This window comes from Pagrus major, chromosome 2 (genome assembly GCF_040436345.1).
Source record: "Pagrus major chromosome 2, Pma_NU_1.0".
Taxonomy (NCBI): Eukaryota; Metazoa; Chordata; class Actinopteri; order Spariformes; family Sparidae; genus Pagrus; species Pagrus major.
In genome coordinates, this window is record NC_133216.1 from 15,135,245 (window position 1) to 15,207,333 (window position 72,089).

At 42.9% G+C, this 72,089-nt stretch overlaps 3 protein-coding genes across 4 annotated transcripts in view; 2 read left to right on the plus strand and 1 right to left on the minus strand.

Moving 5' to 3' along the window:
- The first annotated feature begins 5,843 nt into the window (after positions 1-5,843).
- Positions 5,844-34,421, plus strand: npas1 (neuronal PAS domain protein 1). 2 transcript variants are annotated; one of them, XM_073491315.1, is made up of 11 exons: positions 5,844-5,938; positions 7,281-7,519; positions 19,689-19,756; positions 21,650-21,739; positions 28,721-28,895; positions 28,995-29,107; positions 29,521-29,717; positions 30,131-30,237; positions 31,456-31,603; positions 33,145-33,264; positions 33,347-34,421. In XM_073491315.1, exons 1-11 carry the CDS (start codon positions 5,844-5,846, stop codon positions 34,419-34,421), a joined length of 2,427 nt encoding a protein of 808 aa, XP_073347416.1. The 2 variants fall into 2 exon arrangements, with proteins under 2 accessions (XP_073347416.1, XP_073347424.1); XM_073491323.1 differs by having other exon boundaries at positions 33,145-33,257; positions 33,349-34,421.
- Positions 34,422-40,988: 6,567 nt separating this feature from the next.
- Positions 40,989-47,695, minus strand: tmem160 (transmembrane protein 160). Its single transcript, XM_073480199.1, has 4 exons — positions 47,398-47,695; positions 47,216-47,240; positions 42,993-43,085; positions 40,989-42,278 (listed from the first exon to the last, which is right to left on the minus strand). Exons 1-4 carry the CDS (start codon positions 47,614-47,616, stop codon positions 41,947-41,949), a joined length of 669 nt encoding a protein of 222 aa, XP_073336300.1. The 5' UTR covers positions 47,617-47,695; the 3' UTR covers positions 40,989-41,946.
- A 14,281-nt stretch (positions 47,696-61,976) lies between these two features.
- egln2 (egl-9 family hypoxia-inducible factor 2) overlaps positions 61,977-72,089 on the plus strand; it is a 15,571-nt gene continuing 5,458 nt past the window's right edge. Inside the window, exons 1-2 of the mRNA XM_073482050.1 lie at positions 61,977-62,069; positions 62,352-63,826. Of these exons, the coding sequence (XP_073338151.1) occupies positions 62,582-63,826 (1,245 nt within the window). The 5' untranslated portion in view covers positions 61,977-62,069; positions 62,352-62,581. The remainder of the gene's footprint in view (positions 62,070-62,351; positions 63,827-72,089) is intronic.

Consider the following 72,089-nt stretch of genomic DNA (forward strand, 5'->3'; position numbering starts at 1 on the left):
GGATTCTGCGTAACTCCACGCCCGTGAGGAGTGGACATCAAAGCTCGCTCACCAAAGCCCTCTGTAATAAAAGAAGAGGAGGAGAAAGATATTGATTACCAAGGGTGAACATTAGCAAATCTCTTTCTCTCTCCTTTTTTTTCATGTATGTCTTCATCTGTCCATCATTTCTCTCTCACTCTATCTCTCTCGTACTGTCTGATTTGCCTCCCTCCGCCTCAACTTATGCTCCCTCCATCCCCCATCCGCTCTCCATCCACCCCTCTAATCATTTATTTATCGCTGATCTCTTTATTCCGTATTCTTCCAGTTTAGGGATGGTCCACGCTGCGACTGGTTCACTCGCACAAGGCTGTTATCATCATTCCTTTACACCCCTCCCGAACCCTCCTCTTCCTCCTCATCACCGCAGAGATACCTGGGGGCGGGCGGGGTCACTCTGGTCCAATCTAACGCCGTATTGATTCCATTAGATAATTAATGACCCAGGCAGGGGCCAGGGAGGAGCAAAGAGGGGGTTAGGAGAGATGTGGGGGGTTAGGATGATGGGAGAGGCGATGGAGGAGGAGGAGGAGGAGGAGGAGGAGAGAGGGGGGGGACGCCAAGGCCCTTGAGAGTTGGAGAGAACCTTGGGTTGGGAATGATCCAGAGTCGTCAAGGTCAACCGCAGCCGGCGCTCCGATATGGAAGCAGAATGCCGAGCGAGTCAGAATATGGAATACTGATAGAGAGCGAGGGGGGGGAGATCTTCATGTCCAGCAGCTGTCGATTGATCAGCGGCTGAAAAATTGTACATTAAAAAGTCTTTTGACTTCCAAATCCTGAGGTCCAACCAGGGCCGTAATGCATGATAAGTAGTTTTCAGCCCTCCAACCAGAATACCAAACTTCATCTCCCCGTACGCGCCAGACACTCATTTACAACTACTCAACAACATGAAAGGCAAGATAGAAAACTAGCTACATCAAATATTCTGTTCATGTTATTTCCAACCATGTTTTCTACATCTTCCATGATATTGAGCGTGCTCTATTTGATAAAATATTATTCACAGGAGTATCGTGCATCGCTGTTGTATGTGGACTCCGCTTCTACCTTTAGTTGGAGATAATTAAAGACGGGCGGGGGTTTGAAGACGAGGAGAGAGCTGTGTAAAACTGTTAGCAGTAAGATTTTATTTGATGACTGCTATACACAGTTTGATGTTGGGCGAATACTCATGCCAGCTTTGTTAGTATTTTTTTTTTTTGCTCTTACAGAGGTGACAGGAAACACGTCGCAAATGGTGCCTGGCATGCTGATGTGTGGGTCCAAACTACAGAGTTTGTTCTGATTAGTGCATCGTGTTGAAATAAACATAGGAGAAAATTATATAAAATTTCAGTCCGCATGTTGAAAATGAGGTGAAACACTCCCCAGGGATGTTGGGATCATTGTTTATGCTACTAGACTAACCTTGAGGTCTTCAGGACGCCCCCTAAAATGTCCACTTCTAATTAAGAAAGCACTTATCCTCGGTTTCATTTTGCTTTATTAAGTTAAGGACAAAGAGTTATAGGGCTGCAACTAAGGATTATTTTGACTGTCGCATAATTTGTTGATTATTTTTGCGATAAATCGATTTGTTGTTTGGTCTATAAAATGTTTGAAAATGGTTAGAAATGTTGATCAACCCACAGATATTCATTTGACTGTCACAGAGGAAGAAATAAACCAGAAAATATTCACATTTAAGAAACTGGAATCAGAAAAAATTGACTTTAATTTCTTAAGAAAAACTCAAACTGACTTATCAACTAATTAATGAATCTAGTTCTTAGATCTCAGAATTTTTCAGAAATCCTAGAAATCCTTGTAACTGGAACTTTCGTCCTCTTCCCGTACATTGCACAGGCTTGGTCCTCCTCTTCACCTTTGCATGGTCGCAGCCTGCATGCCGTCTCTAGTGGGCCATGAGCGCTCCTCTGCCTCCACATTCACAGTCTTGGCCAGCCTCTGTATTGGGCCCCAGGGGTTGGTGAGATGAGGCATAAAACAACCATGTCTCTACCTAGGGGAGCTGCTGGCATGGCACTGGGGCTATTGTCTGTCTGCGTGCTGTTTGACTTAAATGTGTTCATTTGCCTGATGCCCCTGACTCCCTACGGGGAGGGGGCGGCTCGGGGAGAGGAGGGGCACGCTAACGAACCTCTGACAGCTGGAGGCCCTAATTAAACGTCCCTGCTGAAAATAAACAGAGCGGGAGCCAAAGCGAGGCAGCCAGAGAGAGACGCACGGCAAACAGCGGCTGCGAACGCTCGCCGCAGTGCCCTCCTCTCTGTTGCTGTTGAGCCCGTGCCAAGAGAGCATGGCTCTATAGGGTAGGGGTCTCAAACACACACTATACACACACACACACACCACTTATGAATATGTAGCACTGCAGCAACACATTATGAACACCTGCGGTCACACTTGATACAGGTTGATCTCTACAGCTGTGGGCATGGCGGTAGTATATTCTTACTCTCTCTCTCAGAAGTCACACTTTTTCCTTTTTCCACACATTTCCCACGTCGTGCCGTCACAGAAGGCGTCGACTCAGCTCGATTGTTTTTTTTCGCGCTCTCTGTCTAGATGACACGTCTGACATTCAGCCTGTTGTGCTGCTAGCTAGCCGGAGCATTAGCAGTCAAAGTGGCGGGGTCCATTTGGGTGAGTGCATTAATGGGCCGCCCAACCTGCGACAAGGTTATGAGGCTGATTGAATAATTACTGTGGAGGCCCCTGTCCATTACGCCCCTGTGTCTGCCCAGATAGAGGCAGACGCACACAGAGAGATGGAGAGATAGCCGGAGACAGAAAGATGGAGGGAGAGATTAGATAAGCACAGATAGGGTCAATTAAGAGATAAACATACAGGTAAAGGAAAGTAAAAAGGCTGTGTGCATGTGTGTGTGAGTGAGAATTTGAGAGTAAATTGTCTCCCTGCCCGTGTCTCCTCCTTGATCTCCCCGTCCTACTGTACGCGGCCTAATTTGGCATGTAGTGCGTTTATCCAGGTGAGATAGAGAAGGTGACAAAGGTGAAGTTGTCAGACAGAGGTGCGCCGCCCTCTGCTCGACCCTGTCTCCCCTGCACCAGACTCACAGAAAAGAGCAACTGTCAGTGATGCAGGCTGGAAGCTTGAGAGAGAGAAATATAGGTTTCCTATAGCGGAGTGAAGCCTTACACATAAGCCCAGGACAAAATATTCTGTCAATGGAAGTGCCCTGGGAAGAGGTTAAACCAATCGACCAGATTGATCAGATTAGCAACTTTGCCACTAAATTCTCTGAATCCCTTATAATAAAACTTTAAAGGGAAGAGCTACAACTACTGTTGACATCTACGCAGAAGTTTAACCGCCCAGTCAGCCAACAGTTCAGTAGTGCAGGCTATATATACTGCATAGTTCTTCAGATGTCCACACATTATTTACTCAAGTATAAAGTACAGATACAGAAAAAGTACTGATCCAACTTCTTTACTCAAGTAAAACTAAAAAGTACAGCTTCAAACAGTTCAGTTAAATAAGGTCATGTTTGGGGAATGTCTTCTCAGAATCTGCTCCGGCTTCATCGGCAGTGTTACCTCAGCTGTTAGCTCAGTTTAATCCATGCTGCCGCTTTTGTCACTACACGCCCCCCGGTCCCCATTCTAGTCTCCCCCTCTGTCTGTTTCCGTCTTGTCACGTCTTTTATGCAAAATAAAAATTAATTGATAAATCCCCTCAGATGCATCGAAACTAAAGTAACGAGCATGTTTTGTAAATGTAAGGAGTAGAAAGTACAGATGCCTGTGTAAAAAAATAAGACTAAAAGTAAAAGTAAGAAAGCCCAGGCTCTGAAATGTACTTAGACTATAAAAGTAAGATATTCATGAAGCCTTCTGACTTTGGTAACCCCCCTGACTTTTAATTTCTGTCAAATTCTTTGGTTTATAATCAAATACCTGTAAAACAGATGACACTCGCTCAGCCTCGACTGCACTTTACCGTTGATTAGCAAATGATAGCATGCTATTCTTTCTCACACATATTCGGGTATTTGGCGACGAGTGACCAATCCGCCATGTTGTCGGAGGTGCACACAAGAAGGTCATCGCCCAGGTTATCACTCTTAAATATTTATTTTTTGTCGGTGTCGGTGCATAACCATGGTAATGAAAAATTCCTTAGCAATGAAGAAGAGCCTGAAAGAAAAGCACTGTGGCATCCAAGCAATTTGTAGGGATAATCCTTCAGTCCACAAGGTTTCGACTTTTGATTATCGTGTGCTAGAGGACTTGGCTGCAGCACAAAAACTTGTTCAAAAAGGCACCTCATGCGTGTTACTGTGGTTTGCTTTTCCTACAGTATGGCGGATAATATTGCAGGGAATTGTTGCTAAACATCAGCATTTTGGCATTGTCGTTGTGCGCATGCTTGGATGGTAACGTTAGCGTTTGGCATGGTTGAAGGAGATGTTAGGAGGTAATTATTCATACTGTACCCCCTCCTGCAGTATCCACTGAAGCCAATCTCTTTATCACTAACCTGGGACCATGTTAGCCGTAGAAATTATAAATCTCTGCATTACCGCTGCCTAAAACTACTAAAGGTAAGTGGCTGACCCGATCTCCCCTTTCAACAACTCCTCTCTCTCTCTGTTGAATCCCTTATCGGCTCTGCAGCCTCTGAAATTGGTCCAAGAAGTTTTCATGCATACATTTAATGTTGGCTGTTTTAGCCTAGATTTGTGAAATGATATCTGCCAAACCTGCCCAGCTTCTGCTGACCCCTCTTAGCCAAGGTCAGCGTAGCCATGCTCAAACTCGAGACATAATCCATTTTCGACTGCCCCGGCAAAGCTCCGCTGAGTTGATTGTGCTGACCCAGCCGGGCCAAAGAAGAAGCGAGTTAGAGAGTGAGAGGAAGTAAGGGAGAGAGAGAGGGCATCTCAGGCCCAAGGGCATGACACCGCGGTGCTCGGGGCCACACTAGCCCTTTAAATGTCAACACAGCACAGAGGGGAGGGAGGGGAGAGGAATCGGAGAGGAGCGGGGCTCTCTTTGAGGACAGAGAAGAATATTGGCAACTTTCAGTACAAGAGGGAAAGTGTTGGAGACGGGCAGAGGGCAGCAATAGATGTGGAGGAGTGGGCAGTGGACGGCATCGTCTTCAGAGATGTGTTGCAGACAAGTTTAAATATCCTCTCAGGGAAGAGCGGAGACATTTGGAGATCTGTGGTTTCAGTTTAATTGTGACTTAAAAGGAGGCTGCGTGTTTTGTCTTATGTCTATTACCTTGGGAAGAGTCTGTGACCTTTATGTGGGGAAGTACATACAGTACCTAATTGCTCTCTGTCAACTTCACCTCTTTCTTTTTTTCTTTCTTTCTTTCTTTCTTTCTTTCTGCAGAATAAGACCTCCAGCCTCGATGAGCATTTTCAGAAAGGCAATTTTTCAGATAGATGAAGTAAAAAATCACGAGACAGGTTTTCATCCGAGCACTTTGATGCAAATTATATTCTATTGAATTAAAAGGGCTGAATGGAAACTGCAAATGGAGATAAAATGTCATCATTTTTCTTTATTGAAAAATGGCCTTCTGCTCACTCCAAGCTTTTATAAGTATTTTGTTGATGAGTGAAATCTGCGGGTGCTAATTAGAAAATTAAAGACTCCCATAACATGTTAAATTCCACACGTTCTGTCCCTGACTATTTCTTCTGCCTCTCTTCCTCTGCTGTCTCTCGTGGATCTCCAGGTCTGAATCTGTCACGTCCTCAGCCAATCAGAGCCTTCGTTAACGGCGGCGGCGGCGGCGCGTGATTGGGAGAAGGATGGCAACCATGCCGTTTGTCAGCGAGGGGAAGTGCGTGAGCGTGGAGTGGGATTTCCTACAAGGACTTCTGGCCAAGCCTCCCACGCTGCCCTGGTGAGACACGACACACACACCCATCCCCTCACACTGATACTGTATAAGCCGCCGTGCATGCCCGTGAATTAATCTGTGCAAGGTGAAATCCATGCGTTAACACCCTTGCACACACCGGCAGCCTGAAGAAGAATTTCCTATCAATGAAACACAATCCAGAAGATGTAAGTGTGATCTCCTCGCTGCTACATATAACCTGCATTGTTGCCCACCTGCCAATCCTGTCAGAGCCGTGAATCCCCTCCCCTTAGTGGGAGATTAAGTAAATTTGGCCGGAATTATTAATGGGCAGTCATTTACAGGCGGATATAAAAACTAAGCAGAATCAATGTGTGTGTATTGATTGTTCTCGGTGGCTGGGGTCGAGGCGGTATAATAATGAGATGTTACAGAGGCTGGCAGCATGAGTCCACAACACACACACACACAGAAAAACACACACTGTTTTCACTTATTAGAGAAAAGCAAGGAGAAATACAACAGCTGCGTCAGCTGATTAAGACATAAACATATGTACGCACGCTACGTACAGCCTTTTTCTTTGTTCTTTTCTTGCTTTTACTCACACACACACATGCACACAGCACTGGTGGTCTTTCTTAGGATGAGAATCAACAACACAGACACGAGGGAGAAAGGCTGGTTCTTCTGTCTCTCTCTCACACACACACATTCACACATACACACTTTATTCCAGCGCAGCACCGACACAAATTGTGAAGTGGCTGTGACAACATAATTCCACCACTCAGGCCCCATTGAGGAGAGTCAATACCCAATCAGAGAGACAGGCTACCTGAGCCCCGGCCCCCCTCTGTCACTCCGCCCCTCCCTCTCCTATTGATCCCTCAATCACGGCTTCAGCTCACTAGCCCGGGACCAGATGAGAGAGAGAGGGAGGGAGGGGAGGGGGAGAGAGGGTTGGGAGGGAGGGGAGAGCGAGAGTGAGATAGGCAGCGAGAGATTGTGTATGTGTGTTCACATATGGATTTTGGAGCAAATGGCATTATTAGGACTGTGCTGTGGCAGATAGAAGAAGGGAGTTTGTCTGTAATTACCAGGCCGATCTGCAACGGGTCAGAATGGAGATTGTTTCACTTGAATTGCAGGAGCCATTACCATCATATGTATTTATGAAATGAGTTTTCTGGATTGATGTTCGGGTCGTCTGTACAGAGCACGAATCACTCAACAGGTGCTCACTGAATGGACACCATGTCATACCCCTCCCATTCTACACAGTGCTGATTCACACTGTTTTCTCTGCCCCTGTTTTCTCTCCTCCCTGCTTTTATCTATTGCTTCCGTTTTCCTCCCGTCTCTCCCCCCCTTCACCTCTCAGTCTCCAGAACCTACGTAAAGAGAAGTCTCGCAATGCGGCTCGTTCGCGGCGGGGGAAGGAAAATTTCGAGTTCTTCGAGCTGGCCAAGATGCTGCCTCTGCCCGGGGCCATCACCAGCCAGCTGGACAAGGCCTCAGTCATACGGCTGACCATCAGCTACCTGCACATGCGCACCTTTGCCAGCCAGGGAGACCCGCCCTGGAGCCCTCTGATGGAGGGAGACAGCAACTGCAGCAAAGGTGAGCAAAAGGGAAACACAAAAGATTGCTGTAGAGACAGACTGGCAATTAGACCACCATGTCTGATGCTACTATCAGTATAGTTGAATTACTAGGACTATGCCTGCCGACATTTCCATGGATCACGTCGCTGCTAGCCACGAGGAGAATGTGTGTGTGTGTGTGTGTGTGTGCCGGTTGATCAGCGTGGTAGAGGGTTTGGGATTCAAAGAGTTTGTATGGTAACGTTACCTCAAGCCAGAGTACGTTATGACACCGAGAGCTAATGTGGCTAAACACATGGAAGAGCACATTGAGAAGAAGAATGACGAGCTAAAAGTCAAGCGAGCCAGGACAGAGAAGCTGACGTTAGCTCTGACATCTGTCACAAACGACAGCTAACTTCACAGCTAGCATAATTAGCTGAAACTGACATCCCTAATTTTTATGTGATTGCTTTTAACAAACCAAAGAGTGCATTAACCAGAGTGCAATACATTTAACCACTGGACTATTCATGCTTTTCACTAAAAAGAAGGCAGTTAGCTCTGAGGTGGCTAGCGACAGAACACACCAGAAACTCTGGGTCTGTCTGTTGTTTTCCTCCAGTCTCTCTCCTGTTTCTTCTTGTGTCTAATCCTATCTTTCCATTGACTTTGTGTGCAATCACGCCTACACCAAAATTTGATTTGTGTCCCGTCTGAACACCCAGTTAGTATGAAACAGAGCCGTAGCTTCTACCAAGTTCACACTCCCATGGGAATCTGAGGTTTTAGTAATTTGGGAAGTTAACATTCTGCATTTGCAAAGTAACATTTTATGGGCTGATTCCAATATATTTTACAATCAGTGTACTTAAATGTAATTAATTTTAGGCCAGGAAAGGATTCAGACTCCAGATTTTCACCAGATTTTCTTTCCTGGATGCCTGGCAAGGGCCTGGAAACAGCATTTAGACACTCGTTGGATAATTAAATGTTTATATTATTGAAAATATATAAATCAAAATAATAAAAAAAATAATTTGTTGTCTGGTTCAAATTTTTGTGGTGGGAGAGTCTTGGACTGGTGGCCTCAGTGTTTTTAACGCCCTGGCTACACCCCTGATAGGAAATATTATTAGAATTTGTTAATTGTTGACACTTTTTTATGCCTCTGTGCTGTTTTAATTGTTCAGAAATCGAGACTGACTAGTACGCAGCTTTAAATGAGACATGGTAGTGACAGATCATTTCTCAGCTCAGGATTCATGCTGTTCCGCCTTTAAGAAAATTATACAGCAGAGATAAATATGATGATGTTCGTTGCCAATGCACACAAACCGCCTGAATCCATGCTTCAACCTCGCATGTCCCTTTCAATCAAAAACAGTCCTCGGCAGTCCGATCTGCCCACTTTCTCCCGCCCACAGAGACGCCCCACACCACAAAGATTCAGCCCGGACCAGGACAATTATCCGGTCCTCTATTAGCCGCCATAATTACTCATGCTGTATGTGAGCGCAGGCACGTGCTCATTCACATGCCTGTAAACATACATGTGCATATACAGTAATCACACAAAGGAGGAGTATTTACGTGTTGTGTGTTTGTGTGTGAGAGAGAAAGGGGGAGATAGATGATACACAAAGAGGGAGGGAACTATTGGTGCGATTTGTAATTACAGAAATTAACTATATAACGAGGACAGTGTAATTATAAAGCCTGTCTAATTGCTACTATTACTGAGGGGAAACGATGCAGCTACAGTACAATTAGAGGTGTGTGTTTGTGTGTCTGTGTGTGTGTGTGTGTGTGTTCATGCCAGTTCTTCTCTATTTTTGGGGAAATGTGAGCAAAAAACAGTCGTGTTAATAGCACATTTGTGTGTGACTGTGTGTGACTTGATTTAACACAATATGTACAACACATTCCTGATAAGATATAATGGTTTTTACACACTACGGACAGTTTAGTCATCACATGGAGAACGACCCATTGTATAAATTTGGATTGAAATTGCATATTTATAACAAAAAGTCTGTGTAACAAATTGAAAATGTGGCATTTAAAGGACATGATATTTACCAGACAGGGATCCTCTAAAAAAGAAGGTGTTAGCTGCATTGTGGGAAATGTAGGATCCAGTGTTTTTGGAGGTTGGGCCGTGCCAGAGGCTAAAACACTAAAAGTCTTTGCTTCTTTGATTCTGACCAACTTTTTTCAGTTTGTCTCTTGTGTTGTAAAGGATGGAAGTGTAGTATGAAATCCCTGAATTTCCCCTTTAATTTAAGAAATCTAAAACATATTTTTTATTTTTATTTCGAAGCATTGGTGTTTTGTGTTTCTCAACGCAAGCATCCGTAAAAGGTCTTTAGAGAATAAAGTCGTGACAAATGATCATTGTTATAAATCTGCAGATCAAAGAATAAGTATTAGTGTTAGTATGTACATATATATTACACTGCAAAAACTCAAAATCTGAAGTATTAAGTAATTTCCCATCAGAAATATCTCAGTACACTTAATAGAAGAAACAACCATTTCTTTACTTTTTAATTTTACTTATTACAAGTTACAGAACTACCTTAAATTAATTGTTTTTTACTTATTTTTGAAGTGGTATTTTTTCCAGAGTAGTAGTTGTGACAAAATAAATAAAAACAGTAGAAAAATAAATGCTTTCTTCAAGTGTTTAGCTGAACCATTGTCCCACAATAGATCCTTTTCACGGCAGACATTTTGGCTTGTCAAAGCAGTAAAAGCACAGGCCAATAATGTTAACGATGGCTCCATTCTATTAAGTGTCCCAGTAAGCCATGTCAGTGAGTGAGCATGCACAACACCAGAACCCTGGAAAGTAGCTCACCTAAATGAAATGCAGCCATTAATTTTATAAATTCCACCTGTCTTCTGCTTTGACAAGTGAAAAATGTCTGTAGTGAAAAAGCACAAAAGAAAATGAGGTGCTACCGTACAAGCAGCCACAAAACACTTCAAGAAATCGCCGGGTTTGGTGCGTTAACTCCACAAAGATCTCAAAAAACTTTTTAGTTTATTCTAGACTGCAACATTTAAAAGGTTTACAGCATTGTAGCCTGATTTAACAAGAGACAGTTGAACTTGTCGTAGCAGAAATAACATTAACGATGATCTGTTTAGTGTTCAACACTTGGTCCTCGAAACTGAATTCAGCCATCAGTCCTTTTATATTTTACACCTGTTGCTTTTCCTACAGTCACATGTCAATGCGCCTTACACTTAAAAGGCCTATTGACGTCCATTATTGCACATACTGTATCATTTTCTCTACATTGATTAGGTGCATTGATTTTCTTTGTATACTAATTGCAAAAGCAGTACAGGACAATGTGACAGGTAGTATAAGTACACTCTGTGCACAGCACAGCATAATAACACGATCACCTCATCATTTCAGTGCTAAACACTCTTTTCAGTCTGTACGTCAAAGCTACTGAGGTTCAATACCCAGACATTTATAGGAATACCTCACTGAAAACCAAAAGTATCTCACTCATAAAAAATCATACCTTAATACACACACGGTGAGCCCCAATCTATAGCCACGATATCAGAAAATATACATTGTTATGGATGAATCCATTGGGATCCATCGATATCTAATCAGCCATGCAGCGCAGCACAATCTGAATGTCTGAGTGATATCCATACACTCGCTCACTTTACACGCAGCCGCGGCCTTGACAGAGCGCTACGCGTAGTGAATTGTTTTGCCTCAGTGTTCCAGGCTTTCCTTGGCCTTGATCGAATAATACCTGCTGTTTAGAGAAGTAGCTGCGCTGTCCTGTGCGCGGACTGGAAGCATTGCAGAAAGACAGATGCGAGGTGTGCTGTTTGCACTACAATGAGAGGCACTTCTTGTACAAATGTGAGCCCATAACTGTAAAATGTATAGAGCAACTGCACGAAGGTCACGGAAACACATCCCAGCCCACGGTCAGAAATATCTTGAGCGTTCCTCCCGTAGTGTTTTACTAAATGTTTGGAGATTTTTACAAGCAGGTCACACAGTCTCAGCGGGGCCAAGGCTGAAAATGCGATGCTAATTTGGACATCAGTTTGAACAAGTCTACCCACAATGCATTGGCAGGGTTTTAAGTGTGATGCATGACTTTAATTCCGTTAGTGGAATGTGGTCAGAGATCCAGCTGAAAGGGAGAAGAGGACGGAGAGGAGGGGAAGGGACAAATGTAGAAGGAATAAAGAGAGAAAGAGGAGAGGAAGGAGAGGAGTGTGAGGAGAGAGAGGAGGTGGAGGAGGGGAGGGTTGCATTCCTCCACTCCCCCACCTCCCCCTCGTCCGAGGGGTTTTTGGATGGGGCGAGGGCCAGCGGAGAGGGAAGGAAGAGGTGGAGGCTGGAGGAGAGGAGAGAGGAGAGGGATGGAGGGAAGGGGAGGGGCCGGTGTGGCTTTTGTCTGCTTCCCACGTTTCAAAGCCAGTCTTGAAAAATGAATAGACAGAGGAAAATCAATTGCATGACCTTCACAGAGAGAAAGAGAGAGATTGAGAGAGCAGGAGAGGGGGGGAGAAGGAGGAGAGAGACAGATTATGGAAGGAAGGAGCAAACGAAAAGGAAAGGCTGAAGGGAGGAAAAGTAAAATGACCCATGATGTTCATTCCCATTCAGTGTGTGTGCGTATGTGTGTGCGAGTGTGTGTGTGTTTGTGTGTGCGCGGGTGTTTGTACCTATTTGCACAGCGCACTGAAGGATAAACCCTTTTATTTCAAATCATTTATATTTCAAAACCTCTCTGTATTGAGTACATTTTGCTTTGGGGATCAGTTTTTTTTTTTTTTCTATTTCCCTGCCTTTTTAAATGTCACATTAAAGGATAATTCCGTTTTCTTTACTATTTCTTATTTTTGTAGCTTGTGATAACATTGTGCTCACTCGCCACACTAACTGAAGAGCAGCAACACTGCTGAAAAGCAGTCGGACAACACAGGAGGGTCAGCGGATCAGACAGGATGTAAACAAGCTAACAGTTTAGCGAGAATAGCTAAACCTCTTTATTCGGACAATACAGTACATCAAACATGAGTCAGTTTGAGTAGTAATTCTACCATTGAGCTTTACTTTCTTTTCCAAATAAGTTGTTTGTTTAAAGAGTAACTTAAATAAGGCTGGAAATTAGTGTTTCACTGCACTCTCATCCTCAAAGTTTGAATGTGTTTTACCTCTGAGCACACCCTGCATCACTGTGAGGGTGTGGTCAGAAGTAAGCTTAGCTGGAGTTAACTTCTACATCACTTGAGCACTGTGAGAAGATCAGTTGCTCTGTAAAAAAAAAAAGATTTGGATGATCATGTTGTGATTTTCACCTTTTTTTGTCTGTCCCGAAGTGACATGTCATGTTGGTGTTGCTGACTTACATTGAGCGAGAGTGGTGTTACATATAACCATACTATAAAATGGTATTTTAGTATCTTGTAACATTTTCTTTAAAAATGAAAAACATCATATGTGCAAATAATGGCACAATTCAAACGGGATCGAAAATGTCTTTCTCCCTCCCCACTGACTTCTGTACAGTTTCTTTCCAAATAATCCAATGGGGCTCATCGGAATGGGCGGAAGAAAGACAGCATGACCGTGAAACCTATGTATCCCCATCACGCCCTTGTGGCTGGCTGGTACTAAAACCCATACTGACATGGGTCGGACTAAAAACTCAAAAGTACACGTCAAACGTCTAGAAAGTTTGGTTTAAAAGGTGCAATATATAAGAATTGGCCAGCTGTTGAATTCATATTCACGACAACCACTAACTGCTACTTAACTGCTACTGCTACTACGTAGCTGCTGTTAGCTAGTTGACTCAGTTAGGCATGAAGCTAGCGGCCCGGTGTGGGAGTTCAGAGAACCGTGTTGTGTGTCTTGATTGACCAGGGCTAGCTGGTTTGCACGCTAGATAGTTCTGCCACGCCACAACATCACAGCTGTTATTTCTCCACATTCTGTAAATATTTCAGTACATTTTTGAATGTTTTCAACTAAATTTCTTACATATTGCACCTTTAATTAGATATATCTTGATACTGCCCCTCCAATGTCCAATCACTATAGCACAGACTTTGGCTCTAAATGATGTCACCGGCGCAAGAAGGCAGCCCCCATATTTGGCTTCATTTATGTACGGTTGGAGGAAGAGGAGATGCGTCGACCATCTCTATATTTACAGTCTACGGTAGAGCCTGATCTGTATTGGATTTTTGAGGCAAAAACACAATATTTATATTTGAGAGTTTTGCCATAACATGACGAAACATACTCGATAAGGATTGCTTCAATTTGTTAATTAAAGAATTGCGAAGATAAACTTTTCAGTGCTCTATCGGTTTCTAAATCAGCTCAAACATATCTTTGGCATTTCTGTGGTGCAATTTCCTGTTTCTTATTAACATGCACATTAGTTAATATCAGCATATCTGCGATAAGCTAGTATCTACAGTATAATCAATAACATAAGCCATGCTGATAAATAACTTGGTGAGAACAGTCTTATCATAATGAATAGAAGCTCTGGCCAGAACCAGATTGTGAAAAATTTGAATTTTCCACAGTTGGTGCATTTTTAATGAAGTTATCCAGGTTATTATAGATTTTTTTTCCATGAAATTTAAGTCAAATTTATGTTGCAAAAATTCTCTCTCCACAAATTTGTAGCAACTCAGCCTTTAACAGGTGCAATACAGCAGGTGGAGAACCCCTCAGTCTTTTACAAGGTACAGTACAATGACAACTCACTGCCAGCAACAGGGCCAGCTGAAGTGTTTTACTGTCTCTGTTAGTGAGGTCAAACACACCTCTCTCCTCCCCAGCGTTGGTGACATTGACTTTCATTCAGCCTCCGCTCGCTCCCTCTCTATCTCCCCCTCTCCTTCTCCGTTCTTTCACTGCCTCTGTCTCCCTCCCCTTCCCTCCTGCCTCCCCCACCTCTTCGCGCTCTCCCCGCATCTGCCTCCCCTCTAATTCACGGCGTTTAAAGCAGCCGGGGCTTTTAAGGGAAGTTAATTGCACTCAAATTATGTTCGACCGCAAAAGGAGCGAGGGAGCGACGGAGGAGAGACACAGAGATGGAGGAGAGATGGAGGGAGGGATGGATGTCAGAGTGAGAAGATAATTGCGCCAGAGAAGGGACGCTGCGATTAGGGTCACTCTTTCTCTCTCTCTCTCTCTGTCTGTCTGTCGAGCAGCCGAAACGTCACATTTGGATGGTAGTAAACAACTTGGCAGGTGATCGGGCTCTTGTTTTGAAAGGGTGAAAAAGACGGCAGCGGAGCAAGACTTGAGAGACGAAGACCGATAAGAAGAGAGAGAGAGGGGAAGATCTGTTTGATTCCCATCCTAACCTGAAGTTAAAAAGGTCGACACTGTAGGGTTGGAAAGACAGCCTCTGTATATGTGCATGTAGAGGGGATGTATAGGTGTGTGTGCGTGTGTGTGTGTGTGTGTGTGTGTGTGTGTGTGTGTGTGGCCATCACTCATGGACTTAACTGGGACTAAATTATGTATTAGACAGAGGTATAATGGAAATCATTCAAATGAAATTTCTATCTTTTCTTCTCGTGGAGCGCTGGGGAGACCCCGAGAATTGACCTGCGAGTCAGACTATAATTAACGTGTCCGATCGCACCCAGTCCCATTCTGTCTCCTATTCCCACAATGAAATTAAACCTCGCGGCAGAGTGCTGGGAAGCTAATGAAATGGGAGTGTGACAGAAAGGGCCGACCCAGCGATCTCAGGCGCGCACACAGGTCTGCGTCCGGGTCCAGGTGCACATTATTACATGTGTGTACACAACAGCAACTTGAGTCTTACTTTCTAGTTTTACTTAATCAAAGTAATTGCCGACATCTGGGGACAATGAAACAACAAAGTCAGACTGAGGCGAGGAATGAGTCATCAGACAACCAGACAGGTTATAAACAACAACAGTTTAGCTGATTGTTTGGAGGTGAAACCAAAAATCAGTGCAGCTAAAAAAATGTTGGCAATAATCCCTTATTGCTGGTGCTTCAATTGGGCCATTAGTCATCAGTGTAAAGTGCTGCCTCATTAGATTTCTCTCCAAATGAGTACCATTACTTACTTCTTGACACTTTTTATTGAATATTGAATACTCGTGGTGTATTTACTGTGAATTTTGCACCAAATAGGTCTGATTTCTGCAAGCCACGAGAAGGAAAAGCTACAGCTGTGTGAGGTACAACATGTGGTGTAGTTGAGTCTGAAAGCTGCTTAATCACAGCTTAGATTTCCACTAAAATCTTTTCAGAGCCCAGCTGCTAATACGTGTCAATATTACGTTTTAATTAAACTAACCTCAAATTAATGGTGCACTTTATAAGAATTTTAGTTGAAAACCAACCCAGCCCCGTCCAATCCCAGTCCAAAGCTCCCATTTCATTGGTGTAAGCTAGCTGGCGTGATATGCTTGTTTTGAGTATCAATTCGACAGGTGGCCAATTTTTCACCTTTAAGGATACCTTGTGGAGTTTTAAACAATGTTTATATAGGTCTGTTCGTCGTTTGTTCATCGAGGGTTTGTGCCGTTAAAATGCAAAGAAGCGTAGCAGTGTGTCATTAAAGGCACCAAAGAAGAAGAAGAAGAAGGCTGAAAGCTAGCAAACACAGAAGTTAACAGTTTAAAACTTTATACGCAACTTTATTCATGAAATTGGCTTTGCAGTTTCTTAAGAGGAAGGACATTAATTCACCACTCACAGATACACATGATGGATTTTCAGTCAATCAGTCAGTCAGTCAGTCAGTCAGTCAGTCAGTCAGTCAGTCAGTCTTTATTTGTATCGCGCCAATTTCCAAAAGTCATCTTCAAATTGAGCAGGTCTAAACCATACTCCTTGATTAATTTATTTACACAGGCCCAACATTTCCGCAAGCACTTGGCGACAGTGGCGACAAAAAACTGCCTTTTAACAGGCAGAAACCTCGTAGCAGAACCGGACTCAATGGTGGGTGGCGATCTGCCTTCATTTATGATCCGATTCATCCACTGCTTATTGCACGAACAATAACAGCTTGCACTTACAGGTACGGTAAATGCCAAATGAGTTTGACTACTTTGGATATTTGATCAGAACTTGTATGATTATCTAACTGCTTGTGTTTCTTGTCCAATCAGACTTAGTCTGAGTGACAACGCAGCATTCGCAGATCTTGGCAATGAACTTGGTGACTACAGGAATGATAACCAAAACTATTAGGAAAAAATTAAGAATGCACAGTTTTTTGTCAAATGAGTGATCTTATGAACATTTTGGGTTGGGTCTGCATTCTTAGATCCCTGCAGTTAACTTAGTGAGGATAATGTCATTCCTGATGGGAACGAGAGCTACAACTACAAAAATAAGACCCGAGTTGAACAACAACAACATTTTCTTGAAATGATTTTGGATGATTAGGTTTATGATTAGACAAGATATTACAGAAGTGATGATATATAACAAACAGAATCATGCAGGACCCTTTCACTCACACACACACGCACACACGTATAGAAGTAGGGGTTCACAGCACCACTACAGAAGGATCTTTGTTCTCGGGGTGAGATACCAACACCGCTCTCTCTTCACATGTGCACACATTCGTGCATGTGTCCACACACACACACACACACACACACCAGGTCCAGTGTTTTGGTTTCCTGGCTGCCCTATTGTACCCTGGCAGTCTTTAATAAATGGTCCTCTGTGTATTTGTGTGTGTGTGTGTGTGTGTGTGTGTGTGTGAGCGTGTAGACTCATCCGTCAGCCCTCCTGGCCTCATGTCACATCCAGCGTTTCCTCCGCCCCGCTGACACTACTCAGCACTACTGATCACCCACCATCACCTTCACTCCTCAAGGGATCTGTGGCACACACACTCCCACACTATATATGTCTCTTTGGTTGTGAGGCATGCACAAACTATCTTCCCTGTGTGTGTGTGTTTGTGTATCCTTTTTGATTCTTTCTCATCTGGTCATGATGGGGGTTGCTTCCTCCTCCAGACTCCCCTGCGCTGCAGCTCCATCGCAGCCCCACAAGGGAGCCTGACAGGCAGGCAGAGAGCGAGCTGGGCTCCCCATCCCCCCTCCAGGCAGCGACTGGCGAGGCTGAAGGGTCCCAGCACCAGACCCCCTTTCATAGGCCTGAATGGACCTGCCTTATTTATATTCACACTCCGTCACACAGGGGGACCCCAATCTCACAATGCCACTGTGGCTTTGTCCGGCAACTCTGTATTTATGTGTGTGTGTGTGTGAGTTTGTGTGTGTGCGCGGGTATTTGTGTTGTTTAATCGGAGGGCATGTTGCCGCTGTGTAGTCTGTGCATGAGAATTCATTGCTGTGTGTATTCCTGAAGTGTGTGTGTGTGTGTGTGTGTGTGTGCGTGTCTATAGCTCTAATGGAATGCCTCCCTCTTCTATTCACTGAACCCACATCACAAGCAGGCAGCTGGGCAATATATATGTGTGTGTGATTGTGTATGTGTGTGTGTGTGTGTGTGTGTGTTCCGACCCTCCCTCTGCGTTCAGTTGTAACCCAGAGCAGCGCTTTCATTTTTCTGTCATAACGTGTATTGATTTCCCTCAGCCTTGCAGCGACACAAACACACACACACACACACAGAAACACACACGCGCGCACATCTGATGATCCTTAAAGTCACGCACACGCATGCACACATTCATATGCTCTTGTAGGCACACATTTCGCGCGCACGCACACACATAGTTTGTCTCTGTCGGATAAGGAACATTGTGTTCAAAAGCAGCCCTGTTGGGGTGAGATTAGTTCTCACGTATGGTCCCCACTTTTGCAATCACATACTCGCAGGTGCACACACACACCGTCACATACTCTTTTTGACATAAAACAGTAAATACGGCTGATTGCTAAATTAATCTTCCACGTCACTGCGGCCCCTCATGGCCGGCTTTGCTTGGGAGAAAGTGATCACTCTCGCCTTCCTTAGTGTTTTCTCATTTTCCCGGCCGTACCCTCGCTGCTCCTCTCATACCTATCTTCACCCCCCCTCCCCTACCTAACCACCTCCAACTCTATTTGTATTGTAATTGCCTTGGTAAACAGCACCACTTTGGCACTGAAGCAGCTCTGATAGCTTGTGTTTGGGATGCATTAAGAGAGGCGATGCAGACGCTATGAGTGTGTGTGTGTGTGTGTGTGTTTGTTTGCGTGTCTGGCGGCAGTTGAGCGGTGTGCGTCACATAGCAGCCCCCTCCTTATGCTCACTTTCTTTTTCTTTTTTTAGACAGCCGCGACCGTTTCGGTCGATTCTTCTGTTTATCAGACATGATTGGTTCAAGTCTCACTTTTCATTTCGGTGCAGAGTCAAAGATGTCACAGAGATGCAACGTGATTACAAAACCCCGCTGAGTCACATTTACAGATGATTCTGTATAATTACTAATATGTCATAGCTGCATTCATCTGAAAGTGGGGTAGCTGCCAAGTTCATTAATATCGCTTTACTTATAGTTACAAAACGCAGCTTCACCTGGAGTTCTTTCACCTCATGTAGTTATTTTCTCATCCAGAAAAGTGAACTTTAACGTTTGAAAGGATGCATCTCAAAGGATGCAGTGATTTTTTCTTACTCTTTCTGACATTTATAAGGAAAGGATACGAACAAATCAGTCTTTAAAATGTATTTTTAAGTATTTCTTGCATGTCATCCCCTGTCTCACTCTCATCCTATTTCCTGTCACTCTTCAGCTGCGCTGTCCAATAGAAAGCCATGAAAAAGGCCCCAAAAAATGGATTTTTATGCTTTTATTAGTGAGTTGACTGTAGAGAGATGACATACAATCAGAGGAGAGAGAGATGGGAACAACGTGCAACAAAAGGACTCAAGCTGTGAACTTTGCAGTTAAACCCTGAGAGCACCTCTTTTTACAACATTTAATTTTCCATCGTAGCGAAATGATTTCATACATATTTTTGATTTAACTGCAATTTTCCTGTCTCTAAAGTACATTATGTGCTAGTTAAACTCACACTGCCTCAGATTTTCCTTAATATGTAATGATAAAATTTGTATGAGTGGTAAGAGTGACCAGGGATCTTAAAACTTCTTATCTTATCATGACTCTCAAAAGTCTATGTAAGTGTCTGATGTGTGTTTGTCTCCTTTCTCTCTGCAGTAAGACGGCCATCCCATTCTCTGGCTACCGACATGTTTGAGCAGCACCTAGGGGCGCACCTCCTGCAGGTAACAACCACAGCACCCACACCCTTCTTCTTCTTTTTCTTCTTCTCTCATCATTAAAATTATATAGCGTCGCTGCTGTCCCGTGACAACCATGTTCCCAAAACTTTCCACAAGTTCAGAAAAACTTCAGATGGGTTTTCAATTGGTTTGTTAAGCTTGAGAAGTAGAATTTTCTCAACCCTTAAAGGAACGATCTTTATCCCTCTGTTTGTCTGAAAAGTTTAAAATCTGTCGAGTATTTTCCTTGACAGACGAACACATTTGTCTCATAAGTGACTGCCTCGCGCTACAGGGTGTCACTCCCGACTCAAGTCTTCCTCCCTTCGGTCTCTCAGACTTACATTTTCCAAGCAAACACATGCTCTCGCATTTGCACACATGGACAGGCGCACATCTCATAAACCTCAGATGCTCGGACGATACCGCCGGCTGCCAAAGAATGCCTCCCTTTGCACTGACAGATGAATGGAGCCTGAGGGGGATTCTAGGGCAGGAGGGTCTGCGGGGATGACGAAATGCAGGATGTAGAGACAAAGGCTCAGAGAAGGTGCAGAGAAGGTAACACTGCAGATTGTACTTTAGACAAGGAGAGAGAGTAAAACCTTGAAGGATGTTAATGCCTTTTATGTAAAGTTTAAAGGCGCTATACAAATAAATTTGCCTTTCCTTGTCTGAGAAGGAAACAGGTCGGAGTGGGAGAAAGAAGACGGGAGAAGAGGCTGAGAGTTTTCGAAGTGAGAAGGTTGTGGTAAAACAAAGAAACGTTACATATGTCTGCTCTCCGCCGGCATTTTAAAGAGGAAGGGGAGGCTTAGGGAACGGCGCTGATAGAAATCAAATTAACGCTCCAGAAAAACTGTATGATTCTTCCCTCCCAGCCGTCCTCCCGCCGTAATAGCCTGATAATTGCACTTTAGTTCTCCGACATTCAGGCGGCTGGTTTCTCCTCGCCCGCGACACACGACGCCCCACACCCCGGCCACGCATTTGCATACTGGATGTGTCAGTTGCATAAATTACCACTGCCACTTTAAGCACTGGGCCGCCAAAATAGCAATCATTCTTCTAGAGCAAAGTGGCCCTGGTCTGTGCGCCTGTGTGTGTGTGTGTGAGGCTGTGTCGGCTCACTCCTGGATGCTTGTTATGACGATTAGTATTATTCTCTGAAGCAGTCCTCTCTAATGGTCTGGCTGTATACCTTTCACTTCTCATTAGAATCACTGCAGGCTGTAATGACTCTGGTTCTATCTGTGTCTGTGTCTGTACCGGTGTCTGGGTGTGTGTTTATGTGTGTGGCCGGAGAACCAGGACGAAGCTTTGGTTCTGAGTTTATTACAGCTGATTGAAACAGCTCTGGTCTATGAGCTCAGTTCCTCGTATCTCTCTGCTCTATTTGTTTATGTATGTTTGTATGTGCGCACTTGTCTGAGTGCATGTGTGGTGTGTGTGTGTGTGTGTGTGTGTGTGTGTGTGTGTGTGTGTGTGTGTGTGTGTGTGTGTGTGTACATGTGGCATTTTAGCTCCTGTGCTGCTTTCTGTGTGTTCAGTAATGCACTTCTTGTTGACAGCTGTTGTGTGTAGCTGGAGTGTTTCATGTCTGTTCACTTTATGCGTGTGTGTGTGTATGTGCACATGTTTGTGTGTGTGTGTGCACATGTTTGTGTGTGTGTGTGTGTGTGTGTGTGTGTGCATGTGCGCTTGTGAATTGAGAGAAGAGGCCGAGGGGTGACGGGTTGTTTGTTCTCTAGCTCATTGTAATTTGTTCGATACACACTAATTGCTCTAATTTGTCTGTCTTGTTTCTGTTTGCCTTTGTGTGTGTGTGTATGTGTGTGTGTGTGTGTGTGTGTGTGTGTGTGTGTGTGTGTGTGTGTGTGTGTTTTTATGTGACAGTCTCTGGATGGCTTTGTGTTCGTGGTCAGTATTGAGGGACGGTTCCTCTACATCTCAGAGACAGTTTCTATCTACCTGGGACTCTCACAGGTAAGACGGCCTCATCGCACACACACTCACACTCACACACACACACTGGAATAATCCTTTGTATACAAGTGCATTTGCACACATGTGCCTATCTTCTGCTTACACTTTCATATCCCCTCCCAGGAGTGTGTGTGTTTGTGTGTGTGTGTGTGTGTGTGAATATCTTTGACTGCACTCTTTGCGCTCATCTCTGGAGTGCAACTCTCTCGGGGGCAATGCTATTCTCTCTCTACCTCTCTCTACCGCTCTCTCTCCCTCTCCAGGTGCTCACCTCTGTTGATTGCCTGTGGCCTCTTGTACTGTGAATGTTAAGTCCTGCCATTTTGCCCAGATGCATAAATAATAACAGTAATTACTGGCCCAGCAATCAAAGTGTCGCCCCAGCGCGCTGGGCCTGTCTAGGGGAACAAATCGATAGGCATCTTAAAAGCCACATTGATTGTAGGGAGGGGGAAAAACACCAAGGGGGATGGGAAGATAGATAGAGACAGCCGGAGAGAGAAAGAGAGGGGGAGGAAAAGGAGGAGAGGTGTGATAAGAGAGAGATGTTTGGAAGTAAGAAGAATCGGTACAGCATGAGAGAGGCAGAAAAAGAGGACAGTTAGTGCTACAATAACACAAGTAACTGAGTGGTTTTTTAAACGTGGACATTTGCCGTGATTGAGGGTCTGCCCTTGGCGACTTTAAAGCTCAGTCTTGGGACAATACTCACACTCTGTATGTACGTTGAATGAGTCATCGGTCACTGTAAACACTGGCTGTGATGAGATGGCTGAGATGGGGGACAAAATCCACCATCCAATTCTGTATAAAAATGCACTGTAAAATAGGGCAGACAAATCTAGTGGGTATCTGCCAAAGTTGCAGCCGTTTTCGTACGACATGACTGTAATGTTTGAATATAATATGGGCAGGGCTTTCTTGCCAAGCCGTGGCAGAAGGATGCTCGCTGGTAGGTTTGTTTCCAGGACACAACACGGACAAGTGAATAAGTTATTTTCAACAGAACTTTGAATTTTGCCCTCGATTTCTTTAGTTAAATTTATACTTAACACAGAGGATTAACTGGAGTCCAAACATCACCTGACATCAGTTTCAATTTATATTTCAGCATTGAATTTCACCCATTGATGGCACCAGATGGATGTATTATACAGGCCATATTGTTCTTTAATTGTACTACTCACAGTAACTGTGTTGGCACTCTAGGATATAGAGCAACGATGGGAAGATTCCCATTGTCTCATTACTCAGTAGGAGACTCGTGCCAGTACTGCTCCGTGCAATCACCGTTTTTTCCTCCTTTCACTCGATATGATACACAGCAGAAATCCTTGGCGAGCAAGTTTTCATTGGAGGTGTTTTTGTTTGTTGAGTCTTTCTTCAACTTCCTTAAAGAGTATCCAGCTGAAAAGCGATGCATTAGTGTCCTCTATGGTCGAAAGTTTCAAGCCTGTTTAACGTTTCCGTTGTGCTTCTTCAAATAAGTTTGGGGGTTTGTTCAAAGAGCCCTGGACTAAAAAATTGACAACCGCTAACATCCAGCTTTTGTCTTCAGTGGGAAAGGGTACAATCTGTATTCAGTCAGAGGCTAAATGACTCTGCAGTGGTCACGATTGTTTACCGTCTCCAGCTCCGCTCGGCAGTGATGGAAACATAGCAATCGGGTGGACATGCTACTTTTTACCCCCTTTCAGCAACGATGCTATGACGCGCGTTGAAGTTACGGACGGACATTGGCGTGTGAATACTCTGCCATCTGTCTCTGTTCAAGCAGCGCTCCAACATCGTTCAGTCGGGGCTGAACAGAGATGAGAAAGACGTGAGATGCCTCACTCCTTAGCTACTTCCATCATCAGCTTTGGACAAAACAACATCTCTAATTCAGAGTGCTGATTGTTGTTTTGTTTTTAGAAACAAGTTTTAACGTCTTCTGGATGCTGCTTTCTTCTGTTCACTGTTTTCCGGTGCATTTGCGACATGTGACACACCAGAATAAAGCAAACAGGCAGACTCATCTGCTCTCAATAGGAAATGAGTCAGTCGTCTGTTTTTAGCTCTGACGTAAAAATGGTGAGTGTGGTTGGGCGTGGTCGCAGTTGTCCTCTGTATCACCACATCCAATAGTAATGTCACGGTCTACTAAAACAACCTGCAGTACACTTGTACATCAGAGCAGCAAGGTGAGACATTTAAGAAGATTTTCCAGGATTGTTAAGCTACCTCTTTGGAGCTGACAAAAGCTAGCGGCACGCCAGCCTCAGCAGCTTCACATTATGAAGAGATCTCTTCAGAGCCAGGATAGAGAGGAAGAATGATCACAGTGGCCAGTTACTCTTTCAATGAACATATGGGCGTGCGATTATTGTCTTATGTGCAATAATCGAGTTTCTTGGCTCTTCACTTTGCAAAGACAAATACATAAATAATGCACACACACACACACACTCACACATAAAGATTAAAACACATGAGGGCAAAAAAATTCAAAGATAAGCAGCCAAAACGATCAAGAGGTGAGAGAGATGTGGAAGCCAGAAGACGGGACAAAAAGGGAAGATACAGAGAAACAGAGAGAAACATATAGAACCAGACAGACAATTACGAGAGAGAAAGAAAACAAAGGAGAGGAATATGGGAGAGAAAGAGAGACAGTGGTAAAGAGGAGAGGGAGAGTCTGAGTGTGTAAATAGAGTTTAAATGTGCAGTAGGAATGAAATTCGCCTTGGGATCGCCTAGGTAAACAAGACAGCCGAGGCTTTTGGTGGAGATGCTAATAAAACAGAGCTGTTCTTATCAGCTGAGCAGATGGCCTAACCCATCACATCTACTCAAACAGGGCCTAAGCCATCAGCATTCTAATGAAATTATTTATGATCGAAGATTACGTTCAAAACCTTGAACATACAACGTCACGTTTACCTTCCTGAGGAGATGAGAGCAGGCGGGTGGGGACGGAGGGGGTTTATGATGAGAAAGAGAGGCAACCCGAAAGGGCAGATGGAGTTAGGAGTTGAGGAGATGAGTTAGGGGGATATGAGAGTATATAGTGTGTTTATGGACACAAGAGAAACATACAAAAAGAGAGGAAGGAAAGGTGGGAGGGAGAGGACAAAAACACTTTGCTGGGGAGTGGAGGCGAGGCGGTCACAGGGGAGAGAGGAAGGACAGACAAACAAATGATGTTCTGAGTGAAAAAGTGTAACTGGTGGTTTGTTTTAGAGGGCAAGTCGCCCCCGTGGACCGCCCCTGCCCTGCCGTCTCCTGTCCCCCCACTGTCTGACCCCTCTGCCCTGGCTTACACCCTGGGCTTCTCCCCTGACAGGGGGGTTGCTTAGCCGGCTTAGCCCAGGTCAGGCACCTTGACCAAGGGCACAGCCTGCCGCCCACTCCCCTGACGCCTCCAGGTATCATTTTTCTTCACACCGGGTCTCCAGGCCGGAAACACGGGGATAAACCTGGGAATGCCACATCGCAGAAGGGGGGGGGGGTGAGGAAGTAGAGAAGGATGGATGGAGGAGAGGGCGAGGAGACAAAAGGCTGGAGAAGGATTGGAAGGATGGAGAAGTAAGCATACGAAAAGGGATAAATGGGGTAAAGAGAAGGGAGGAAGGGTGGTAGATTAAGGGAGGAGAGAATTGATCTGGGAATGGTTAGTATGCAGCCTCCGCTCCCCCTCCCCCCTCTCCCCCTCCCTGCCTCTCTCCTCTCCCATCAGTCAGTGAGGGCTGAGGGCTGAGAGTGTGTTGTGGACCACTGCCCGGATGCCTCATACATATTAAAGCCCCCTGCTATTATTTATATCATGTCTCTCCTTCCCCTGCTTGCTGCCCTCCTCCTCCCGCCCTCCCTCCCCCACCACACCACACCGCCATACATACGTGCACGTGACACACACACACGCAGGTTCACACAGATGCACTGACAGACAACCGCTCACACAAACAGTGACACACAATGACGTGCGGAGACACAAAAAACGACAGTCTAGTCACATACGCGGAGAAACAGAGGCGCGCCGTGTGCTTGCATACACACAAACACACACAGACACACACACACACACACACTCGGAGAGATTTGAATGATCTCGGTCTCTCCTCACGTCTCCCTTCGCGCCACATTCTATACCTGTTTTTATGTCTGAGCCTGACTCATCCTCTCAATCGCTCCGTCTCTTTCTCATCTTCTCATTTCTGTCTGATCTTTTTTTCCAATCCCTCCCTCCTGCCCGTGATGGAGAGATATTATACGGATAGGTCTTAAGCCCGGTAAAGCCCATAAGGACCTGTTTGTCTCTCTACCTTGTTTTCCAATACCACAGGGCCAGGGGGATCGTGTCTCTTTCAGATGGCCGGTCCAGTGTTCAGTGAGCAGAGGTAAATGTAGTCCTTGTTTAAAAAACGACAAGAATTCCCTTTGCAGAAGAATCGCTATTCATAAAACACAAACAGACACCTTGACCACAGACAGACGACAGATCTCGATATAATCAGCTATAAAAGACGTCTAAAGCAAGATTCATCTAGAGTTTTAGAAACCAAACCCAGTCCATTTACTTGTCAAATATCCAGCCTCTTAGTGCATAGATGCAAACTCTTAATTTTTAAAACATTAATGAACGAGTCAGTTTTGATGTCAGAATCAAAAGGAATGTGGCAGAAGGGATCCAGCACCTAGTAATTACACTGCCGACGTTATATCTGCATAATGAAGAGAAGAGGGATCAGAAAGAAGCACTTATCCTGTACATTCAGGGTGTTGTGAAGCTTTCATATAGCCTCACCCCATTAATACACGGGGTATTTAATTTTAAGGCCTTAAACATACATCTAAAGGATGTTTTGTAGAATTCAAAAGAATTAGCAGAAATGCTTCTTCTTAAGGAGTTACAGTACTAATTTAGTTCCTTTTTTTCTTGCAACCATCAACTTCTTAGATTTAAACTATCTGCGCTTAATCACTGTGATAGCAGCCAAAACAACTAAAAGCGACTATAGTCCATGTTTATAGAATATTATTACATCAAATTGCAATGCTGAAACTATGCGAAAGGAGAATTTCCACCTGAATCTGCAGATGTTGGCTTTTGACAACTTTTATTGCAAGTATTAGCGAGTAGTTTAGACTAGCTGTCTGACCCGCAACTTTACTGTTTTGGTTCGCTCTTACTAGCATAATTTTTTGCCACAACAGGTAACTGTTTTCAGCAAAGACCACTCTAAAATCCCCCTGTACACTACCTGCTCAGCACCAGACATCAGACAGTTAGCAACTAGCTGGTGAACATAATGGAGCATTTAGTAGCTAAAGAGTCATACTGTATAACTCTCCCAGGAACTGGTGGAGACCAAAAACAGAGCAAAAATTGGACTAACATTCATCAGGTGGACAGGAAGACGACTGTATATGAGTGATAATTTTGCCAAATAACTGCTGGATGTGTAAATAAGAAACAGTGTGCGACCAAGTTACAATTTAAAAGTAATTTGTCAAAGTTATGTTCATAACAGTCAAATGTGGTTTTAAGTGATGGGCTAGCTTAGCTACAGTCATTCAGAAATTATGCTTGACTTGATTAATTTCACCAAAAAAGTCATCAAAAATATTTTTTTACAGGATAAGCGAGAATTAAAAAAAAACAAACATATTTAGCATGTACCAAGAGATAACAGAACAACGATTATCAGGCGCCCTCTGTGCTCAGAGTTTAATTGATGAGGCGTTTAAGATCTAGGCATTCGGTTGCGTAGAGGTTAAGATGCTAACATCATGACTGAAACTTTCGTGGTTCACTTGCACCTGGGCACCTTTTTTTCACGTCTTACACCTATCTCCAATCATCTTATTTATATTTTGGGCTTTAAAATGCTCAGTAGGTTGCCGTTTTCACATGTTTTTTAAAGTCTGGTAGAGGCACATTTTTTCAGTGCCTAGGGTAATTAGTCCATATGGTGCCCATCAAATCTAGTATTTAATAATATGTTTATTACAGGTGGCACAATTATAAAACACAGGGCATCCCCCAGGAGATTTAAACCCCGTCTGGGACTAAGAACCTCTGTCTCTCATCCTCCTTCACTCGGCGGGGTTTCCTCCATCTTTACCCCTCTGTGTTCACTCATCGTCCACCGCCGCTCGCTCTCATTCCTCCGCTCCCGCCTTCCCCCGTTCCCACTCCTTCCTCTCCCCCGGCTGTGATGTCCTTGAGGGCCTGCTGAAGCTCCCATAAAGCCTGCAGTAAATGGCTCTAATCCGGTAATAAATGGCTGTGTCCTACAGACAAGGGTGTGAGGCTGCTGCAGCCACGGCTTTATCAGATGGAATGGTATTGGCACACACATGCACAGACACACACACACACACACACTTTCACACGGATGTAATAGAAGCTGCATACATGCTCTCTCTCACACACGCTCATTTATACAGCTTCAGATGGAATCATATCTGCTCCAATTGTGCTGCTTTTATGGATGCCATGCAAGAGCAGCGCCACTATTACCTTTAAATGATTAGAGATGCGACTGTGATGCATTATGATGATAGGATCGTATAGAGCTGTAGGAGCTGTTGCGTCGCTCTTTATGCCTGCTGGGATAGACTGTAACTGAATGAAGGAGCAGGGAGGGACGTGGGGAATAAGAAGAATAGTAATGTGACCTTTGAAGATACTTGGAGTTCACCTGTTTTTAATCAGCAAATACAATTGATTTTTATCCTCCCCTGGTTTTATTTGTGTAATACTGAAGTCACTCGGTCCTCTGAGACTGGACTTAAATGTATGTGCGTGTATGTGTGTGTGTGGGAATGTCTTACAACCTCCATAGTCCTTGTTGAGTTGTAACCCAGAGCAGCGTTTTCATTTTCCTGTCATAACGTGTATTGATTTTTCCTCTGTGTGTGCGCGTGTGTGTGTTTGAACTCGCTCGAGGTATATGTGCTCTTCTGTTTCTGATCCGCGTGTGTGTTTCTCTTCAGGTGGAGCTGACCGGCAGCAGTGTGTTCGACTACATCCACCCAGCGGACCACGTCGAGATGGCCGAGCGGCTGGGAATCAGGCCGCACCTGAGGGCCGAGGCCGGCTGCCTCACGGCCCCTGAGAGTGCTTCCAGCTCCGCGTCCACCTCCTCCCTGGCTGGCACCCCTGAACCAGGTACTGTTTATCAATGTATAGAGAGAAAACTGAGAGAAATAATAAATAAGGAAAAAGAAGATAATTTTTGTTAAATTCTTCTTCTCTTATCCTCAACAGCTCCCTCCAGTCCTCATTCTCCTGCTGACGAGCCTCCCGACCGTGGCTTCTTCATCCGCATGAAGTCCACGCTCACCAAAAGAGGCCTGCACGTCAAGTCTTCAGGATACAAGGTACGATCATTTATCATTATCTGAAGACATACCTTTTATTATTCACACATTCCTATTTACTTGCTTGTTCCTGGAAGGATAAAATAACAAGCAGACCTTTTGTCATTTTGTTTGCCGCTGCCAGGGTTTCACAGCTCTGTCAAGTTGGTCGTTTCAGTGTATTTTATGGCGGTGACCTTATTTCACACCGGACCGCTGCTCGTAACAGTTTACTGCCATCGCAGCTGTAATATGATCGCTGCTGCATTCTTCAGCTCAGAATCGGACTTTGTGTTGTTTTTATGTTAAATGTATGTTAATGATTGTTCCATTTCTGAGTTCCTCTTGTTGTTTCCGTTACTCTCTTCATCCTGGATTGTGCCATTTGTGACCTTGCGTGAAGGGAACACACACTGTTGTCTTCTGCCCGTCAGGTAATCCATGTAACAGGACGAATCCGCTGCCGCCCTGCACTTGTGCCGGGCTCCGCGCGCTCAGTGCGTCGACCAATGGGTTTGGTCGCGCTGGCACACACACTCCCGCCCTCCACGCTTAATGAAGTCCGCATGGAGAGCCAAATGTTTGTCTTCCGAGTGAACATGGACCTACAGGTCACATATTGTGAGAACAGGTAAGAGTTGTGAAAAGAAAACACAAGAATTATTTTTAGCCGTCCAGTGAACTCTGATCCTCCACCAGTTACTGTCCAGACTGAACAAGCTTTCTCCTATAAATATTTGGGCATCTATGTGGATGATGCTTTATCCTGGAGTGCACATAGGAGACTAACAATAACAGATCCTGTTATGTTTTTTTACGCAGTATGGACAGTTTCTCTGTTCTAGCTGTCTGCACATTGAATACATACAAAGGCAAAGGCAGTTTTTTTTAAAATGTGTAAAGTCTCGTATCATTTTCCAGTGCTTCCACTTTCATGTTTTTTCATGAGTAGCTGGCAGAGTATCCTGCCAGGTGGTGGTTTCAGAAGACACACCTGCTACTGCTTAATAGACAAACGTGTGTTTTTGTTCCGTTTCTTCACAGGATCTCAGAGTATATGGATCTGACCCCAGCAGAGGTGGTGGGACAAACCTGTTACCACTTCATCCACGTAGAGGACCTGGAAAACCTCCGGCAGAGCCACGAGGACTGTGAGTCACATCATGTGCAGTACTGTCAAAAGTACCCTAAAGTCATACTTGAGTTAAAGAAAAAATATTGTGTAAAAATATTACTTTGAGTAAGTAAAAGTGCAGGTAACAGTTGTACATATATTTACATGTACCGTTATTGTATACGAGGGGATCGAACAAGCATTTTAATGGTTATCGGAATCTCTTTTCTTATCTTTTCCATTTAAAAAAAAATCTGATGCCAACTAAATAAATTTATTTCAAAATGTGCTACCTTGGTTCTGATGCAGTTTGCAATCTGCAAAGTAACAGTAGTGGAGTAAAAGTACAGTATTCACCTTCAAAATGTAGTTGATTAGAAGTATGAAGAAGAAAGAAGCAGAAATTGGAAATACTCAAGTACAAGTTCCTCAAAATTGTAGTACTTGAGTAAATGTACTTATTAACACTCCATCACTAGCCATATGTAGTGTATTAAATTCAGTGATGAATTGTAACTAAGTACAATTGCTGGAGTACTGTGCTTAAGTACAATTTTGAGATACTTTTACTTTACTTGAGTATTTCCATTTCTGCTGCTTTGTACATTTTGGAGCCAAATATTGTACTTTTACTCCACTACATTTACTGTGATGACATTTAATGTTTTTTCAGTGATGAACTGTAACTAAGTACATTTACTCAAGTACTGTAGTTAAGTGCAGTTTTGGGGTACTTTTAATTTACTTCAGTATTGACATGTTCTGCGACTGCACTACATTTATTTGATAACTTTAGTTACTGGTTACTTTGCAGATTACATGATAAGTCAGAGAGTAAGTTTCATAATTTTACATTCATTTATTTTATCGGCAATCGGATAAAACAAAAAATGGATTCCAGCAATAAGTACTTCTATTCAAGTGTGTGACTTTCACTTTTACCAAAGTAATAATTTAACAGGATATCTTTACTTTTACTCAAGTATGAGTTTTGGATACTTTTTACAACACTGATATGTAGTTTACTAAATTGATCCCCACCCTCTTTAGTCTAAACAAATGTCTGAACTTGAGGGAGGCTTGATGAATCGAGGAGAGCCTGTTGAAACCTCTTTCTGTCCTGTTGTGATCGGCGCCCTCTGCTGCCGTCATCATGAACTGCCAAACCAATATCTGTCCTCTTCTCTTCCCTCCCCTCATCTTTCGTATCCTGTACCAAATCCTTTCTTTCAACCCTCCACCCGTCTCCTCCCAGTGCTGAGGAAAGGCCAGGTGGTGACCAACTACTACCGCTGGCTCCAGAGGAGAGGAGGCTACCTGTGGATCCAGTCCACCGCCACCGTCTCCATCAACCACAAAGCCCCGCACGAACGCAACGTCATCTGGGTCAACTACGTCCTGAGGTCAGTGCAACCACAGCAGAGCCACACTTCTTTTTTTTTTTACTGGAGGACTGCTGATACGAGCTGAGTTTATATATGCAGGCACCACACTGTGTACAAAGATCCTTTGAAGGGATAGATGATGAAATGCAGAGGGATTATTGGAGGAGTTTCACTCCCTCCAACATGTGAAAAACTGACGAGGATACTTTAAAAAACAGTGACATCAAAGCCAAGCACATTACCAGTTAATGTTAATGGTTAAAAACTTAATAGTTATTTTAGATTTTGATATAAATATTGAAGATTTTATTTAAAATTATAAGATGACAGAAATTTGAGTTATCTTAAGTCATCTCATGTTTTATAGATTTTAGATTAACTTGAGGTATTTCTTGCCCTAAAAACAGATAGTTCATTATTTTTTTTCTAGTTAAAATGACAGATTATGATTTATAATTATTATTTTAGTGAGCTAATTCAATTTAGAAACATGACCTGGACCTTTACAAGCTTTCATAGTGAATATTGATATGACAGACTTATATGACAGAGATTATCTGACTTTTTTCATGAATAACTTTGCTTTTTTTGGTCAAATTTCCTTTATTTACAAATTTTTGAGTTTAAATTATTTATCAAACTTGTGTAGAAGTCATTACTCGTGCAGAGTCTCCAGTAACAGCAATACAGCATTACTTACTCACTGTTTAATGTCATTACTCTGAACTGGCAGGCATGATCTTATAAGGAGGCTTTGAGGCTGATTAAAGAAAATTGCTTTCTGTTTAAGTTTAAATTACCTGTTAAATGTGGTATTACTTTTGTTTAAGGCTTTATTTATTTACTACACAGGCACAACAACTGCAGTAACCTCGACAAAATATGCTTTTCCCGTATTTCCCTCTTGTACACACACACACACACACATTCAGCCAGACACTGATGCAAATATACTCATCGCACACACACAACAAACACAGCACATAACACAAATACATGCGCAGCGAGCAGCAGTCAGACAAAAACAAGAGGAGTAGGCTGAATTTCAATGCTAATTGGACTGAAGCTATATAATTACAACAAATGGATGTCAGAATTTTGGGGCTGAATGGTGTTTTAGTTAATTAGTGCTGTAATTACAAGAGCTCATTAACTTCTCCAGCAGCCTCCTCCTTGTCTGAGCTTAACTGTGTATAGGTGGGCTGCTGAGTTTGTGTGTGTGTTTCTGTGTGTGTCTTGCAGGGCGGGGTCTGCCTACTGTCTGTTTGTCAGTGCTCTTGTGTGTGCGATAAGGGCTGTTGTGAGGACTGTGTGCGTGTGTGTGTGTGTGTTAGGTGGAGGTTAGAAGGGTGTGAGGCAGTTTAGCTACTGGAGGTTGTTATTAGGCTGATTATATGTTGTTTCCATCTCTAAGTATTCACTCAAATCAGCACGCCACTAGTGTTTTTTTTAAAGCTGTAAGTGGTTCTAAGTGGTAGATGATCATTTGTGTTTACGTCCACCTTTTTTTCTCCCTCCTTTCTCCATTTTTACATCCATCTATCACTCCATCCGACCAGTCGAACGGAGCTGCCTGACACTCCCCTGGACCTGCTGCAGCTACCAGAGAACGTGAGAGCAGAGCGTCTTCGAGTCAGCTCGTCCCCCACCAACAGCTCCTCACAGGCCCGAGGTAGGACAGCACACACACTTCAATCCCTTCCAACAATGCCCCAAACCTGCCTGAACCTCTTCTTATCATTAAGATCTCTCTTCCTCCCAAGGTTCGCAGCCAGCGAAGAGCTCAGCAGGGAAGAGTGAACCCGACACTAAAGGCAGAGACAAATTCACCGCCTCCGCCATCCCATCAGAGGACAGGAGGAAGCGCCTGCTGAGGTCCGAACCTGAGGGCGCTCCTCCCGAATCCCGTCGCAGGCTGGAGGAGCTCCGTCATGCAGAGGAGAGCGTGTCAGCCTCCTCTGACCTGGCGAGTGAAAGCGAGGGGGAGGAGGAGGAAGAGACAGAGTGGGACCAGGGGGGAGACAGTGACAGACTGAAACAGGAAGACGGCGGGGGAGGAAGTAAGCAGAGTAGGGGGGGAGACACCCCGACCAGAGGGGAGAGGGGGGGCCGGGTGCACAACGGCCGGGCTGTGATCCAGCAGCTGAAGAGCGTAGTCACCCCGTCTCCCCTGCCCGGCAGCCCCAGCATCAAGACTGAGCACGAAGCCCTGACCAGCGGGGGGCGCTGGGGGTCGCACACACAAACCTCCAACCAGCCCCAACCCTCACATGCACACACGCCCTCCAGCAGCCTCAACGGCGACAGCCCCACCACTCCAATCCCTGATTCCTCTTCCAGCAGCGAGGCCCCCCCGAAAGGTTTGTTCACTCCCCCTTCCCCAGCTTTGTCCCCGGCCATGTCCGTGTCCTCCCCGCTGCCCCGTGATGAGAGGGCCGTGTCGGGGGTGGTCAGTCGGAGCAGTGGCGGTGCAGGTGGCGGTCCTGACTTTGAGCTGCTCCAGAGACTGGCTGCAGGCGGCGCAGCGGGGCGGGTCCTTTTCCACCCCCTTGCCCTCGGCCCGCAGGGCCCTCAAAGCCTCTACGCCCCGAGCACTATCCGCTACGCTCCACCTGAGCTGCCCCCCTCCCACCACCACAGCGGAGGACACAGCGATGGCCTGCAGCTACGCTCGGACCACCACAAGGGACCCCCGCCAGCCTTCTTCCCCCACCTACAGCGGTTGGCCGGCTTGCCACCCTTCAGTGGTTTCTCCCCGTCTGACAGCCCTTTCTCCTCCGGCCTGCCCTTCTGTATGAATGGACTGAGGGGGGCTGCAGGCTCCGAGGAGGACTGAGACTCAGAGGGGAGGAGGTGAGAGGAGAAGATGAAAATGAAGGACGGAGCAGAGTGACAGACCAGAAAGAGAGACATTGAAAAGGGCAGGAGAGACAGAAGTGGCAGGACATTAAGCCTCTGAGGACGTTACTAATTGGACAATGAGTTGAATAACTGCGATCTAAAATATGTGACAAGTCGCTGCCACAGGGAATTACTGCGTCCGCCTACTGTGGACAAGTGACAGTGACTCTCAGAGAAAACGGGACATGGAAACTTTTGACTGGTCGTCCCTCAAGACTTTCTGTCTCTACAACAATAATGAACTCCGCTCTGTGTCTTTCTTTAGATGACTGTGTTGATTTATGTGTCTCTTCCACTCAGAGAAGCCATATTGTACATAGAGACAAAACCATAAAGACCCTCAGCTCACATTCCTCCTCGCTGTCAATCCAATTAACCCAATTAACCCTAAAGCCAGTAGAAAGAGATGGACACTCGTATGTAGGAAGGAAAGTGACTTTGGAATATAAATTTTTATTATTGCAGTATTACACAAATTGTCTCTTACACTGCAGGTGATTATAGGGTTTCCCCTTAAAATAGATGGAGACAGCCCTCTGGTGTTTTTGTATTGAGATTCAAAGTAATTAAAAAAAAAAATCCAAGTATTCATCAGTCAGCCATACTTAAAGCACACTGTTGGGACAAAAATATGAATAATGTCGTCCCAGACATTCCATTATGTATAAGGGAAGAAAATGCAATGCAGACAGGACGCTATTTCTGTTGTTTGATCATAGGAAGGTCATTTGTTTAACTGAGAATTAATTATAGTATATTATGTATGATGCTGCGGTTGTGTTTGTGTGTGAAAGCCATATTCTTCTTTTTTTTATTTCTCAAGGTTTTTATTGATTTTTGATATTGTTCACCAGATAAAAGGAAGGATGGTGATTGTGTGGAAAAATTTGTCTAGACGGACAGAATAACATTGTTTTATTGGATGTATAATATCATCCAAGTACTTTTTTATTATTCTGAAAAAAAAAAAGAAGATATTTCTGAAAATGTTTTTAGGAGGGGGGAAACGGTGCTGGACATGAGTGTTTATTATCATTTAAAGCCTCTGTGTTTTTCTGAGCACTTACTGAAATTTGTTCTGCTGTGAACTCAAAGCACTTCATCACTTAACACTCCCTGTGTGATCCTGTTAAAACAGAAAACAATGCAAGAGTGGTCACTAATATCATAGCCTGACCACGGTGTAGTAGAGAGGATAAATGGTCAGAGAAATAAACAGACCCCATGTGGTCATTAAAAGACGACCGTCAGAGGTCAATAAAAACATCGCCAGAATTATTCTGATATTGGTTTCAGTTCAGGAAATGAAGTTTTAGATTCAAAAGTGGAAATATGAAACACTTTAAATTTCTGTTTAATGCTGATTGATTGGAATTCCTCTCATGACTGAAAAACAAACAAATACAAAACAACTTTTATATGAACATAATAAAATAACAGGTTTTTAAATTAGTGCTCAGAATATTTTATCTCTCATTTGAACTGAAGTGAGTCACAAACAATTTGGCAGCTGTCTAAAAGATACTCACACAAGAGAGAATCTCCACTCCTGAATGTGATATTTTAAAAGGTGCACTATGTAGTTTTGGGAAAGAACTTTTAATTCGAAGAGAAAGATGTCTAAACAAACTAAATAAACAAACTCTCTTTGTTTTCATGACTGAATAAACTGAGTAAACACACTGACCTTAAAGGACAACACAACTTCATACTGTTTTACTTCATATGTGGCGGACCCTGCCACCTTTCTAGCGTCAAACAGTGTTCTGGGGACCTTATTTTCCTCTGAGAATTGAACTGAGAATATTGTTACCTCATATTAAAATTCTGAGTTTGAATTTCTTCTCCAAAACTACAGAGTGCCCCTTTAACATTTGAAAATTGACCACTTTTTGACAAAATGTCGGTGTCAATACAGCCAAAACACACTATTTAAAAAATCTAATTTTCACACACACACACACAATAATAACAATAATAATAATGATCAATGATACAAATACTCCAGCACTTTGAAATAAAATCCTTCAAATTGATCCATCATTTGGTGAAAATAACCTACATTTCTTTAAAATGATGCCATAATGACAGACACTGTCTGTACGCTGTTTTTGTTCTGCTTCCAGTTTGAGATTACGGTCGCCTGTCTGACCCGAGGGATCAGTTTACATGAAAATCTATGAAAAAAAAAAATGAAAAAATATTTGTTCAGATCCGATGTGCACTACACACCCATACTGTAGCTGTCACACATACTCTCGGGTGTTTAATGATATAACGTGTGCGTGTGACTGTGTGCGTGTGCGCTTGCTTGTACAAGTGTGTATGTTTTATTTTTTTATTTTTGTTTGTTACGTTTTGGTTGAATTAAACAGCTAACCCCTTGCCCATCACTGTGAAGCTAACGTTATCCTCCCATCTTTGTGAATACTCCACCCGCTCATCAGATAAAATGAACAAATGTAAAAAAGAAGAACAGTGATACAGATGACAATAACAATAAAATATTCCAGTAGAGGAGCACAACTCAAAGGCTTTGTCATTTTCTTTCTTGCGTCTGTGCCGCACATAAATTCAACAATTAAGATGTATGAAATGGCATGATTCAGCGTATGTTTAACGTAGTCAATTAAGTTTTTGTGTGATCATCTGGGACACATACTTTAAGGTAATCAAGTTTGTTCCACACTATATTTGCATATGTTTGATTTGTTCGTCTCCTTCACAAAACATCAACACTTCCGACATAGAACAGACATTCATATGACATAAATTCAACCCACACACAGCCAAGAGTAGCAAACGCAAGGGACGAATCAGCGGTGGAATGAATAAAAGATGTCTGTGTCATCAACAAAGCAGGTGGGCGATCTTGAATATCCCCGGAGTGGACAAAACACAGTAAAACACACAATAAAACACAACAATATTGATCCTTAATAAAAAGAGGAAATGGTGAAGCAGGTGAGAGCGTACACAGTGTGTCTCACTTATGAGAGGCTACATACGGGCATGCATCACCGCGTGTATGTATGTGCATTGGCGGTTTGCTTGTGCGCCTGTGTGTGTGTGTGTGTGTGTGTGTGTGTGTGCGTGTGTGTGCATCTCTGTGAATTTGCGAGCGTGTGTGTGTGTGTGTTGTCTGAAGCAGCCCCAGGGAGGGGCTCTGACATTGAAGACGGGTTAAATCCTGTTTTACATTCAAGTGGCAGGCCCTAGTTCATTAGAGTGAGGATCATTCCTCCTCAAGACCAAAGGAAGCGCATACTAAACAAGAGCAGTTGTTGGGGAGAAAATGCCATTGTACGTGCAAAACCGTATGTACTGTATGTGTGTGTGCGTGTGTGTGCTGTGAACGGAGCTGCACCTCTGTTTTCCTCTTTATATCTTCTTTTTCTGTGGAGTCTTTATACAGCGAAGTAAAGGTGCGGCTGGTGCAGATGAAATCATCGCGCACTGTTTGTGTCGATGTGGATGTGTGTGTCGTGGCAGCTCTCCTGACTGTCTTCCACTCAGCCTGTCATTGAGTCACCCATATGCCCTCTCTGTCACTGACTTTGATGGCTTATCTTACCCCCTGAATTGGAGTCGCGCTCCCGGGGGAAATACCTGAGCACATGTAAATGCATTTGAAAGAGTAAAAATATGGGTAGGAATAATAGAGTGAGGGATGGAGGGAGACGCACAGACAGCTGCACCTCCACAACTCCCTCTGTCCTCCATCCTTCCTCTGCAACCTCCACTCTTTGTCATTATTTCCCAAAAATCTCCTCTCAACCAGGAGAAGGCCAATCCGTAGTTAATGCAGTTCTCAAGGCAGATCCTTTGATCCATACGCCTGGCATTTAACACCTGAGCAGATGAGCAAGCTGCTCTCAAAATAAGCAGAGGTTACGGCTCCAACTCTCAGACTGAAGGTGTAGATGTGTACGTTTGGAGATGTATGAGGCAAGACCTGGTCGTGGAGCTGTGGCTGGTGTTGTGGCTCCTCGTAGCAGCTCGGGGGTCTGGGGTAGATGGTGTTTGTCAGTGAGGGCGCGTCTCCTGCCTCTGGGCGCCCTGCCCTTTAGACGCGCCAGGCCTCAGGAGCCTCCTGCATGCCAAACAGACCTGTGCAGTCAGAAGGAGAGAAGAAGAGGGGAGGAGAGGAGGGGAGGGGAGGAGAAGCGAACGTGAGGAGGAGTCCAGAAAGAAAGAGACTCGAGGGCGAAAGGGTAGAAGAGGATCTGAGGGAGGGAGGAAAGGGGCTCGAGGGGAGGAGGAGGAGGTGGGGTGCTGGTCACACTGCAGCAGCCATCCAGACACACCCTGCATGTGAAACACAACTGCACTGAAACGCCCTGGGAATCAGCGGGAGGAGAAGTGGGAGGAGAGGAGGAAGAGAGGGTGACTCTGAGGTGAGTCTCAACAGCAACACAGTGTGTCGATGGCCGCGAGATATCACAGACCTTCGCCCTAGCCCAGTCAGTGATAGTTATCACAGACAAAGCCCCCCCATCACCAACACTCCCACCCACACACACACACACACAACCACATGCTGCTCCGTTCAATTCATATATTCATACATGCTCGCAGACGAGCAGCTCATTATAAAAATTATGCATGTACAGCATGCATGTGTGGACAGTTTGTACATCTTCTGACTCCTACAGCTCGGAGAGTTACTACCGACTCTGACAGCACTTACACATTAAAGTGGGCCATGTTTGCATAATCCAAAAAATATGACAACTTGTTAAGAGGTTTTGGGTTACAGGTAAAGGTTTTTGATTCCTTTCTAATTAAGATCTAGAAAGATATTTTGCACATTTTGTCTCAGTTACAGATGAAAGTGTATGAAGGTATTTAATTATGGAGTGTGCGTTCTCTCCTTTATGTCTCCACCAGGGCCCCGGCTAATAGAGAGGACACTGAGGTCATGTCCTCTGTACTTTGTCTGGGAACTAATCAGTTTCATTTAACTTGAGGGAGTCTGCATTCCTTCATTTAAAATGTACGTGTGGTAGGAATTTTATCAGCTAATTCAACTTCAGACTCACTACCTTTCCCTCCTCTTCTAGAAGGTTGTGTTTGTGGGGCCATGGCCGGATTAACCAGTTAGGGGGCCTCCTATTGATCCCCACCTCTCTATGCATTATACACAGTGTTGGGAAGGTTAGTTCTGACATGACCCAAGTTACCCTGCTGAAAATATAATATGTAATGCAACTATTTTAAAGGAGGAAGGAGGAGGAAGGACATTTCTACCTGCTAAACAGACAGGAAGTTAGCTCACTTACACTTACAGTGGCTTTAATCGCGTCATCAAAGTAATTTAACTTACTACATTTGATTATTTTGTGATTATGTTGTGAACTGGGCGATAACACTTCATAGAATTTAAAGCAATATTATGTAGTAATTAGTATTTTATGCAATGTCACCACCCCCACAGTGCAACACAACTGTGGTACATAAAATTTCTTTAAAAAAAAGTAATGCTAAGCTAACGCAATCTGAATTACAGACAATAACACCAGGCTGTAGCATGCTACCAGCTAAACCTCTGTTGAAATGGGCTGACTTGACTTATGATAAAAAATGAGCGAGTTACAACTTTTCTAACACAGCCAAACATCAAGCCATGCAAAAACACAAGACATATAACTTGGCAAGCTAGCTAATATTACTTACTATTCAACAGCAACAAGTCCAGCTTGGCATTTATTGGCGCCGTCTACAGCCAGCCTGAGTTTTTACTCTTGCCGCTCGCTTGGTCATTGTTTCTTTTTCTCCTCAGCTTCCTCTGACAACGTCGTCTTCAGTCTCTTCGCCTCTGTCATGATGTCTGTAGAGGCTGCTGAGCAGTTGCTAGTCAGCTAGCAGAGCTAACTTGTGGCTAGTTTTAGCAGCAGTTCAAGCTGCTTTCAGGAAACTCTGTAAATCACAGAGTTGAGGCAGTTGGAGGTCAGCAAAAGGTAATGTGTTACTGAAAATAATATATTTTGTAAATTATGACATGCGACTCCCCAACACTGGTAATACAGTATAGGTCGTCTCCACACTCCCATCATGTAAAGGGAACACAGTGATGCTGGAAAAATACTATGCAAGTTTTATGTGTCAGTTTGTTAAAAAAGCATTAAAACATGCATTTATTGAAGAATATGCACCATGTTACAATGAGTTAAAAAAAGTAAGATCAGGTCATAATTCAGGACCCTATGCAGTTGTGTTTTAGTGGCTCAAATTCCTTGACAAATTTGGATTTAATCTAACGACCGAAAAACAAACTAAGGTCTATTTAAGATCAACCGTTTGGCTGCCTCACCATTTAAAATGAAGCAAATGTGACACCTGAAGAAGTACAGTAATCCAACACTTGTCTTGAAAATGTTTACGTTAGATAAAAGTTATAAAAATATGAATATTTTTCTCATTCAGGTGATCTTTTGGAGGGGCCAGGAATTGTGATCCCAGGTTTGCAACCAAAACAACAAACAAACCACACACACTGAAGTCTGGACAGATTTCTTCTTGCTTTATTACTGTATGTACAGTAGGATGCATTGAAAGTGGTGCAAACACAAATAAGAGAAAACAATAGCGAACCCACACGCAAACTTAATATTGTCAACTTTTCCACACTATCGACTATTCTTTACATCCATTAAGACAGCATTTGTAGAGATCACAAAATCAAAGTGAAATTCACTCAAAAGGTAAAAATGGTTTGTGGTTTACATTTAGGTACTGTACATGTATATCAACAATACAGAGCAAAATATATAACCACAGAAAAAGCTTTGAAAAATACTCTTTGTTTCCAAAAGTCTAATGACAAACAAAAACTGACAAAAGTGCTATTGCCTTTACAAAACAAAATAAAAAATTTACTTCACAGGGTAACTTCAACCTCTGTAAAAAATATATTCTGAGCCCACAATGATCTGCAACTGGCTTGTTTTATTTTCTAAGACTTAAATGTAAAATTCAAGTATTCAATCCCAGTTAATTAATGATAAGATAAACAGCATCCAACAACAGTCGGCAGCGAAACACCAACAGAAATGACCCCAAAATGATTGCATACAGTGCAGTGAAAAGTATAACTGAACAAATACATGATGCTTTCAGTGTGTCTGTGAATGTGAGGATGTAAAAAAAATAATATAAAAATCAGTAAAGTTTTCGGGCTGATTGATAATGTAAGTGAAGCAGCTTTGAAAATGTCTGATTATAAGAAATCTTAGAAAAAAATGTGTGTGGTGAATGAAGTCAAACTACCAAAATATCAGCATTTTCTGACCGTTTAAAAGTCTTTCTCCACCTTCTCAATAATCTTTACATCGATCACACACACACACACACACACACACACACACACACACACACACACACACACACACACACACACACACACACACACACACGAGGGGAAACCCTGAATCAAAGCAACACACACATCCTTCCCCGCTCTACTTCTTCGTCCCCTTGCCGTCATTGTCCTCACTGTCATGATGTCTGCTGTCATGGGAGCCGCGGTAACCCCGGTGCTCGCGCCTCTCGCGGCACTCCCGGCACTCCTCCTCATCCTCTCCCTCCTCGTCCTCGTGGATGATCTCCACCTCCAGTCGGCCGATGTAGAGAGATACCGCGCAGAGCCAGAAGAGGGCGACAGTGCCCACCGCTGCGCTCTGGAGCAGCAGAGCCGGCACAGACAGCAGCATCATCCTCCGCAAGGCGAAGAGGCTGCCGATGTACGAGGCGCCGCCAAACGACACACACACACCTCCCAGGATGAAGAAGGCTGAGGGAAAACAGATTGATGATGTTATTGTAGAAATCCCATTAATTTTCTCACAGCTCACTGCAATTAAATGTGGGATGGAGGCACATTGGGTGAAAGGATAAAAAAGAATAAAACAGAAATCTTTACTCGTGTGCCCTTGACTGATCTTCAAAACAGGTAAAACATGTGAGAAATAAAGTAACACATTTATTCTGACATAAATAATGTTGACCATGGATGGTAAGTTTTGTTTTTATGGTTGTTTACACATTAATGTGCATCAAACTCAAAGACTATTTAATGATTTAATGAAGGTCTCGCTTGATAAAACATTTAACACTCAAAACTGGTATTTCAGGCAGCCATGACATTTCTTACAACTAGATATCAAAGATCTCGGCTCCTTATTTACTCATTATGATTTAAGTCAATTGCAGAAATCCTTGTGAAATTATTCATTATAAAACTGCTGAATCGAAAGTCTACCACAAGGTTATGTTAGAAAGTGATTGATTTCAGGACAAAAAGAGCTGAGGCGTACTGCAATGCTTATAGTTTAAATAGAATTCTAGTTATTGATCTTCATAATCATTATATTATTTCTCTTTTTAAAGAATTTAGGACCACACCAACTCCTTGATACTAAACTTGAAACACAAGCTACTGTTTGTTAATGCACAACAACAGAGCTTAAGCTAAGAGTGTGCTGGTTCGAGCGACGGAGCCCCGTACCATATCCTGCTTCTCGTCCCACTTCACTCTGGACAAACGCGATGACTCCGATGCCGGTCGCCAGCAGACCGTTCCTGAACCACGAGAGGAATCCTGCAAGACAATCACATTCCAGCCTGACTCAAATGCATGTATATGAATGCATATACCTCTATATACAGCAAGTTTAAGCAATGTTGAGAGCCAGAATGAAATTTTCTTTATGTCTTTTTTTATGCGTCTTTTCAACGTTCACAATTTATGTCCAAGTGACATCCGTACAGGGTTCAAAATGTTGTTACAATGTAATTTTAGACATCTATTCAACTTCAGTTACAGATGTCTAGAGAACTTGTTGTGGTGCAAAATTAAAGTTTTGTGTCTGCCAAGTCTTACTTCATGTAGCAAAAGCCACAGGGAGAATTCAAACCCTGAGCTTAACCTCAGTTGCCTGCATGAGGCATTTACTTTACCAGGAGAGCTATTCATCACCATGTTTGGTCATCCAACCTTGAAATATCAGCCTCCCTGATGAAAGCTGGTGAAAACTTTCATCCTGGCTCTCCAGTGGAAGTCTTTTCAACGTCGTCAAAGGCGTTGAATTGACATCTTTTGGCTCATGTTTCTGCTCAGTGGGTAATAGCAGATGTTGTGAAATGTAGAAAGGGTTGACAGATTTATCTTTTTGTAGGTGTGCAAGGTTTTTTTCTGAAAAGGTCAGTTTTTTTCCCTTAAGACCATCCTTGAAAACATTTTCAAACAAATCGGGCTTTTTCTTTGTGAAGTTTAATTGGCAAAAAAGTTCCAAGGTTGTATTTGACGTCCGTGGACAAACATACTGCATCATTTGCCGTTCTCACACAAAGCTGGGTAAAATTAGGTTTTTCAATCTTAATGCAACAACAGTATGAAAATCCTGGACTGTATATATGAAGTATGTACTAGTAGAAGTGGAACTGGGGCACAGCTTTAGTGTTTACCAAATAACTCCTCACACCTGTGGGATCAAATCTCCCACTGGGACAATAAACCTGAGGGTAGGAGCACTTCCTGGACTCAAATTAAGTTAGTTAGAGGTAAATTTAAATCTAACACCTCGATGTCAGTGTTGCAGTATTTATAACAAAACCTTCGGTGAAAACGTAGGGCCATTAAAGCAGGAATTACATATATCTTTTATCTCTTTTAATTCTCTTCTTTGTGGTCTACTATAATGAATAACAATCAGTTAAAGGCCATGTACAGCTACACAGGTGTAATGTGCTCAGGTTGTAATTGGGTGGAGTTTAACTACGTCACTCATCTCTATGTGCTGATAAAGACAAGGCCGACACAATAAAGGCTACAACATGTCGGTGTAAGTTGTCTCACCTTTGAAGTTCAACAAAACATGCAGCGAAACCGGTTTATTATAATTACTGACTCAGTGTACCAGCTGCACTATTTATTCTCCATCTTCTTATACTGCCTGCTCAACACTACACCCACTCCACACTTCCAGAGTCCAGAGAGTCACCACCCATCACTGTGACAGACTAAAACCCTGTCAAGTCCAGAAACTGTTCGATCATTCTCTCCACTAAATGATTTATTCTCATCTCTCACTACCTGATGGTCACCGAATGTTAGATGGGCCCTAAAGTTTTGGCAAAGTGTTTACAAATTGTAAAGATGTTTTGCAAAAATCAATACATTTCAAGCAAACTGCAGTTTAAATCCAGCACAATCTGTTATGCTAGTTGTATGTGACATGTACATCTTTTATGCACAATGGCTGAACATAATTCCTCGTTAATAACATCTGTTCAATACTTGATTTTGCACACATTTCTATACATCAACATTGGAAAAACTACGCAATTTCATATTGTGATACTCATTTCAACCACATTGCCCAGTTCTAGAGATTTTATGTGTGTTGTTGTCGTGTTATGACATTATTGTTAAACAGTAAATATGTAATTCAGTACCTCAAAGCCCATGGTTCGAGTTATAATCTAATCTAAGATTTGTGGGGGAACACTAAAAGTAACCCTAACCCTGACAAACGTAAGGGTGGAGACGGCTACATGAGATAATAGCAGAAAGGTCGCGTTCTGACAGAGAGAGAGAATACATCTACGTCACTAGGACAAATGGATATAACGTTTCTTACTCAACGAAAGAAATATCTTCATGTATAAAGTTTGCCGACTGTACAAGTAGGCCCAAGTAGTTTTCTTAAAGTTTATACAATTTCTCCTGACGCAACATGTTTCAAAATTGAGCATTTTTTTAAGGGAGTCTGGGGGACTTTCTCCACTTTCTTCTTTCTCTGAACTGGTAGCCTATATTAGTCACTGTTAACTGGATTTGTAGGATTTCACATGTTCACCATCAATAGGCCTGTCACGATAACAAATTTTGCTGGACGATAAATTGTCCTAGAAATTATTGCGATAAACGATAATATTGTCGCTTTGAGACCATTTTTCAACTAATATAATGATAATGGCATAATAATGCAAGTACACCCTTTCAAAGATCAATAAACCTTTATTTCTAAAGAATATTTAACATTGGAATGTGAAAAAGACATTTTAAATATCCAAAATAAATAAAGATGGAGGCTGTGGCCAAAGCAATTGAGCCATGGCCAGCCACTACTGCAGCAACAATGTTAGCACCATTGTCTGTAGTGATGCGGAGGCGTGACGGTACACGTGATGATGATGACGTATGTGTTTTTTTTCAAGGTGTTTCCCAGGTGTCCTCCTGTTAATCTAAACATGTACCAGCTGTCTGTTTATAATCATATGGATGCTGTTATAATGTGTTGTGATTGAGATCCTGAACCACCAAACATCCTGGAAAATGACAAAGTTACGTTTTTCTATAATTTACATAATTACATAATTGCCATCAGTAAACTGGACGCTGTCTGACTATTTCACTCTCGGGGTTCACTAAGTTCACTGAGTCTTGTCGGGAGGGCTGACTGTCACCATGACAACAGTAACTGACCGTCGCGCGACAAACACTTGGTGAGTTAAAGTTTTTTGCCGGGGACAGACGCTGTTTTTCGGGCAGAAATGTGACGAAGAGTCGGTCGGACCGACAGGCTGACAGACACTTGGTGAGTTAAAGTTTTTTGCCGGGGACAGATGCTGTTTTTCGGGCAGAAATGTGACGAAGAGTCGGTCAGACCGACAGGCTGACAGACACTTCTCCACGAATAACTGTGGTATTTTTTTCCTCACATAAGTTGCCAAAGACACGACCAGTTACTACGTTCCTGTTGTTTGGTCCTGTAACGTTGCTTTGTGGGACATTTATTTTTATTTTGTTGAGTGAAGGATCTGTAGAGTTATCAGACACCAACACCATCAGATCAACACGCCCTCGCTCCGTGCCGCCGGCTCGGTTCGCCTCTGATACTACCTCCGGAGGCGCAGCGAAATTTCACCCCTCACCGCATCTGAAACTTTCACACAAAGGCGGATGCGGAGAATTGGCGCAGTATCCCCGCATGCAAATGGCGTGAATGGGGCTAGTGACTGACAAGAGGGTTCTAGTGAGAGACACGAGGAAAACAAACAAGCATGCAAATGGAAATTATCGAGTCCGGCAAAATTATCGAGCTCATTTTAATTTATCGTATGATTAATTGATTTATTGATTATCGTGACAGGCCTAACCATCAATAGGTTATATTCTTTAATAGATTTAGTGTAAATTGAGAAATCTGTTGAAACAGTGTGTTCAAACAGCTTCAGACATAGACAGGGCTAACGGACACTTTTGACAAGGAAAGAAACATCATAATGTATTATATTTAATGCCGAATTTACACGAAGGAACAAATTATATAGAATTTGCTGTAGCTGTTTCACAAAGTTTGTTGAGTTTCTCCTCATGATGCAGCAACTCTTAAAATCACGTGATTTGTAAGGGGGTCTGGGGTACTGCCGTTACTTGTGACTTCTTTACATGGTCCATGACTTTCAACCCTGTTAAAACCTAAACCTCAAGAAATGTTCCATCTCTGGCTGCACCAAAATAATGATGTCAAAGCAGGCACCTCAACCAGCTGTCACAGGTAAATCACCTGCTTTATTATCACCATATGTGTCCATAAAGGAGACATACTTTGAGGTTTCATCCCATGGAGGGCTGATCTGTTTCTGTGGTAAGAGACAACTGCTGGACACACATTAACTTTGATGTATGAGACTGAAGGTGTCATAAAACACATGTCATGTTACCTGTCTCATGAGACTTTCTCAGCATCTGGAAACAATGGAAGAAGAAAACTATTAGAAACATCTTCTACTGTTATCAGAATCATGTGTGCGTGGATTTGTAGATTTTAGTCAAGACAAAAAGGAGACACATTTTCGTTTTAATAAGGCTCACTCCATGTGTTTCCCTGCCGGACTGAACCCACCAGAGCGTCCGCCTTGTCGAGGTCTGTGAGCTGGTACTGCTGCTCCGGCCCCCGGCTCTTCCCCCACGGTCCCTTCTCTACGACCCGCAGCCGCGACGAGCCGTGCAGCCTCCTCAGCGGCGCTCCGGCGCACGGAGGCCGGGCCGGCTTCACTATCCGGGCGAAGTGGGACAAGGCCGGCGGCAGCTGCCTTCTCAGGAACAAACTCAGGAAAGCCATCACATCACGAGTCGGTCCCAGGCGGCTAAAATACGAGCTAAAAGCGAAAAAGCACAACACGACCTCCGCATGCCCTGTGAACTCTCACCTGGTCGACGACAACCCGGAAGTGAGTTCTGTAAAGCCGCATGACGCAGTGAAAAGTTTAACAGCGCCGTCATGCGACGGTCAATATAACACAGGATTTTTAAATTAAATTAAATATAGAGGAAACCCTTACTGAGATTATTTTAAATCACAGTTGATTTTTATGATAATTTTTGTAGCGATATTCCCCCTCTAAATTTAAATAAAGCGAAATAACCTGCAATTACACGTTCATGCCGCACGGGGGCGCCAAAGCACAAGGCTATGACATATCACATTTATTTATTTATTTTACTGTGATGATAATAATAATAATAATAAACTTTATTTACATAGCACCTTTCAAAGCAAAGTTACAAAGTGCTTTACAAAACTGAATAAAACACAAAGCAAATAAAATAATACACATTGGAGAGTGAAACACGCAATAATAAAGCAGATAAAATCACAGAAATGCAATTTTATACGAATGGGTTTTCAAAATTATTTAAAAGATGAACTTGATAAACACACATTGGAGCACATGTAAGTCTGATTTTCATCTTGTCATAAAAATACCATATGAATAAATACAAATAAAATATCTTTTATTAAAAAATCGGGTAGTAAATATGATATTGTATTTTGTTTTTACATTTTTACGTTTCATTTACACATTTTTCCTAAAGATATTCTGGACAAATTTGAGAATTTGTGGAAATCTTCCACACCCAAACATGTGTATGGTGTTACACATATAACAAAATTAGACTAATTAAATGGGCTTTGTTCATTTCTAACTGACTCTGATGTCTGATGTGATGCTCCAGCTGTGGATGTAAAACAAAATGTAGCTACCGGAAGGCTGGAAAAGCAAAGTGGTTTCAATACAGACAGATAATGCCTGTCATGGTATATAACTTTGGTGCCTTAGAGAGGAACATTAGATAGAAAAGAACATGATTTAGCCGACGTCAGCATAAATATTAACTAGAAAACATCTGATGTTATAAACACACTGACAACTCTTATACTCCTCTTTTCTTTGTGAAGCATGTAAAGTAACCATACTGATACTGTTTAAGCCTGTGTGCTTACACACTGGACCTGTGTGGATGTGTGTGAGGTTTAGGGATGAGTGGACGGCCTCTTCCTGAGGGCCTTTTGTCTTTTTCTTCCCGCTGGGACCCACAAAAACCACGCCTGTCATACCTGATTGTTCAGTGTGAGGAGCACAGAGAGCTGCACAGAAGTCTCACGTGGGAGTATGTATTTGTGTGTGTGTGTGTGTGTGTGTGTGTGTGTGTGTGTGTGTGCGTACATGTGTGTTGACAGTGAGGTCTTTTACAGACGGCCAAATCTTTGATGTGATGCGCAGCTGACCCTCTGGTCGCTCTCACGCTACTGTCCCCAACACAATAGGAGACTGATGTTTGCACACACAAACACACACACACATGCACAGACTCACACAACAATTATCCAGCTTATAACAGTACGATTATTTTTGTCAGTATACTCCTGAAAATGTCACCTTCAGCAATAGATACTCATATTAATATATTTCTATCTTTATAGGTGCCTGTTAATCATTTCATATATTTACTATACACACAGTATGTATGCCAATACATTGTACGCAGAACCATATATGCAAACTTGTTGTAATAGGATGTTACATGTATGACAAGGGTTGATTTCTTCAAATCCTGACACATGGTTAAACAAAGGATTTGTCACATCTATGTTTATTCCTCGAAACTTAAAAAAACAAATGTGTTTCACCAAAGATCTCTGATTTGTTTGTTTCTTTTTTTAATATGTCCAAAGTATTTGTTTTTATCATATTGTGGTGATAAGATTACTGTAATACACACACCCAAGCATGCACACACACACACATACACAGGTTCACTGGGTGTGATCCAGGCTTCCCAGGATGCTGTCCAGGACAATTTCCTGATAAAGTAAAGGCCTCTGTAGGCGTGTGTGTGTGTGTGTGTGTGTGTGTGTGTGTGTGTGTGTGTGTGTGTGTGTGTGTGCGTGTGTGTGGAGGGTGGAGGAGAATGCTAAATGTGAGCATGTGGCAGTCTCGGTTCAACCTGCGTCCTAAACAACCTTTAAACAATATATTATTCTGCGTAGTCATGCACCCTATCGAGTGTATCTACAGTTCATGCATACGAAGATAAAAAGATGCCAGAGACTTTAACTTGACTTTGTTCAGTGTGTTTAGACACGATGTTCTGAATGCAAACAATAAAACAGGTGGTTGTATCACATGCATCTGGACAGTGTGCCAGTGTTTTGAGGGATTGGCATATTCTCAGTTCTCTTGGACTCGGAGTTCTGTCATGAACTCACTGTCCCATTTCAACCCTTTGATGAACATACAAGTGTCCGCATAAAGAGTTGAATAACAGCAGTCGGCGCAGAATCAGTAGAGAAGTTGTGTCTATACGTGCTTTGCATTTGTACAATGAAAAAAAAGAAAAAAAGGGAGTAGTTGTAACAACTTCAAAAGTGTACTTTAGTTGGTAACCAACACATTAATTAGGTTTTTTCCAAATCAATTTCAAAGCAGTATCAAAAGGCTCAGATAAACTTACAGGATATAAAAAAATAACAAAAGAAGCAGGCACATGCTTTCTATCATTGACTCAATACTTGGAACATCACAAGCTGAATCACACAGGAGGAAATAAGGACGTCAGTACAAATACTTATCTGTACTTTCAGGTATCTGTACTTTACAGAAACAAGACAGAAACAGATAGAGAGGGAGACTTGATGCCAACCCCTGAAATGTTGGTATTTGACGTTCTGGGAATGAGACTCAGCAATCAACTATCTTTGTTGTGCATTTACAAACAGCTCGGACATATCCTACTGATTCTACTTTTAAGTTTAATAGTCTTTGAATTATATTAATATGACGTGGACTCCAAGTGAAGCTTAACTGTAATGTGATGCACACAAAGTCATTTTTTAAAACTGGTCCAGCCATTTTTTTTAGTGAATTCATACATGTGGTGGCAGTTAACTAGTCGTGGTATTAAACTGAAAATGAGTACAGTTGTGATGTATCAACATAGTAAATAGCAAATTGAAAGCCTACTATAATTCTACAGATAGGACCTGACATAAGGTAGTTAGCATATACAAATGCACAATGTAATGTACATGAACAAACTGTATATGAACAATGTGCAATAAGTTGTGTTACCAATGTGAAATATGCACCGATTTCTAAACTGTAGAAATGCACTTACTTCAATTTAAGTGCATGATGACACTTCAGTGACTGAAGTAAACCAGATGTTGATGCATATGGTGTATTGCGCAGCATACAAACAGATGTTGGAATCACATTTTTCTGCTATAGAGACTCTTTTATAGATCAGTGCTCATATGGTCATCTTTCTCCCCGCTGGTTCACGGACCAACTGTATTTCACGGTCACTTTTGATGCCATAATGAAGTGCAGCGTGGACAGAGCGGTTTAGACATTTTAACTGCACACAGAAAAGTCCTCTTTATATCTCTGTGAGCTATTTTAAGGAAGGCTAGCGGCACAGTTGATCCTCAAATTCCCCTGCCTTACCACTTCGCTAACCCGTACCACCGTCTGTCCTCGCTGCTGTCACTCACTTTCTTTCCCCTTTGCTCTCATTTCCTCAGTTTTACTCTTCGAACCCTCTTCCTCCTGACTCACTCCTTATTGTGCAGGTCTGGATGACTGGTCTCTGTCATCATGATGGTTTTTTTTTGTATTTTCCGTCTGATTTTATTTCCTTCCTATTGATTTTTGGGCAGAGCTTCTATTACTCAAATCTCCATCTCAGATTCTTGTGTTGTGCAAATCTGTCTTTCTGACATTAACTCAATTTTTGACGCTACCCCATTATCCGATTCTTTCTTTTCTTTTTTTTTTGTTTACAAAATCACTGCGGCTCTCTGAATCTCTGCATTTTTCAGGATATGTCCTCCAACCACTTTTTACCCAAATTTCTCTTTTCTCCCTCTGCCCAAACCCGGTCTTTATAAATAATTACAAAAACAGATAGTCCATGATACCAAAGTGCTGCTGTCTATTTTTAAAGTGGTCATCTGACTGGCACGACGGTCGTCATTTGTGTTGTCATGCATCCAGCAGCAGCAGTACCAGCATTCCAATTTTTTATTCTTGCCGACACATGTTAAATGTGATAATAGTTTCCTGAACAAACATAGATTTAGGACAGATCTGTCGAATGTTTTAAGCTGTAGTGGCCTTTAAAAAAATCAGACAGCTCAGCGAAAGTAAGCGAGTCTGCTTATAGGCCTCAACCGTCTGTTAACTCTTTGTTATCCTCTCTGCTCGATTCCTGTGGCGTCAACAGAAAAGAGGAAAGAGAGACTGATAGAGAGGAGGAGGAGGAGGAGGAGGAGGAGATGTGTATACGTGCAGAGCAGCACTAGTCTGTGTTGCACAGTCGGGGGGATTCCAGCCAGCTGCGTTGAGAGCGCTGACCTTGGCAAAGAGTACACTGTTTTTCAGTCCTCGGGACAAACAAGTGTTGGATAGAAGTGTCAGCAGACAAATGATTTACTGAGATGAGTTAAAGGAGAGACGCTACTGCTTAATAAGTCAGTGAGGAGCGTGAAACATGATTATAAGTTCAAAACATTTTAAGACACAGCTACTTAGTACATACTTAAGTTAAATTTGTGGTACTTTTTTTCATTTCATGCCACTATCCACTTCTATTTCACTACATTAGAGTGAAATAAAGTACTTTTTACTTCACTACATGTATCTGACCACTTTAGTTATTTTACAAATTAAGATTTTGGTACAAAACAAATGAAGAGCTTATGAAATAGCATGTTTTGTTTTCAATCAAAGGATACTTTCACCAATTCTACACATTAAAGTTTGTTTACAGATCTGGGGAGTGAAAAAAAGTAGCATTAAGCCTTTTGTGGCTCCAGAGGAAGCTGCATGTAATCTATTAAATTAACTCCAGTGATGTCACTCAGTGGCTGAGTTGTATTGTCGGTAAAGTAGGTTTCGAAAAGCAGTCCACTGGTCCAACACTGCACTCCTATAAAACTGTTGGACATCGCCTTTTTTATTACATGCATCTTTCTTCCTTCTCAAAACCTGACACCTGCATTACCCACAATGCAACTTAAACACTGTGTGACATCGCTGGAGGCAGGTTATCAGATCTATTCCATTTTTAACATATGCAGTAGTACTCAAAACCTGAAAACATACTATAAAGCTTAAAATTAGTGGAGTTACCCTTTAAACGACAAGAAAATTAATTGACAACTATATTGATAACAGTTTAAGTCATTTTATAAGCAAAGATGCAAAACATTTCAAGGTTCCAAGATTCAAGATTCAAGATTAACTTTATTGTCCCACAATGTGGGAAATTTGTTCTGGGCCATTCGCCCATGCTGCAGCCATAAGTAACACAGAACATACAATTACACGCAATCACATACAATAGATATGCACATCTATATCATACAAAGTGCCGGAGTGCAAAAAAGTGCTAAAATTGTAGTAGGAAAATTACTAACCTATACAAAACAAGCAAACGCAAGTCACCTGAACTTATCTGACCTTATTTAACAGCTTGATTGACACGGGAACAAACGAGTTTTTGAATCTGTTCAGTCTGCAGTGAGGAACTCTAAACCTTCTACCAGACGGTAGCAGCTCATACTCGCCATGCAGGATGTGTGATGGGTCACAGACAATCTTATTTGCTTGTTGCAAAGTGGCCTGTTCATAAATACTCTGACTGGAGAAGTGCTCTTTCACACCAATAATTATATAATATATAATATAATATATATAATATTATATATAATTCCAGTTTCCCAAATGTGAAGATTTGCTGCTTTTCCTTTAAATTAAGACATTTTGGACGGACTATTGGTTGGACAAAATAAACATTGTGAAGGATATCACAATGGGCTCTGGGTAATTGTGACAGCATTTCTCTCTATTTTCTTATACAAAGCCAATCATCAATTATATGAGGAAATAATCATTAGATACAGTCTTATACAAAAGAGTTGAGCTCCACCTCAACTAACTAAAACAGTGAAATCCTGCATTTACGTTAATGCATGAAAAATAATAATGCAATGATACAATATATAATAATATGACGGTATTTGGGCACTTTTACCTTTGATAGTTTAAGTACATTTTCCTGATAATACTTGAGGTAACATTTTCAACACCAAACAGAGTATTTCTACCGTGCAGTATTAGTACGTATTAGTATACCGTTTTATATAAATTATGTAACTATGTCATATTTCATTACGTAAACTGTGCATTGTAAGTTATTTTGAGGGAAAATATCATGATGTACCAACACTACAGGATACAGGATGGGAAGCTGTCGGGGTTATTTAATGTTGCAGGTGTGTGAAAGCGTGTGTTTCCAAGCTTGTTTTTTCCTTTAATTATAGTACAGCTTTCCTTTTGATCTCCTGGTACGTGGCAGCGCTGATTTATTTTTGAGGCGACTTTGTTTTCTCCGAAGACATTGTTGTGGCCTACATCTCCGGCTAATGCTTTGCACATGTGTGTGCTTGTATGTGTGTCAATCACCACCTACTCTTTGTCTGTTGTAATCAAGTCAGCATTAAGGTCTGTGCCAGTCGTTTATTCTGTGGGTCGTTCAAAACGCTGCGTTAGGCAATGCAGGAGTTTGGTACAAATTCTCCGCCAAACGATGACTCATCGTTCGCTGGTTGCTTGGCAGTGGCAAACTTGGAGTGGTTGTGTTATTTCCTGTCAACTTTACTCACTGCGTAGGCACAGACTGTATTACATTAATGATGAAGTCGTTCTGCCAAAGACTGGTGGTAAGATTTTCCTTTGTCCCTTTAAGCACACTACCTTTCTTTATGTCTTTGCACTTAATAAAGGTCAACCTTTGGCCAAATGTGTTCTCGAGGAAATGCTGCCTCTCTGAGTCACTCTAATCTTCTTGGTCACATGTTATTTTTCTAAGTATACATCAATAAAAATGTGTCACATCTCCGTATCAGCAACAATAAAACATACAGAACATGCTGCAGACCCATCGCAGATGAGCTCAATTACCAATAAAACGGCAATGAAATGAGCTTTGACCTATACTCTGGTTGAATTGCATTCATTAAGGTTACCTGATGTAGTCATTTTGCAGATGTGCTGAAATGATTAACAGAAACATCATCTACTGACCACAGATGAAACATTTCCCAGACAAGTCCCCTATTCCCTGAAGCCACACAGTCTTCATGTAAAATATGTGTTCCTGTTTCTTGCACCCACAAACCAAATAAACAAGAATGTATACAGCATGACGGTTTGTTCATAACCGATGAGTCACTGTTAGTTTTCTGTGTGAGTTCAATAACAAAGTTATTTTTTAACTCAGGAGTTTATCGTGGTGGAAAACGCTTGAAATTCCGACTATTCTGAGTTGGTCAGGAACCTATTAGCCTATTTCATTCCATTTCCATGGGGCAGCATCATTGGTTGCAGACCGAAATCCCTCTGCAATCAGATCAAAAAATGCAAAACTGATATCAGTGAGCCAGTTAACATGACAGCAGAACAAAGCATAGTTGAAACTGAAGCTTGTTCGCCCGCTGAATCATAGTTTAGAGAAGCTAAATTACATTAATACAAGGAACAGCTTGAATCACCTCCTGCTGCTTTGTTTGTATTGCTGTTGTTATGATACTTCAATTACTAGCAGGCCAGAGTCTTTCTGTGGCAACACTGCTATGGTTGCATTGTGCCAAAAGTCACAAGTTAACACGGTCACTTGTTAATCCGAAACACCAGCAGTGCCGTAGTGCCCTGTAATCTAACATGAGTGAGGCTTCACTAGCATGCTGAATTGGAAGGCCCCACTAGAAACTGTTTGTAAAAGGGCTGGAAGTTGATTGGATGAACTAACTGTCCATCACCGTCTATATCACAGGCTAATTTCCACCAGCAGAGCTAGTTGGTTAATCAAACTCTTACCGAAGCAAAAACATCTTTTCCATCGAGAAAACCCTTCAGTGCCGGTCTTTGCTTCTCTTTCAATGAAATATAACTCCAGTTCTGATATAACTGATGCTATAGCAGCTATGCTAACCTCTTGAGGAGACCCCACTGTGGTTTTCAAATGAACTGTCATTCCTCTCGCTGGTTGTCGCACCTAAACCATAGAGCGCTGAAGTCACGAAAAAAATTTAAAAAAAATATGGATGGTTGTAAATGAGATAAATAAATGATGTAAGTCAGTCAAGTTTTTCTTAAAGCAAATGAAATATATGTTAGACTGTAAGACTACACAGCAACAGTCACGTTAATGAGGTCGTCTCGTCGAACACTCATCAAAACCTGTAGCTTAAACATTGTAGAGCTGCTCCTGTAAATCAGCAGCTCACAGAACTGATGAACGACCCTTTCACATAACTGCAGTTGTCAATATGGACAGATTTATTGTGATTTTCATCTTGTTTTAGTGCCTTTTCTGTGCCAAGTTGGCAGCCATGTTGGTGTTGTTGATGTGTGCTGAGTGAAATTGTGTAGTTCACTGAGCGGTTTAACACAAAACGAGATGATATTTTATTTTAGTAGCGACAAACTGCAACTTTCTTGACAAACAAAACAAAACGAAACAACAGAACAAACAAAACTTTTAGATTGACAAACATCATAAGTGATAGTGGTAGATATTAGATAAATGGTTGCCAGGTCAGAGTGAAATCTGTCTGAACGCAAGGGGGGCTGAAACATGAGCTGGCAGATTTGTCTGGGTCCCAGGTTACTTTAAATGTATTCTGTTACTCAAGATGTTACAGGACTACAAATCTTCAATGGCTGATTTTACACAACCATGTGTCCGTTGTACATCTACTGTGCTCTGCTCTGCTCTGCTCTACTGTTTCCAGCTGTAAATACAGCCTTGTATGAAAATTCCCTTGCTGTTATATTATCTAGTTATTATGACCAAAACATGATCTTTCCACCTACACAGATACAACCCTCAGAAGGACAATAAAACCTAGAATGACATTTTGATCTCTTGGAATGTGAAGTGTTCTCTGCTCAGTTGAGTTCAATGACTCAGGAAGTGTGCGGTCAGACACAATCGATCCAAATCCTGATGGATCTTTTATAAACCTCAGCATGTTTAACCCCATCTTCTCTCCAGCTTCACTACAACTCTGTGTTGTTTAATAGTAGGATTTTTATAGTACATATAGCAGACAAGATAGTCGCATCAAGCTAATGTATCTAACTCAATTAACTTATTCCCTATTCCTATTACAAAAGTATATTTGTGCTTGCATGTACTGCACACCGTACTGTATATACATATATATCCTGATGTGTACAGTGTAAATCCCAGTGAATGCTATGTTTATTTTCTGTTATGAGCTCCAAAGCCTCACTTCTTATGCTTAAGATGATGACCTTTAAATCTCTATTTTCATTAACGTGCCATTGTGTGTGTTTGTATGCGCATTTGCATAAACAGCATACTTGTATGCATAGCAGATGATGCATGGTAGGGTGCCAGAACTACATATGGCTGCTCTCCAGGTTCATGCATAGGCTGAGACTGGGCTGCACTGGAAGCAACAGATGGATGTGGCACGCCAGTGTTGTGTCAATACACTCTGCCCTTAATCCCTCAGGGTGAGGCGCTAATCCAGCACCCTAACCCCAGGCTTGGCTTTGTAACAGCACATGACCTCACCTCCTCCTGCTTTACAAATATGTAGGTGGACAATAATGTCAAACTTAAGCAGAGTTAATCAGGCAGATGGTTAAGTGCTGAGGGTGCTTCAGCAACGTCAAAGCTCACTCACTATCAACACTGTTGTAAACAGTGACTGTTATTGTCCTCTTATGATTACATCCTGTAGGGCAAAATGACCAAATATACCATGAGACAATAGACATTTGTCCACTGTGAGCAATTTTACTCAACTACCAAGGTAGTTATCTTTTAAATATTTTGGTTGTTTAAGGCCATTGTGTGCAATGCTGTAAATAAAGTATGTCTGATTTATTGCAATATTGAATTAAGAGTTTTTATTACGCTGTAATATAAAATTAATTATACTGTCAGTCCATATTTTATTCTATTTAATTGTTTGTTAATTTAACAAAGAACAATACAGACAAAAAAATGTTACATAGGAAACAGAGTAGAGTAAAACCTTCATGTCCCCGTTGGGCAATTTGCTTTAAAGACAGTAGTCAAACACAAATACATAACACATCAACCACATACACAAGACAAGATCCACATCACTTACTTAATCACCATAGATCATGGAGGTTATAGTTTGTTTAAAAAGCCAATAGCCGATGGAATAAAAGATAATCTGTATCAGTTCTTGTTGCCAGGAAGTCTAAACCTCTGCCCTGATGGAAACATCTGGAGCTCAATGTAAAAGATGCAGACGGTCCAAAACAATAGTCTTTGCCTTAGAGATGGCTTTTACTACACACAGATGCTGAAGGTCATTAAAGGGCCATTTTTACCCAATTTGGAAAAATAAAAAATAAAAGGGGGGGGGTAATGCTTTGCTCTCCATCAGCAAAGTCTGCAGTTGAAACTGGCTGCTGCTTACCAGCTGGTGTGAAACTGAAGAACGTGACAATGAACTCAAGGCGTCAAACTGACTCCAAATTTCCCAGATCCAAATCCAGTCGAGCATCAGTGGGACGTGCTGGGACAAGTCCAATCCACAAAGGCCTTTGCAAACCACCGGAATCGGAGGATTTGCCGCCAACACCGTGGTCGCCCAGAGGTCCCGTGTCCATGCTTCAACGGGTCAGAGCCAAGTCCGGTCCATGAAGGCCCCTCCATTGATCAGACGTGTTCTGATTCAACTCAAGTAAAACTTTTAGTATCAATATTATTGGTATTATCATTAAAAAGATACTTAAAGTAGGCCAACCTAAAGTGAATGTACTCATTATGCAGAATGGCTCATATGATAATAATAAATATCGTATCACTTGACTATAATTAGCTCCGTTAACAACGTCATGTTTTCGTCCCTCAAACATTGAGTCCATAACTGCAGTTGCGGACTCGATGTTTGAGGGGCAGGGCCAAAAAAGTATAAATGTGCACCCCAGCTGTATGCGGTGGGACACCAGCATGCAGAAAGGGCACGCTAGAGGGCACTTTATCACGTTTTATCTACCATAGAAACATCCATGAGGGCACTGGGAGAGTTGTTTGCCCCCCTGAGTCCACCAGTAGGTAGTTGGTTGGTTTGTCAACAGTATTACACAAAAACTCCTGAACAGATTTCCACAAAACTTAGATGGAGGATGAGTCTCGGCCTGGAATAGACCCTGTTGACTTTTGGTGTGGATCTGGATAAAGGGACAGATCCAGGATTTTTTTCACACTTTCTTTAACATTGTGAAATAGGGCGTTTCTGACATTTTCGTAAATTTCTCAGGGATAATGCATGTAGATAAATGGGAAAAGGGGAAAAGGGCTGTCATCTATGAGTGAGCACAATTTGATGCAGATCCAAATAAAAATCTGGATCTAGTGGATTTAAATATGCTCAATTTGAAATTGGATTAGGGTCGATAGACAGACAAAAAACTTGTAACTTGAACTTTGTAGAGCTGGTCCTGTATATCAGCAGCTCACAGAACTGACAAACCACCCTTTCACATAACTGCAGTTGTCAATATGACCAGATTTATCGTGATTTCATCTTGTTCAGTACACTTTTTCGGTACCAAGGCAGCCATGTTGGTGTTTGTGACGTGTTGATGTAGTTCATTCAGCGGTTTAAAACAAACTACATTGAAATTAACTTTCTTAAAGTGCATAATGAAAAAAAAAGAAAGACCCCCAGACCCAGGGCCAGAGTGATGACTGAGAGTGTTTCTTTTGAACAGAAGGTAATAAACACAGCAATGGACAGGCTTGTAGCATCGTTCATAGTGGAGGAAATGCTGCCCGTTTCTATGGTATATATATATAAATACCCTCTCAAGTCCACACCAAAGGGAGTTACTCGCCCCCACACAAAACACTGCTCCTGCACTGCCTGAAACGCCTGGTTTGGAGTCGAGCCTTTACTTCCGTAACACGTTACATTACTGAATTATCTACTGAGAAAAGTAACGCGTTAGAGTACTTAAAGTGAAACTCTCGCCAAAATGCAACCTAGGCTTTTTTTGTGAAGGAACCCGAGTCAAACCTTCATGTAAAAGCATAATTACAACGAAAAAGCCACTTTTAAGATTTACCATAATTTCGTTTTCGGGTCACAATCATTTTCAATTGCATGCTAGGGGCAACTTTACGGTAGCATCAAAATCGCTATTTTTAAAACACTAAGAAGACTCGACACAATATGAAACTTTGCTCGTAGTATCACCTGGGTCTCTACACATGAACACGAGCATTGACAACATTGTTTGTGTACACAGAGTTTACTAAAAAGAAGGTTTTTGAACAACTCACGTTGGCAGTAGCAGTAGCCGTACTGCCAGTCGAGAAGAGTCGATCCCCGAGTGCGACGTAACATGGAGGAGAGTAAAGGTGGAAAGCTCCTAAAGCGATCCGAGCTGACACTGGGCGACGGCAGGGTACACCCTGGATAAGTCGCCAGGTTTAATTAACGACAATAAATGAAGGTTCTTTTTGCATTTAGTGTAGCAGAGACTTTCTTGTGAGCCAACATGCACACAAGCAGCACCTTGACTCTGTTTGTGACCTGCGTCGACCCTCCTGTTTTATCTCAAAATGGCTGCTGTGGAAAGAGGTCTATTAGCTAGCTCTGCATGCACAAGACAAAGACAGGAAGTCTTTTTCAAGAAACGAATACTTTTATGAAAAAGTAACTAAATAACTTTTATTTTATAACATATAAAATATAAATGTGTTATGAAATATAAATGTGCAGTAATAACTTGTATAATATAAACCTTGACCTTGTGACCTTTGATACAGGTTAAAAGATCCTCTACGAGGCCGCAGTGTTACCCCAAAGCCTTTAAATTCTTATATAAAATACTTACAGCTCTTAACTCCTGACCTGTGGTCTCTGTTGAAGCAGCTCCTGTTGCTTCAGTCTCAGCCGTTCCTTCTCGATCCGCTGCAGTCTCATCTGATTGTTGCCTCCCATGACTTCGCTGTGGCCGGGAGGCAGCTGCCCTCCCTGCTTCACTGGGGCACTCTGCGCATGTAGGTATGTATATGTACATGTGTTCAGCACATATGTATATATGGGTGTGTATGTAAACATATTTATATTTAATACGTGATTTATTAATTGTACATATAGTATATGGAATTGTATATAGTTAGATGGGAGCGTACAAAGGTAGATTATGATCAATTACTGAGTTGTGCAGAAGGAGGAGGATTAAATAAGTGTATGTCAAATGTCAATGCTTGTTAATGGCATATACTTTGTAACATGCTTTTAATGTTATTATGCTTATTTGTCGAACTAACTTAACTTTTTGTTTTGTTTTGACATTGCATCCATTCATTTATTCATTCAGTCATCACTTGAATTGCAGATTGAGGCGTTACGTTACTCGTTACAACAAAAAAGTAGTGAGTACTCAGTCATTTCAACCTGCAGATGAATGCATGTGGTGATAATGTATTTTTTGTTTGTTTTCTATATGTTAAAGTGTGACTCTGTATGTAGGGCGGCTGCTCTCGGTGCAGCTGAGGTTGTCTGTAGTGGCGGCTGGTCACATGGCCTGTGTGCATGTATATGACAGGAGGGAGTGGAGAGGGGAGGAGGAGGGAAAGTGGGGGCACTCGCTGACACAACGGAGGGAGCACTTTTTTTTATACGAGGTGACTGAAGGGACCCTGTGCGGCTCCCTCCGTCCCTCTGTTCACTAGGACGTGTCGGAGAGGCGTCGGTCGTGTTCACCCTCGCGGATATTATTTATAACCGACAAGAAAATTGGATGGGACACACACACACACACACACACACACACACACACACACACACACACACACACACGGGCAAGACAATCCCGGAAATAACATGCGTACTCTCAGCCTGTCACGTACGCTCGCTGTGGATTTGCATTGCTGTCGGCTGCCGTAGGTAAGCAGCGGACTGAGGTCTCCTTCAGGGACGCTTGTATTCGCGTTTTTTTTTTTAAAAAAAAGGACATTGCAGCTTCACATTTAATGTTTTGACGCCCTGAAATGTGTGTTTTAAGCGAATCATTGCGTTTGGTGTGTGTGTTATTTTTTTTAAAGCAGGGACGTGAACATGAGGCTGCTAAGTTGGAAATCAATAGACGGAATATAAGTCGTAAAAATGGTGTTTCAGTGTAATTTCAGTCAGTAAAAGTGAGTTTTTTTTTGTTGTTGTTTTGTTTTACTCCTAGTTAATGATTTCAACTTATTAGCTGCAGATATAATGCACTTATTATTGGTCTAATTATGTTTATATAAGCTACAACCTCCCTGTTGGCACTGTTTTCTCGCCCCATTTAAAAGCAGGCCTATAAATACCTCTATAGATGTTTGTTGCACCATATAAATACTGTAGATTTATGAACTCCAGCTCTGTGGCAAGTGATCTGCACTGTGCTATTAATAGGACTAAAGTGTATCATTTACTCTCCGCAGATATCCCACGCGGCCACAAAATGTGTATAAGAAGGATACAAACGCATATGAAGCTCGAGAGCATTAAATGAGAGTATAATGGCTGAAATAAAAGCAAGAGGAAGAGGACCGGGACATGAAACTTCTCGCAGCTGTGGCAGAGCTCCTCTCCATCAGAGACAGCAGTGGCTCAGCTAGAAAATGAAGCGAGGACGTGAGCTACGTGCGCATCCAGCAGATGACGAGATGAAATGGAGAGCTTGGGACACACGGACCTTATAAACCCAAGCTCTTCCCGCGGACCCGTCGCTTTTTCACCCACACAGGAGAGAGGGACGAGCGGGCAGCAGCTCGTCAGTGCAGCTGCGGAGATTCACCGAGCGGACATGGGGCTGAACGGCTTCTGCGCGGCGCCGGTCGGGAGTCCGACCGCCGAGGAGTTACTGGCGGGTCTGGCTTCACAGACCGACTCGCCCGCTATCACAACGCCGACGAAGCAGTCCAAAACCGGCGTGCCGCTCTACAGCGGCGGGGTGGTGTCTCCGTCTGCCACCGTGGAGGGGAGCCACGCCGGCGCTCTGGCCCACACACCAAACGGTTACCCGGCACAGATGAAGGGGCAGGCTGGGGTGACAGGCGGCCCCATGTACCCCCCCACCAGCAGAGCCTGTCTGGTGGAGAACGGGGACCGGACTGTTCATGAGAAGTGCCCTTCAGTGATGAGGAGGATCAATGGTGACCTGAAAGCCAGACAGGTCCAACAGCAGAAACGGAGAGGTGGGGAGAACCGGGACATGGGGTCAGGAAGTCTTAATGGTCTCATGGTTGGGTCGCCCGGGTTGGGGAGTTCTGCGGACCCAGGCGACTCGGACTCTAAACGGAGAAGGTTGGCTGATGGAAGTGTTGCTCACAAATCTTCAGAGGCCTCCAGGGCGACGCGAGCTGTCGCCCCGCTCACGGTCCCAGTCAGCAGCTCCCAAATGACTATCAGCCGTGTGCACTTTGTCACCCCTCAATCTCCCTTCACCCTTCCTGCCCCTCATACTAACCAGCACAACGGACTCAAAGTGGCCCCTCTGGGCCTGCCAGCTGCCTCCAGCCAGACCTCCCCAGTCAAGGCTGACAGCATTCCGACCCCGCCGCCTCCTACAGGGGCCGGCTGGTCAGCAGAGCGGATAGCCCTGCAGTATATCGTCCCCTGCATGAAATACTATGGTATCTGCGTGAAGGACAACTTCCTGGGCCCTCAGCTGGGCGACAGGGTCCTGGAGGAGGTGGAGCTCCTAAACCGGAGCGGGAAGTTTCGGGGCGGGCAGCTGGTGAGCCAGAAGAGCATACCTTCTCGGAGCATCCGGGGCGACCAGATCGCCTGGGTGGAGGGACGGGAGCCTGGTTGCATGAGCATCGGGGCGCTGATGGCTCACATTGATGAGGCCGTCATGTACAGCGCTGCCAATGGACAGCTGGGGGACTATGTCATCAATGGACGCACTAAGGTGAGGAACGGGGTGGGGATAGGTGGGGCATGTTTTCCATCCACGACAGAAAACAGAGACTATAAAAAAGCTGATGAAGGAGTGATGACATTAAGTTTGGAGTAAGTGGTTGGTTGTGTCATGTCTGCTCTGCTCTGTCTTCACACCACAATGGGAGAGTGAGCTAAGCGTCAGGTAGGATAGTCAGGATGAGCCCTGCGGTGTTTCCGGCACATGTGAGCTTGATAAGAAGGGACTGCGGGCTGAGCCTTCCTTCTCAGCTGGCCCTGTGCCCGGCTTCAGGCCTGCCTAAGTTTGCCCCTGCCTCTGGTACCCAGAAGAAAAATAAAACCTCTCTCTGGCTGTATCTCCTCTGTCATCAGTTTATCTCTGCCTTTGAAGACAACTTTTTCTATCACCACTTTCACCCATGCAAACATGGTGCTTTTTCTGCCTCATGTTTTCTCTTTATTTTACCGTGACTGCTCTGCACGCCTCAGTTTCTCTTTTCCACCAATGCTAAACAGCCTGTAACTATTCTGATTCCTCTTCATCGCAGTCTGAAGCCGGCCCAGCAGGCAGTCGATCTCTCTGTCCTCCACACAGCCGTCATGGACATTGCGTGAAGGACAGAGAACCCCCCCCCTCCCCCCGCCTCTCCTCCCTGTAGTGACGCAGTCGTGGGTTATCTGAGCCAGGTGATGTCAGTGACCCTTTGTGATTGAAGTCTGGCCTGTTCTCAATTCTGAAACCAGACGATGCTATCCAATCTTCGCTGAATCTCCTGGTTTTAAACATTATGGAAACACAGCGCGGTAGAGCGAAAAACACTCACGTTAAGTAACTTAATTGTCTTTCCTGTCCGTCACTGTTCTGTAACTATGACTGGTTTTTCCCCTATCAGCCGTGAGTTAACCATTATGTGCCGGTCTAGACTGTTACCCAACATGCTTTCAGTGTTCCAGCAGCCCTCTTGTTCAGTACAACCGAAATACAAGCATTGTAATGCTCACAGACGACGCAGATTTGACTGCTAACTGTGTCAAACTGTTAGAAATCCAAGGATAAATCTTGGTACGTAGTCTGATCTGATCTGGAAAAGTAGTCACAACACTACAGTTAAATTAGGTGAAAGCTGTTACCTGGCAACCGCAGGTTAACTTCGGCAGTGCTCGCTTAATCAACAGCAATAAACAACTATAAATGAAACAGTGCTATAATTGTATCCAGTATTCACCCCTCTCGTCTCTCAGTCTATCTGCCCCACAACCTCATTCACCCCGTCACTGCACACGTCACACCTTGCCCCCTGTGCACGTCTAGTCGTTGACATAAGCCAGAGGTCGTATTTGAACAGCAACTGGTTGGGCATACCTCACACCAGCAACCTTCGCTCTCTCACATACATAGGTACTGACTGCCTGAGCTGCTGTCAGGCCAAAGTCTTGCTTTTGTCTGGAAAAACATCAGCAGCAGGACAGGAAAGAGAAATGACCGAAGATTGTTTTTATACTTCAGCACCAAATCTGCAGCTCAGACGGCTGCTGAGTTGCATCCACATGTGCATTCACGTCGTCTCTCTTTGGAAAAGATACTAAAAACCCCTCTTCATCTCTCGGTGCTTCGAGCTGCGGCTTCGTTTCATGAGGATTTAATTGGTGAAATCAACATTGTCGCTTCATTCGATTGTGGTTATGCGATCCATCAGCGCGTGCTTCAATGAAGTGAACTAGGGCTGCACAATCAATCAAAAATATTAGTGCAATTTCCACGTGTGACAAAACAGCTGTCCTACAAATCTTGTTGTTTTGGACATACAAATGTGACATCATCATGATTTTGATTTGAGTTTTATCAGTGAAAATGAAAATGGATGGGCACTCAAACGAGGCTTGAGAAACAGTCAAGAGAAGTTGTCTGTCATGTCCGCCTATACTTTCCAGAAGCTTATCGTTCGGTATTGTTATCTTTATGTGTTCCTTTCTAAGGTGTCCACTTTCTATTATTTGGCTAACTGAGTGTTTCGCTGGCAAATAGTGCATAATCCAAACTGGTCTTTGCTCACATCTCTCTATTTGCCCTTGGTACATAACAAAAAGTTCAGTGCTGCACAGAACAAAATGTCCTGGCCGAGAGGACTGCAGGAGACAGCGTAGTGATGGATACGATGATGGAGTCTGAACGAGGGAGGGGAAGTGATGGGAAAATAAAAGGAAGATCAGGGAGGAGTACATCCAGATAGAAGGTCGCTGCGTCTGTTCCGACCTCTTCTTTCTCCCTGATAACCTGATTTCATTTCGACTCGTTCCTTCATTTTGTCGCTTTCCGTCTTCTCTTCTATTCTGACCTCCTTTTCCTTCCCCCTGTCCTTTGCTTCACCCCCTTTCTCCTTCATCTTATCAACCCTCTACGACACTTGGACAAAATATTTCCCAGCCGTTACCTTGGTAACAGGCCCATACAGAGTCGAACACTGCATTGTGTATGAAAGAGATGGAGAGAGAAGGAGAGGGGCTGGCAGCGCCCGAAATAACGCCTCACCAGCAGTGGTGTAATATCGCTGCACCCTGACTAACGGTTAGTCAGCAGGAGCCCGGCTTCGCTGCCTGTTAGATCATCAGTAGGAAGGATTACAGTGTTAACAATGAAAGGACGATTCAGTTAATACGTCCGAAGGAGATGCTGGGAAAGTTTTGTGTCATGGGGAAGAGAGAAACAACTCAGGGCAGGGTAACGAGACACACGAAGAGGGAGGGGATAGACTGGAAGTGAGAGTGTGAGGAGGAGTGGGAGGATTTGCGTTGAGCGAGCAAGGAGGGACGATGCAGTAGAAGCTCTGGCATAATGAGAATGTCTGCTGCAGCAGCATGTCCTCAGATGCCCCTCCTAGAGCTCAACAGTGCCACCACACAGCCAGGAGCTAGAAGTCAAACACTCACACACTCAATGCAGCTGCAGACGTCTGAGCTAGCATGATTGGATGGATGATGGATGATAAATTTGCCCTTTTGGTATTAATTTAGTCTCCATTCTGTTCGGAAGCAAATCATATATTCACTACTAGTTAATCCACATTTTTATATGATGGGAATAGCGCCTCAGTTTTCATGTGCATGACACTGTGTGACCTTCAAATAAAAAATGTAATGAATTAAATAGTCCTGTTGGTGATTTAGCTCACAGCTACTTAAATTCGTCTGATTTTTTTCATCAAGATCCATGTTTTATTCCCTAACGAAAATGTTAAAAATAAAAACGCCCTATCTCACAATGTTAATGATAGAGGAAAAATTCCCTGGACCTGTCCTTTTATCCGGATCCGCACCAAAACTTAATGAGGTCTATTCTGGGCTGAGACCCATCCTCATTCCAAGTTTCATGGGAATCTGTACAGTAGTTTTTGTGTAATCCTGCTGACAAACCAACCAACAAACGGACACAAGTGAAAACATAACCTCCTTGGGGGAAGTAGTTCGTTTCAGCCCTGAAATGCAGTTCGGTCTCAAACATGGTTGTAATGACTGTAAGGTTTGGTCCTTGTGACCTCATGTTCCTTTTGTCGTCATTTTTTTTCCCACTGTGTTTTGTTGTTGGCATTTGTCACAACACATTTATAGTATATGTATAATATAAAGCATTTTATTATTCAGTATAATTACATACATGCATACACCCACAGAAACACACACACACACACACACACACACAGTTTTTCCATCCCAATGCTCAGCGGTGACTCATTTCTAATGAGTGCCGTTGGGGCCGTAGCAGGATTGACTCATGAGGGCTGAGCACACTTTATCACTTTTTCTTTTGGTTTGTTTTATGTTCATATAAAAAGAACCACTGTAATATAAATACTAAATGACACCTGAATATTTGATAATGTTTACAATTCTTCCATCTATCTTCTCCAATTATGGTCCCTTCCAGCAGTAGTGCGGTAAATTGGATCACGACCTCTGGACATTACAGAAACACACTCACACACAAGGCGATATCACTTCAGTAGGTGCTGTGTAGCCGTGACTCAGCATCGACTGGTAGAGGCTGATACTTGGTAAACTTAGCGATGAAACCAAGTAAACCAACCTTCAAAACATAGACACAGACCAGTTTTTCCTGTAAGTTGAAGGCAAGATTTTAATAGATAACACCACAAAACTTCTGAAACAACTATTTTTATATTTCAAGTTTTCTGAAAGTGTATGTTTAAGTGCGCAAATTCGGCATTATCTGATTAGATACGCACTAATTCGGATACTTTTCCAGAACAGAAATCTGACCTAAGTGTGTGGTTTGGACATTTTCTTTCCACTTGTCTGAAACAAGACGTGATGTTTCGCCTGTATTGTCTGGCCTTAAACCAGTCGGGCATTGTTGTTTGTGTTGCAGTAAATCCATAAATCTATTAAGAGCCCGGATAAAATGGCCGGTTATTATTTCCTCAAAAACAATTGCAGATCCATAGCCTGACCTCTGACCTTCACAGTCTGTATCTGAATAATGAGTCATGATATGATCCAGGGAGGACAGCACACATATAAGATTGGATTGACACAGCAGTTCATCACAATTCAGTTCATTTCACTCTCAAATCCTATGTGATAAAAAAACAATTACAGCTGATCCTAATTTAAACCACACCCTGTGTCACTCAAGCTGCCTCTGAGTAATCAGCTGTGGAAATTATGCAAGATAGCAGTGCTGCTTGACAGTTAGCGACTCAAATTGTTCCAGCCCCGAAGATTGCAAACATCTGTGGTGCGACAGTGTCCTTGAGCAAGACCCTGGCCCACTCCCAACATTCAGAGTGACTCACAGATTTCGATGCTAGTTTCTAACACATTTAATGTTAATTAAAGTCTGTGAGGGCTCCGTGCTGAAGGTTTAAGGTGAATCTTTGCCTTTCATACATGAAGAGCATTGTCTTCTCGACTTATCGCACATGCAGCACTCATTCGAGGAAGCACACATGATCTACATTAAATCTAGTTTATTCGTGAATGCCACTACAAAGTTAATTGTTTCTGCTATCAGCTACATTAATTAAGTCATGGCTGGCTGCCCACCTATTCTTTTTAGCACCCCAGCAATCCCGAGCTTCATGTAACCTTGCATAAAAATGATCTGTGTGGGTTAAAGATAACGTGGGGAAAAAAGAACATCTGTATCAGATTTGAGATTAGAAAATGAGGTATTGGGTTTTTGAAAGAAGATGAAGCAACGGCTCCCTCTGTCTTCTCCCTGACCCTGCATCTGACCCATGTGCACAAACAGGACCAGTGTAGGTCACTTAAGAAGGTGTCTTGACTGGTTATCCATGTGTTAGTTCTTTTTAAAGCTGTACACAGTCCTTAAGCAGCGGAGTGGAGTGGAAGTCACCCATGCTACCTTTGTACGACTGGGACTCTTTGATCTGGCATCCATTTTTAGGGCTGCGACTATTATTTTTTATTGTCGGTTAAGAAGTTGTTCGGTCCATAAAATGTATCAGAAATTGGTAGTTACATGCTGATCTTTTTGTGCAGTTTACCATCATAGAGGAGAAAAGAAACCAGCAAATGTAGTAAATCTTACATAATGACGCGTTCCTCCCCTCACTCCCTCTCCCTGACGAGCAGTAATGGAGGTATTTGTTCAAGCCTATCTACCCCCTCTCTCCACTATCATTCCTCTTATCAGAATCTGCATGCAGCATTTGCAGTTTTATTTTGGTTCTTGTCCAGAACGGCCTGTTCCAACTGCCCAGCCATCACCTAGACAGCCGGCTATCTACCCAGTTATGCCATTATGGCCACTAATGCTGGTGCCTGGCAGACAGGTGGTCGGTGCCAATTAGACATCACTGTCGGCGCAGAGATGAAGGAGCCAGGATGGCAGAAAGGACAGATAGGATCGAGACGTGCCGTGTCACGCTGTGTGTCTGAATGTTTTTTGTGTGTGTGTGTCTGCTGACAGACGGAGAATGAAATCATGTGGATGTATGTGAAACTTGAAATACTTGTGACGTGTGATTAACTCACATCTATTTTTTTGAATAACATAACGCTCCTCTTAAATTAAATGCCATCTCTTGCCTCAGCTTTAGTGTAGACGTTGTGTATTTTTATGTGTGCATATTTGTGTGTGTGATGTGTTTATGCTGCAGGCTAGGGCTGAGCTGTCTGGTGTGGCATATTACATGCAAATTGTGGTTAATTACAGTTGTTAGGGCTGTTGCCAGTTTGAAAAAAGATTTGCTGTGCTTGCTGGGAAAACCCACTTTGAATACATGCAAACCCAAAAATAATCACTCTTATCCTTATATGTACATAGAGAAAATCCACCCTTGAGCTCAGTTTATTTTGAATATATTTCATAACCATTGCTGTCATAAAAAAACCAAACCCTAGTATTGACAGTAGTGACGAGTTTTATTTACATGACAATTCATGGTAAGAGAGCGGATATATTTCCTGGTATTTCGAAACAAATATGTACGTTAATGTCATTCTTGAATATGGACCGTGAACATCTGCGTACATTTTTTATAAAAAAAACAAGTCAAAACAAGTTCCCGTCTGCACAAAAAGGGCATCTCTCCCTACAAGACAGAGTATCAGGTGAAGCAAGAGCTTGGTATGAGAGTTGCGACAGCGGGTTATATGAACCTGACACTGACAGCAGTGTGCTAAAAGAAGACTTCTCTCTACAGGACTTTTTCACGTGGTGATAAGTGGTGATAATCTTGCTGGGTTAGCAAATAGGGGAACCATTGGGTAATTCATATCTGTCATCAGAGATTCTGATTCGACAGGTTTGAACATTGGAAAACAAAGTCACAATTGGAGGCACCCTGTGGAGTCTCTTTCCATTGAGTGTTTCTCACTAAATGCAATACGTGCTTCCTTGAGCGCTAATGTGTTTTGCTTGCTCGCAGTCTTTTCCAGCTGTCAGTCAGTGGAACAATAGTCTGGACTGTCTGTGCATGTGCGTTCCTGTGGCACAGGACCCACCCTAAAAAACACTGCTCTACAGCAAATCATAACTGCCCATTTCATTAGTCCATTTCATGTGTATTCTGAAAATGATTTACCTCAGCCAAGAAGGTTATTGGTGTAGTTGTACTAGAACGCAGTAAATTCTTGTATGACGTCATTCCTAGCTCCGCCTTCAATGGAAAAATAGAAACACAAAATGGTTTATTAGCAGGATTACACAAAAACTTGGATGGAGGATGTGTCTCGGCCCAGAATGGACCCCATTAACTTTTGGTGCAGATCTGGATGAAGGAACGTATCCAGGAATTTATTCTCGCTTTCTTTAACAAAGCGAGATGCTGTGTTTTTCCCCCCCAACATTTGTTAATTTCTCAAAAAATAATGCATGGATCTTGACGAAGAAAATCTAGCTTATATTTTATATAGGTGGCTGGTATCTACGAGTGAATACAAAAGAGGATTGTTGGGCATTGGCTGAGGTATACACTCTACTGAGTGCCAGTCCAGTTTATAAATGTGTTGGCTAACATAAATGACTCTTCCCCTTCTCTCCTTTGCCTCGATCCTCCTCATCATGGGGCTTACCAGTGCCTAGGCTTAATTATTACTTGGCTTTAAAGCTGAGTAATTCCAAATGTTTTTTGGATTTGACATTTAAACATCTTAATATAGTTCAGATATTAAAAAGAATAAGTTGTTCTCCAACAGCCTTAATAACTACATCATTAACAAAACAGATCACTCCTAACAAGATCAGCTGCTCTCCTGCGTCTTGTAACTCAGATTACATTTATCATTCTAATGATCGTTGCGTGCATGCACACGTTTCTTTTTTTCTCTGCGCACATTTGATATGTTCATTTTGACGCAGCAGGTCTGGTTGTCAGTTGGAGCCTGGAGCGAAAGGTCCGGAGGTTAATGAGCTCTGACTGTGGGGCGTTTGTCGGTAATGAGAGCTGACAATGACAGTGATGGCAGCTGAACAGAGTCGTACACAACCAAGCTTACTTGGCTGTGAATGAGGAGGAAAACACCACAATGAGGAGTCGGAGGGAGCGACTTGCTCCCTGACCGAAGCCCTCCTACGCAAAAACCTGCTGTCGCTTTTGTTTGATTTTCATAAACGACACAAGAACGTGTCTTAGAAATCCATGAGAGTTCTGTTTGAAATCCTCTGGGTTAAGGCTCTCACACAAAGCTTAAGTGTCAGGTCGATACTGCAGCTGTGCAGAACCTGTTACTCATGAATGATAGTGTCCCGGGATCCAGCTGAAGTGATGCGGCGACTGTGATATTGAAAC

Bases quoted from the DNA above. Each gene is read 5' to 3' on its own strand.
- npas1 (XM_073491315.1), top strand. From the start codon at position 5,844: ATGGCAACCATGCCGTTTGTCAGCGAGGGGAAGTGCGTGAGCGTGGAG. The intron at 5,939-7,280 runs GTGAGACACGAC...TTCACCTCTCAG, and splicing joins AAGCCTCCCACGCTGCCCTG to TCTCCAGAACCTACGTAAAG. The intron at 21,740-28,720 runs GTAAGACGGCCT...GTTTCTCTTCAG, and splicing joins TCTACCTGGGACTCTCACAG to GTGGAGCTGACCGGCAGCAG.
- tmem160 (XM_073480199.1), bottom strand. From the start codon at position 47,616: ATGGCTTTCCTGAGTTTGTTCCTGAGAAGGCAGCTGCCGCCGGCCTTG. The intron at 47,241-47,397 runs GTGGGTTCAGTC...CATTGTTTCCAG, and splicing joins TCGACAAGGCGGACGCTCTG to ATGCTGAGAAAGTCTCATGA. The intron at 43,086-47,215 runs GTAACATGACAT...ATTGTCTTGCAG, and splicing joins GAGAAAGTCTCATGAGACAG to GATTCCTCTCGTGGTTCAGG.